The sequence below is a fragment of the Benincasa hispida genome, chromosome 11, assembly GCF_009727055.1.
Source record: "Benincasa hispida cultivar B227 chromosome 11, ASM972705v1, whole genome shotgun sequence".
Lineage (NCBI taxonomy): Eukaryota > Viridiplantae > Streptophyta > Magnoliopsida > Cucurbitales > Cucurbitaceae > Benincasa > Benincasa hispida.
In genome coordinates, this window is record NC_052359.1 from 81,042,759 (window position 1) to 81,114,847 (window position 72,089).

The 72,089-nt window shown below is 34.8% G+C and overlaps 2 protein-coding genes across 9 annotated transcripts; one reads left to right on the forward strand and one right to left on the reverse strand.

Annotated features, from left to right (window-relative positions):
• Nucleotides 1–14,650: 14,650 nt before the first annotated feature.
• On the forward strand, nt 14,651–17,736 carry LOC120089953 (pentatricopeptide repeat-containing protein At2g36730). 7 transcript variants are annotated; one of them, XM_039047401.1, is made up of 4 exons: nt 14,651–16,299; nt 16,437–16,573; nt 16,715–16,778; nt 17,390–17,549. In XM_039047401.1, the coding sequence occupies exons 1-4, from the start codon at nt 14,761–14,763 to the stop codon at nt 17,417–17,419; spliced, it is 1,770 nt and encodes a 589-aa protein (XP_038903329.1). In that variant the 5' UTR covers nt 14,651–14,760; the 3' UTR covers nt 17,420–17,549. The 7 variants fall into 7 exon arrangements, 5 of the variants coding, with proteins under 5 accessions (XP_038903329.1, XP_038903328.1, XP_038903330.1 ...); XM_039047400.1 differs by lacking the exon at nt 16,715–16,778 and having other exon boundaries at nt 17,390–17,736; XR_005485357.1 differs by lacking the exon at nt 16,715–16,778 and having other exon boundaries at nt 14,653–16,299; nt 16,471–16,573; nt 17,390–17,512.
• A 5,127-nt stretch (nt 17,737–22,863) lies between these two features.
• On the reverse strand, nt 22,864–51,148 carry LOC120091243 (amino acid transporter AVT1J-like). 2 transcript variants are annotated; one of them, XM_039049183.1, is made up of 3 exons: nt 50,803–51,148; nt 24,356–24,966; nt 22,864–23,525 (listed from the first exon to the last, which is right to left on the reverse strand). In XM_039049183.1, the coding sequence occupies exons 1-3, from the start codon at nt 50,969–50,971 to the stop codon at nt 23,007–23,009; spliced, it is 1,299 nt and encodes a 432-aa protein (XP_038905111.1). In that variant the 5' UTR covers nt 50,972–51,148; the 3' UTR covers nt 22,864–23,006. The 2 variants fall into 2 exon arrangements, with proteins under 2 accessions (XP_038905111.1, XP_038905110.1); XM_039049182.1 differs by lacking the exon at nt 50,803–51,148 and adding an exon at nt 25,270–25,551.
• Nucleotides 51,149–72,089: the final 20,941 nt, after the last annotated feature.

The following is a 72,089-nucleotide window of genomic DNA, read 5'->3' on the forward strand; positions in this document are numbered from 1 at the left end:
ACTGGCGAATTAAAACAATGAAAATCGTTTTTATTTAATAATTCAATCGTGCATTCGTATTTACCCACGCCCAAAAAGTCTGTGAAAGTGATCGCAAAAGCCTATATGATAGTAGCTTGTTTGTTTAAATGATCGTCTGCCTCACGCATTCTCTAAACGATCGTATACATTTTTCCTAAACAATCGTTTAGTTTTTCCTACATGATCGTGTAGCTCTACTATACGATAAGCATTTCCGCTATACGATAGTAGAGTTTCATCTCCCATTTGCTTATCATCTACACGACGCGTACTCCTCCACCCTCTACCAAACTCACTAAAGCCCATTCTTTGGGTTTTTGACTCCGAGAATACTCAGGTTTCTTTTGTAGTGGTGTCGTCCCCGCGATAGTGTTCGTGTGCGTTTTGATCGTGCTATTGCAGTCGACATACTTGACGAGTGCTGGTAGATCTGTTGGAAGGTTTCCGCTGCGTTAGGTTCAGATGTACTAAAAGAGTCTTCATCTGGTATGAACCTTTTTCCTTGTTAATTATTGTATTCTGAGCATGCCGATAATTAGAATAATATGCATAACTGTATGTGTTGAATGTATGTCGTTTGTGTTTCGGTCATTGTGAAATCAGAGCAACCTAAACCCGCTCATGGAACTCTCGATATGAGATCTTTCACGTAAAGTTAGTTTACATCATTCTAGAATCTAGGGTTTCCGAGTGCATGTGTTTGAGGAAAATCCTAAGAAATTGGAGCCTCGTTCAAAACTGTGCCTATTTGTAGGCTACCTCAAAGGAATGAGAGGTGGTTACTTCTTCAACACTAAAAAAAAAAAAAAAAAAGTGTTTGTGTTGACAAATGCTACTTTTTTAGAAGACCACATAAGGGAGCACAAGCCCTGCAGTAAGGTTATGTTGAATGAACTTTCCAAGGAATCGACTGAATTTTCAATAAGAGTTATTGAAGAACCCAACAATTCAACAAGAGTTGTTGAAGTTGAATCATCTAGTATGTCAAATCCACCTCAAATGTTGAGGAAGCCTCGATCAGTGGTAGGGTTGCGAACCCATCTGTCCATTAGATGGGTTTAATAGAAATCTTAGCTATGGTAGCTGACAGAGATGTTGAGGATCCATTGTCTTATAAGAAGGCAATGGAGAATGTTGACAAAAAATGAATGGATCAAAGCTATGGATCTCGAAATGGAGTCGATGTACTTCAATTTGGTTTTGGATCTTGTAGATTTAACTGATGGGGTTAAACCTATAGGTTGCAAATGGATCTATAAGAGAAAATATGGTGCTAATCGGAAGGTACAAACCTTCAAGGCTAGATTAGTGGTAAAGGGTTTTACCCAAATTAAGGGAGTTGATTATGAGGAGCTTTCTCACCTGTTGCCATATTGAAGTCTATCAAAATCCTCCTGTCCATTGCTTCATATTATGGCTATGAGACTTGGCAAATAGACGTCAAGACTGCCATTCTGAATGGTAATCTTGAGGAGACCATTTATATGAAGCAACTCGAGGGATTCATAACCCAAGGTCAGGAGCAAAATGTTTCCAGGGTTAATCAATTTATTTATGGACTAAAACAAGCTTCTCAATCTTGGAACATAAGGTTGATACTATGATCAAATCTTATGGCTTTGGTCAAAATGTTGATGATCTTTGTATTTACAAGAGGATTATTAACAGTTCAGTAGCTTTCCTAGTGTTATATGTAGACGATATCCTACTCATTGGGAATAATGTAGGTCTGTGATTGAAGTTGAGAACTGGCTAGCGACCCAATTCCAAATGAAAGATTTGGGAGAGGCTCAATTTGTTCTAGGAATTCAGATCTTTAGAGATTGAAAGAACAAAATGCTAGCTCTATCTCAAGCATCGTACATTGACAAAATATTTATCAAGTATTCGATGCAGAACTCCAAGAGAGGCTTACGACCTTTCATACATGGAGTAATATTGTCTAAGGAACAATGTCCTAAGACACATCAAGAGGTTGAGGAAATGAGACGGATCCCTTGTGCATTGGTTGTTGGCAACCTAATATATGCGATGTTATGTACTCGATCTGACATCTGCCTATGAGGTGGGAATAGTCAATAGATATCCGTCTAATCAGAGATAAGATCACTGGAACACCGTTAATAATATCCTCAAGTATCTATGGAGAACGGGGGACTACACGCTCGTGTATGGTTCTAAGGATATGATCCTTACAGAATACACGGACTCTAAATTCCAAACTGATAAGGATTCTAGGAAATCCACATCAGGATCAGTGTTTACTCTTAACGGAGGGACAGTAGTTTGAAGAAGCACCAAGCAAGGGTGCATTTTTGACTCCATTATAGAGGCTGAGTATGTAGCGGCTTGTGAAGCTGCTAAAGAAGTTGTTTGGCTCAGGAAATTCTTGACTGATCTAGATGTCATTCTAAAATGTCAAATTCCATAACACTTTTTTGTGATAATAGTGGTGTTGTCGCTAATTCCCGAAAGCTTAGGAATCACAAGCATGAGAAATACATAGAGTGGAAGTATGATCTCATCCGAGAGATTGTGTATCAAGGGGACGTGATCATCACGAAGATAACTTTGGAGTACAATGTTGCTGATCTATTTACAAATGCCCTCACGGCTAAGGTGTTTGAGAGTCACTTGCAGAGTATGGATCTATGGGACATGCAATGTTTATATTAGGGCAAGTGGGAGATTTATACTGGCTGTGTTGTGCCCTAGTTTATTGATTTGTGTACTTTTTATTTTAGTTTGACTTTTATATTGTACACTTCACTAGCTTTAGTTCAAGTGGGAGGGGTTGATGCCCTAAATCTCGTAAGGTCATATAGTTTGTAATTCTATTATACAAACATTTTATTTATGTAATAAAATATATGATGTTTTATTTCAATATTAGTTGCGTTAACCAAAAATCAATAAACTAACATCCAATGTTATCTTGTAGCTTAAATATGTTTGTAGAGACATACGGGTGGATCATGTTTAAGTGATAACCTAAATGGTCTGTAGTAGATGGATAAAGCTGGATACCTTATCCTGGTGACATTACCAGTATGGCCCGCTTTGTAAATATTACAATTGTTGTAAATTGCTATAAATGATCTGATCTTGATTATTCATGTGAAGACATGTAAGTGGGGATATTCTACACAAAGGAGTTTATATAAGACCAAACCATAAAATATTTAATCCCATTATATAACGTCGTTCATAATAAAGACTTACATTTCACCAGGATGACCATAAGTAATATGACCTGAATCTTGAGTGAGTTGTGAACTTCTTCTTATGAAGATGGTCCTTTGATTTGTATGGGTGGGAGTGGCTAGATCACCGACTAAACAAACCTACCATTTTGGAGATTCATCTAATTGAGGAGCTGGGAAAATAGCTACACAAGAAGGAATTCACTTCTTCCCCCATGTCGGGGCAAGTAGATAAATTGCCCCTTTAAAGGCTAATTCGGGGGCTTGAAAAATGTGGCACCATACCCTCTCCTGGCCCGAGAGGGGTTTGATCATAGTTGGACTATGATTTATTGTTCATTATAGGAATCAGTGGTATTTAAGGAGTTATATATAAATATAGTGACAAAACGGTAATTTTGATCCAGTTGTATTTACGAGCAATTTGTGAAGGGTCATTGTATTATTGTTGGTTATATCCAATGGACACATAAATATATTTAAATTCGTCCCCACACTACAGGTCCATGATTCCGCACACAGAGGTTCATCTTATTGTTCATAGAAATCAATGGTGTGCTCGATGGTTAGTGGATGGTGAATAATTTAATTAAAAAGTTTAATTAACTATTCACGTATCGGTTGAGCTTTAAGCTACAGGTCTATGAGGTCTCCTTGGTAGCTCAATGGGATTTAATGAGATTCAATATTGGATTAATTTGAATTTTTTAAATTAATTGAGGGAATTAATTAATTATATGTAATATAATTAATTCTTATTATATATGATATAATTACTATAATGTATTTGATACATTATAATATAAAGTATTTATGAGAGGAAATAAATATTTGAATATGATTCAAATATTAGTTATATGAATTGAATTCATATAGTTAAATTTAATATAAATGTGATTTATATTAAAAGGTATTGGAGAGAGAAAGGAAACTATAGGTTATGTTGTATATGATACAATATTAAAACTATAGGTTATATATTATATTTGATATAATATATAGTTTAATATATATATTATATGATAAGGTAGTTATCTTACGAATATATACATACATACATATACATACATACATATACATACATACATATACATATACATATATATATATAATTATCTATTAAATTAATTAATTATTTAATTTAATTAATTTATTTATTTTTGAAAATTTAATTTTGGGAGGGAGTTGTAACTCCTTCCCCACATTTTTCTTTCCAACATGTTAGTGGCAGAGAATGGTCGAGAGATTATTAGATTTATCTATTCTTCTTCATTATTGAGGATTAAAGAACTGTTATGTAAAGTTTAAGAATATCTTTCCCTATTGCTCAATCTTCTTCCTTTCTCAACTAAGTTCTTTCCTTCACCAAATTACCAGATCCCAACACACTCCTGGATTCTCATCCAGAAAATATCGAGGTCACCTTTGTGGTACTGCCCAATTAGAGTTTGAGAGAATTCACGTGAAGATTGGTTTCTTCAAAGGTAAGGGTTTCAAACTCAATCTTTTAATTCCTATATATATATATTGTTAAAAGCATGTTGTATTAATTTTGTTGAATGCATAATTTTTATTCTGTTTACTGTAAAATTTTACATTCTGTAAATTTTGGGGAATTGGGACGATTCGCTACTACTACGGATCCGTTATAGGAATCTTTCACCATGGACCTGATAGACAAGGTTTTGACCTCAACTCCAAGACTGGGTTCAATTTAACTAAAATTTAGAGGACATCGACTTCAACTCTAAGGATAGGTTCAATAAATCAATGGACCATATAGACACAGGCTTCGATATCAGCTTCAAGATTGAGTTTGATTTAACCAAAATTTGAAAGGACATCACCTTAGCTCTAGGTCTAGGTTTGATAAACAATGGACTTGATAGACACAGACCTCGACATTTGCTCTAGGACTTAATTCGATTTAACCAAAATTGTAAAGACATCGACCTTAGCTCTAAGGCTAGGTTCGAAAGATATTGAAACTGATAGACATAGGCCACAATTCTAATACTGAGTTTATTTAGTTTGAGAAAACTTTGACTTTAGCTCTAGGGTTAGGTTTGGAATAAATGAACATGGTTGGACTTGACCTCAGTTCTAGGGTTGGGCTTGATTGAGTGACAACTTTGAGGCAAACAAACACTATTGTAAAAACAAAAGTTCCAATAAGAAAGGATAAATGAGCACCACATGACATAATTAAGGTGTTGGGGACTAGGAGTAAACCATCATTGTTACAAGAAAAGTGACAAGCTGGGGCAAAGGATAGACAAATTAAGCACCGTCATAGCCAAAAGTGTCAAAATCCAAAGAAGACAAATATCATACAACATAACTAAGTTATGCATTGAGGGCCATAGATAAATTTAATTGACCTAGGCTTGGGATATGCTTCAACTAAAATAAATTGACCTTGCTTGATGAAATTTCTAACTCGACCTTGGATAAAGCTTGGTTTAATGAGCCTAAACTTAGTCTAGGTTTCAACAATAATTTTAGATTGGGTTGAATTTGACCAAAATAGAAAAGAACTTGTAGGCAAGAATTCAACCTAAATCTTGGATAAGGTCTGGTTTAGACCTTGGCTTGGTGAAAGCTTCAACCATAATCATGGATTAGGTTGAATTTAATCAAAATTTGAAATCAATGTGAAGACATGGTATTGGAAAAGATAGATATGGACTTGGCATATTCTTCAACTAGGACGTTGCATTATGAGATTTCGACCTCAATCTTGGATAAAGTTTGGTTCATTGAACCATGCTTGGTGCAAGTTTTAATCTGGAGTTGAATATTTCACCAAATTTTAAAACCAATCTAAAAACATGTCAGATTTGATGAACCTAGAATTGGGGTAAACTTTAACCATAATCTTGGATTAATTTGAATTTAATCAAAATAGAATTGACCTTGCTTGGAAAAAGTTCAACCTCGATCTTGAGTTGAATTTGTTTCTTTTTTAAGCACATACAATAGTACGTGATTGAAATTTTTTCACAAAGAATATGATGTAATGATCTTTGAAAAGCTTAGGAAAGTATTATTTTGAGTGTGAAAAGTATGAGAAACGTGCAAGTTATGACTTGATGTAATGATAAAACATTCAACTTCTCTTTTGACGATATGGGTGTATTATTTAATTCACATCTATGCCAATTAAAGGACTTTCTCATAAGCATGAAATTTGTGAAAATGATATGATTCAATGATCTATAAAAAATGATTTTTTTTCTTTCCAAGAGGCACTTAATAGCACATGATTCAAGAATTTCATAAAGAATGATGAAATAATTTCTTTAAAAGCTTAAAACAAATCAATTTTCTATGTATAATATGACATCTTTGTACATTATGACTTGATGTAAAGATAAAACATGCAATTTTTTTTTACATTTTTATTGACGACAAATTTAAGGATTAATTATGAGCATAACACTTGTGAAAATAAATGATTGAATGATGCAATGCAAAACAAATGCCTAACTTTGTATTTGCGTTCCCCAATATGGAATAATATAAAATATTTTTTTGGTTTCAAAATCCATGATCCCTACTAATTCAATGATGATGCACATGTATGTGAAGACTATATTGGTATATGAAATGCATATTGCAAGGGAAACTCATGCGTGAGATTCAGATGCATGCAAAACAAATGATTGATGGTGAATTTACATTTACCCAATATTCAGTGATGTAAAATGCCCTTTTATTTTAAAACTCATGATTTCTATCTATGGAATGATAATTTGTATACATGTTACAGAAAAACTCGAAATCAAGAAGAACATCGCAATAGGTAGTTGAACCATTGTCGACATCTTTTTGTTATGTGTTGTAACCACCAGAGCTTCATCGTTGACTATAGCGCCTGCATATAAAAGGAAAATGAATGTGAGATTAATGTAAGAAAACGAAGAGTGAATAAGAAAATGAGAGAGCAAGACATTCGTTCTGTAATACTTTGAAGAACTAATAAAAGAGAACCTCCCAATTTGTACAGTGAATGTAGGCCTTTGCCTGAACCACTTAAACTCCTATGTCTTTTCTTTCTAACTCTACGATGGTTTAACATGTACTAAAGTATCGTTTATGATCATGTAGTTCCTATCGCATCGTGTTGTCTACACGATCTTTTAACTCTTCAGCTGTCGTCTACACGATCATCTAGCTCTAGTCAATTATTGTCTACACGATCGTCTAGCGCTTCAGCTTACCATTACATAATTGAACTATCGTTTAGTTCTTGGAACTTCGTCTTAGTGCTGCCATTTGGTAAGTGATAGAAGATTTTCAAGCCTCAGCATACTACCTCCCCTGACTCTTGAATTGTTATTGACTGTTAAATCTGAGTGATTTTTTATTGTGAACATGAAGATCATAGTCATCTGGGACAATAAGTGGTATCAGAGCTCAGTGAACAGTTCAAGAAAGATCTAAGATTTGAATTCTTGATTTAGAATACTCAATCTTGAAGATTAAGAATGGCAACTACCATATATGAGATTGAGAAGTTCAATGGTAAGACAGATTTTGAACTATGGAAAGAGAATATTAAAGTAGTCTTGGGACAGCAAAAGGCTCTACTGGCCATTATGGACCCTACAAAGTACCCTGAAACACTTACTGAGGCAGATAAAGAGACAACTGGGGTAAATACGTATGAAACCATTGTCCTAAATATCATAGACAGTGTTTTGAGGCAGATTGTAAATCAGCCTACTGCCTATACCCTGTGGAACAAATTGAATGAGATATATCTCAACGAAAACCTGCCCAACAAAGCTTTCTTGAGGGAAAGATTTTTCACCTATAAGATGGATGCAACAAAGTCCTTCACAGATAATCTAAATGAGTTAAAGAGACTGTCTTCTGAATTCAAATCAATAGAAGATAATATTGGGGAGGTGTTCATAGTACAGATAATCTAAAGAAGTGGGATGGTAGGTTGATCTATATGGGAAACAATAACACTTGTAGAGCTGTTGGAATAGGGTTTGTATCCTTGAAAATGCAGGATGGTTCAGTGAAATTGATTAGGAACGTGAGGCATGTTCCTACTTTGAAGAGAAATCTCTTATCTTTGGGGATGTTTGATGTCATAAGTTGTGAGTATAAGGGTGTGGGAGGCATCTTTGAAATAATTAAGGATTCTAAAGTAGTGTTGGTGGCAACCAAGGTGAATGGTTTATATGTCATCAAAGATGTGCAAATGGCACACTCGACCTTGTTGGCAACTGATGAAGAACCCACAGAAGATGAGTTGTGGCATAAAAGGCTTTCTCATATCAGTATGAGGGGGTTACAATTGCTCTCTAAACGATTCTTCCAAGAGGTGTTGGAGACAGCCTTAAATTTTGTGAACATTGCATATTAGGCAAAGCAACAAGACAAGAGTTCCCCAAAGGACAACACACTTCAAAGGAAATCCTAGAATATATGCATTCAGACTTGTGAGGGCTAGCTCACTCTCCATCTCTAAGTGGAGCAAGGTACTTTCTTTCATTTGTAGATGATTACTCAAGGAAGAGTGGGGTTTACTTAAAATCCAAAGATGAAGTATTTAATAGATTAAAAGAATAGAAGACCTTGATTGAGAAGCATACCTTTAAACAAATTAAACATTTGAGAACTGATAAAGTTTTAGAGTTTTGTGGAGAGGAATTCAACTTATTTTGCAGGGAACGTGGCATAGTAAGGCATAGAACTGTGAGGTACACACCTAAACAAAATGAAGTAGCTGAAAGATTGAATAGAACAATGTTGGAAAGAGTAAGATGTCAACTGTCCAATACCTTATTACCTGAAAAATATTGGGATGAAGCTGTCTCCTACACAATATACACTCTTAATAAATTACCACATCAATCCATAGAGTTGAAGACTCATGAAGAGAGGTGGATAGGGCAGCCACCTAAGTTGGAACACTTGAAAGTGTTTGATTGTGTAGACTATGTGCATCAAAGCTAAGGGAAGCTAAAACCTAGGGCTGTAAAATGCATGTTCTTAAGCTTTACACAGGGAGTAAAGTGTTATAGATTGTGGCATCCAGTTGAAAAGAAGTGTGTGAATAGTATATATGTGGTTTTCAGAGAGAATGAGATGTTCATGATGTCAGAACAACCATCTTCTACAGTGACAAAGACTAGTAGCACAAGATTTGATGTGGAGCTTCAAAATGATCATGGAGCTTCTACTTCCTCTCAAAATCTAGAGCTAGAAGGTGTTGAGGCTATTGAAACCAGTGAGCATGTGTCAAGTGAACAAGTTGAGACACATGGTGACTTACACAATTATTCATGGTGAATTACACAATTATTCATTAGCAAGAGACAGACCTAGAAGAACTATTGTGCCACCGGCTAGATACCAAGAGTTTGATTTTGCTAGTGTAGCATTAAGTGCTGCCATTTTTTTTTTTTTGCGTAATAATGAACCTACCAGCTTTGAAGAAGCAAAAAAAACCTAGATGCTAGACAGTGGATTGAGGCAATGAATGATGAAATAAAGTTCCTCAACCAAAATGACACTCGGAGACTAGTACCTTTTCCTAGTGGTACAAACCTATCTCATGCAAATAGATTTATAAATTTAAAGAAGAGATTCCAAATATGCAAAAGTCTAGGTTCGTTACTAAAGGGTTCACTCAAAAAGAAGGTATTGACTACAATGAGGTCTTTTCTCCAGTGGTGAAGCATACTTCCATTAGGCTGCTCCTTTCCTTAGTTGTGCAAAAGAACTTGGAGCTAGACCAACTGGATGTAAAGACAATCTTTCGACATGGGCTGTTGAATGAGACAATTTACACGAGGCAACCTCAAGGTTATGTGAAAAGTGGAGAAGAAGACCTAGTGTGTTTGTTGAATAAGTTTATATATGGCCTCAAGCAGTCACCGAGATGTTGGTATGAAAGGTTTGATGAAGTGATCTCCAAGATGGGGTTCAAGAGAAGCTCATATAATTGATGTGTCTACACAAACTTTAGTATCTTCAAGGAATCAATCTATCTACTTCTTTATGTAGATGACATGCTGCTGGCCGGGAGTTCTAAAGAAGAATTGAGGCAAGTTAGAATGCTTCTTAAGAGAAAGCTTGATATGAAAGACCTAGGGGAGTCAAGAAGGATTCTGGGCATTGAGATTGAAAGAGACAGAAAACAGGGTAGATTTGCGTGTTAGTCAGTCTGAATATTCTTCCAAGATACTGCAGAGGTTCAAAATGGAGAGTGCTAAACCGGTTGACACTCCTCTTGCACCTCACTTCAAGCTTTCAGTTGCAAATAGTCCAAAGTGTATAGATGAAGAGCATTTGAACCATATGTAGGCTGTTCCTTATTCCTAAGCAGTGGGATCACTGATGTACCTCATGACTTCTACCAAACTAGACCTATCCTATGCAACAAGTATGGTCAGTAGGTACAAGGCAAAACCTGGTAAAAGACATTAGGAGGTAGTAAGTGGATACTAAGGTATCTATGTTCATCCAAGGATGCAATCCAATGATGAAGTTTATGGTTAAGATGCAGATTATGTAGGAGATTTGGACATAGACGTTCTCTATCAGGCTATGTTTTCCTATGGGGGAACAATTTGATAAGCTGGAAAGCAAGTTTGCAGCCTGTTATGGTCCTCTCCACAACAAAGGCTAAGTTCATCGTACTATTTGAGGCTGTGAAGGAAGATTTGTTGCTGAAAGGTTTACAAACTGTGAATTTTAGGACATTCCCAACAAACTCCAACTTGGACTAAAACTCTAGTGGGTTTAAATATATACAAATATACAATATTGAGTATGAGAGAATAAATGCAATAAACTAGGGCATCTATATATCCATAATAACTAATTCTCCCACTTGCCCTAGATTTTTTAAGCTCGAACACTTTAGCCATGAGAGCCTTAGTACATGGATTAGCTAAATTGTCTTATGAGGCTATCTGCATGATGATCATGTCTCCTTTGTGTACTATCTCCCTGATGAGATTTCAAACTATTTGGATTCTAAGAACATACTATGCATCTCCCAAATCTTTCATTTGAAATTGTGATGCTAGCCATATTTTTACGTCAACAAGGAATCGTACTTCATTCCTAATGAGTAGGATATCATCAACATATAGTACCAGAAATGCTACAGTCTTGTTGACTATTTTCTTGTAAACATAAGATTCGTCAACATTCTGTTCAAGGGCATAAGATTCGATCGTAGTGTTCAATTTTATATTACAAGACTGAGATGCTTGTTTTAACCCATTGGATCTTTTAAACTTGCAAACTTTTTGCTCTTGACTCTGTTCAACGAACCATTCTAGTTGAGACATATAAATACTTTCTTCAAGATAACCATTCAAAAAGGTTGTTTAGACATCCATTTTCCATATTTCATAATCATAAAATGCAGCAATGGATAAAAGTATTTTGATAGACTTCATTATGACAATAAGAGAGAAGGTTTTTCATAGTCTACCCCCTCTCTTTGGGTAAAATCTTTTGCCATTAATCTAGCTTTGTAGGTCTATACCTCTCTAGCTTGGTCTTGTTTTCTTTTGTAAATCCACTTACAACCAATAGGTTTTACCTCATCTGGTTGATCTACAAGTTTTCAGATAGAATTGAAGTACATATACTCTATTTCAAGGTCCATGACTTTTATCCATTGGTCTATATTTACATCTTTCATTGCCTATTTAAAGGTCAATGGATCCTCTAAACCATCATCAGGTATGACAACTTGAGTTTCTATAAAACCCGTGTATTGGTCAGGCTATTGAACCTCCCACTACGTCAGGTATTCTTAATTCATGAGAAGGATGTGATGGACCAGTTTCATCAACAACTCTTGTTGAAGGACTAGCTTGATCAACAACTTTTGTTGATTTATCTGTAGATTCTTTGGACATTTCATTTAATATTAGTTTACTACGAGCTTCATGATTTTTTATATGGTCTTCCTCTAAGAATGTTTCATTTGTCGATATAAGTATTTTGTCTTCTTGAGGATCATAGAATATACCACATTTTATTTCTTTGGGGTAGCCTACAAATAGGAATACTTTAGAATGTCGTTCCAATTTCTTAGGATTTTATACCAACACATGTGTTGGGCATCCTCATACTCTAGAGTGACATAAACTACCTTTACGTCCTCTCATTAACTTGTACGGTGTTTCTGAAGTCTAAACTACATATCCTTGAAAGGACTGAGGTAACTGGGCATAACTCATCATTGAATGAACCATGTCTAACAAGGTTTTATTTCTCCTTTCTGCTACATCGTTTTTTTTTTTTTTTTTTGGTGTACCAGGTGTAGTAAGTTGGGATTGAATTCCATGTTTTACTAGATAGTTCTAGAATTGTAAATCCATATACTCACTACCTCAATCTGATCGAAGTGTTCTAATCTTTTACCTAATAAGTTCTCAACCTCTGTCTTATACTCTTTGAACTTTTTAATAGTTATAGACTTATGATACATCAGGTAAACATAGCCATATCTTGAATAGTCATCAATAAAACTGATGAAATACTCAAATCCACCTCGAGCTCTAACATTTATTGGACCACAAAGATCTGAATGTAGAAGCTCTAGAGGTTCTTTGGCTCTATGACCTTTTCCTAAAAAAGATCTTTTGGTCATTTTTCTTTCATGAATGACTCACAAGGAGGTAAATAATTGTCTTTTAACTGATTTAGAAGTCTATGCTTTACTAATCTCTCAATCCTGTTGAGATTTATGTGTCCAAGTCTTAAGTGCCAAAGAAAAGCATTAAGAGAAATTTTCCGTTTCTTATTTTGAGTTTCAGCTGTTTCAAACATCATTATATTTAAAATAGCTTTTGCCTCAGATAGTTTTAAAACATATGAGTTATTTTCAAGTTTAGCATAACATATTGGAACACCTCTTAAACTAATAAACACTTCATTTATATCAAAAGAAACTTTGTACATATGTTCTAATAAACATAAGATAGAAATTAAGTTCTTTTTCATATTAGGTACACAATATACATTTTCCAATAAAATGTAAGTATCTCCAAAAAAATAACTTGAGATTTCCCACGGCTTGAGCCGAAATGACTTCACCTGTTCCTACTTTAAAAGTCATCTCGTTCTCCGTTAGCTGCTCCAGGAACTAGTTTCCTAAATGAAAGTGCAAATATGATTAGTGGCGCTTGAATCCAGTATCTGGGTTAAATGAGAACTTTCCACTAAATATGTTTCAATAACAAGTAAATCAGATTTACCTTGGTTTGCCTTTTCAGCCTTCTTTTCTATAAGATATTTAGAGCAATTTCATTTCCAATGCTCATCCTCGTTGGAATGGAAATACTTTCCTTTTGCAACTTTCGTATTGCTTTTCTTAACATGAGTTATCTTCTTCCTTTTTCCCTTCTTTTTCATTTGAATACTCTTATTCTTTAAAGTGTCAGACTTCTTTTCAGAAGGTTCCGTATCATATTTCGATCCTTTCTGAAATTTCTTTTTTGGAAACAACATTTGCTTCCCTTTATTGATTTTTATTTTTCATCAATGATTGATAAGTTTGGAGTTCATTTAAAAGAGTTGTCAAATTTTATTCGTTTCAACATGTCGAACTCGATTATCCAACTATTAGCTTCCGATAAATTCAATTGCGAGGGTTACTCGAACTAAAAATCAAATATTAATACAATACAAGTTGTAGATGATTTGAGGTTCGTTTTAACAGAGGAACGCCCTCCTTTTCCCAGTTTAAATATAAATCGAAGTGTTCAGAATGCCTATGATAGATGGGTTAAGGCTAATGAAAAAGCTTGAGCCTACGTCTTAGCAAGCATATCTAATTTGCTCACTAAAAAGTATGAAACCATGGTCATTGCTAGGGAAATCATGGAGTTGTTACAGGCGATGTTTGTACCTCTAATAGAGGTCCCTTCCTTTATACGGGAATGCGTGTCCATTTGTATTCTCAATAATTCTTCTATCATTATAGACCTTAGATGACCCAAGTTATGCCAAATTATAAATATATCTGGATTCATGAACTTCAGATTCATTATTGCATACGTTTCAATTACTTGTATATGAGTATAATATAATCCAGAAGATAGAGTAGACAACTTTTCCAGTATACGTTTTTCATGTGAGACAATAAATATGATATAAAGATACTTTATATTATTCCTATTATTAGTCTCAATATGATAACTATTGCAACGTATATGTTTAAAACTCAATAGATTTATCTTTGATTGACTAGAGAACCATGCATTGTCAATTGTAAATTTTGTTCTTCTAAGTAAAATAATATTTACTTTTGAATTTGGAGAACCATTGACTTTTGCTTCCAACATTGATCAATTTGGAGAAATATTATCTATTTGTAAATATTATATGTATAGTTACACAATCTACCTAACATAGTTCTTTATTCCTCATTTTTTTAGTCATTTAACATGTGAAACCACTTCATGATTCTTCATTAAACTAAGTAATTACAATGAGATAAACTCCTAGATAGCCTCAAAATTAAATAATATGCATTGTTCCATTGATGGTTCGACTCCGGATCTCTGCCATTCATCAAATTTTCCCTCCCAGCGCCCACAATTACAATTCAAATCTCAATTTTCTCTCCAGAAAGCATCAATTCCTTTCCCTTCTCAACCTCTGTTCCTCAACGAATCACCTATTTGAAATCCACGCTCAAATCCTCGTCTCTGGCCTCCAAAATGACCCATTTCTCTCCACTGAACTCCTCCGCATCGCTGCACTATCGCCCTCCAGAAACCTCAGTTATGGACGCTCTCTCCTCTTCCATTGCCACTTTCATTCCGCCCCTTTGCCATGGAATCTCATCATCAGGGGATATGCCTCGAGCGATTCTCCACAAGAGGCCATTTGGGTATTTGGGGAAATGCGAAGACGTGGAATCAGACCCAATAACCTCACTTTCCCATTCCTTCTCAAGGCCTGTGCGACGCTCGCAACTCTCCAAGAAGGTAAGCAGTTTCATGCTGTTGCCATAAAGTGTGGTTTAGATTTAGATGTTTATGTTCGGAACACTCTGATTAATTTCTATGGGTCCTGCAAAAGAATGTCTGGTGCCCGGAAGGTGTTCGACGAAATGTCTGAAAGAACTTTAGTTTCATGGAATGCGGTTATTACAGCATGTGTTGAGAATTTTTGCTTTGATGAAGCGATTGACTTCTTTTTGAAAATGGGAAAACATGGTTTTGAGCCGGATGAGACTACAATGGTGGTTATATTATCAGCTTGTGCAGAGCTTGGTAACTTGAGCTTAGGCAGATGGGTTCATTCTCAAGTGGTGGGAAGAGGGATGGTTTTGAATGTTCAATTGGGCACTGCCTTTATCGATATGTATGCAAAATCTGGCGATGTGGGATGTGCTAGGCTTGTATTTAATTGTTTGAAACAGAGAAGCGTATGGACATGGAGTGCAATGATTTTGGGGCTAGCCCAACATGGATATGCCAATGAAGCCATTGAACTTTTCACACATATGATGAGCTCCTCTGTAGTCCCTAACTATGTGACTTTCATTGGTGTCCTATGTGCCTGCAGCCATGCCAGATTGGTGGATAAAAGCTACCACTACTTCAACATTATGGAGAGAGTTTATGGGATTAAGCCGATGATGATACATTATGGGTCAATGGTGGATGTTTTAGGCCGTGCAGGTCAAGTCAAGGAAGCTTATGAGCTCATCATGAGCATGCCTATGGAACCTGATCCTATTGTGTGGAGGACATTGCTGAGTGCATGCACTGGTCGCGACGTTGATGGCGGAGCTCAGGTTGCAGAGGAGGCAAGGAAGAGGCTGCTTGAGCTCGAGCCAAAGAGGGGCGGGAATGTGGTGATGGTTGCAAACAAGTTTGCTGAAGTTGGGATGTGGAAGCAGGCAGCAGATTGCCGTAGGGCGATGAAAGATAGAGGAATAAAAAAGATGGCTGGGGAGAGTTGCATCGAACTGGGTGGCTCTTTGCGTAAATTCTTTTCAGGATTTGATGCTTGGGCTGCTTCTGATGGCATTTACGATTTGCTTGATGGATTGAACCTGCATATGCAAATGGTAAACTTCTGATGATTGTATCTGTTTATTTAATGGTCAAAATGTACATTTGGTCATCTATGTTGGCGGACACAATGATTTAGCCTATAAATTGTTCTAACTTCTAGTTTTTAATTTTGCAATGATTTCGTCCATAGGAACTTTTAATAACTTGTAAACTTGAAGTTTTAGGAGAAGGAAGAAAACAACAAAGACTAAAGCTACGCGTCAAACTCAATCCTTGTTCAGGGGAATTGAGTTTGTTAGGGAAAGTTTTCTACATATCTTTACAATGGTATGATATTGTCCACTTTAGTTATAAATCCTCATGGTTTTTTTATAATTTTTTTGTATCACCTTTGGAGATAGTTGTCCTTACTTATATATGATGATCTTTCTCTTACTAACCAATGTGAGGTTTTGATTGGATTCCAAGGGATGTGAAGAGCTTTTGCTCAAAGGATCTTTTAGGGTTTCTGGATTTGGCCTTTCTTGCTCTGGTATGAAGCTCCTTTTATAGGTGTGAGAATGTGTGGTTGTTTCTGCAATTGAAAGAGCAAGTCTGCCTAAACTCACTCTTTAGTCAAACTTGGGAGTAGTTGGCATGAAAAGTTTGTCTTTTGTGACATGCCAGAAGTTCACAAACTCAATTTGCTGTTGCAACCTACTAGCAATGTATTTTGCTTTCAGTAGCTTTCTGGACAAGAATACACAAGCATACAAACCTTCTAGAATCTATTATTTTACTACAAATTGAGCATATTTAGCTAAACATGTTTGTAGGATGTGGAATAGATTTTTAGTTCTTACCTTATTCTGGTTTAATTTCTCATCATGGTAGGATGTGGAATAGATCGATCACAAATTGGTATAAAAAGACGTTAAAAGGTTCAAGAATTAAGCTTTATTTGGACTAAACAACTCTTGAAACCAAAAGTTATCACACCTTCCAAGCTTCGCTTAATCATTGTTCACAAGCAATTAAACCCAAAAAAGCAAGAATAAAAAATTTTAGGTAGTTGCATTGTGGCAATAATTAAGTATGTAGTAACATTTTTAAACAATTTTAAATATAACAAAATTTATTTGTGATAAACTCTATTGTTGATAGGTTTCTACCAGTGATATGGTCTATCACTAATGTTGGAAGCGTTGACGAGCCCACTCTAAGATTCTCTCTAAATCTCACAAACTTTGAAGAGAAGAAACTTGCTCTCTTACAAACCTCAAGAATACACAAGAGAAGAATATTGTTCTCTTTAAACTCAATAACTTCAATTTGCTTCCATTGATATGATTTCCTTGATTACAAATGAGGGAGATGATCCTTTTATATAGTACTCAAGAGATGTTTCCTAAAAGACAAAATAAATGAAGACATGTATGCATATCATTCATGTACTTGAACAATTATATGGATCTAGAAATTAAAAATTCATGTATTTGGAAATGTATCTAGAAATGTATTATCCATTATGTATCTAGCTTAATTTCTAACATCCCTCCTTAAGCTAGACTTCCATAACTTTGAGCTTTTTTTTCATGTCCTAAATCAAGCCTTTCTTTAATGCTTTGGTGAATATGTCTTGCAACTTGATCTTGTGTCTTGCAATACTTGATGCATACTTCTCCATCTTTGATAAGATCTCTAATGACATGATACTTGATCTTTATATGTTTACTTCTTCCATGAAAGATCGGATTCTCTGAAAATAAATAAATGGTTTATTGTCATATAACATAGTCTCTTTCTCTTGAGGACTCCTTAATTCATGTAGTACCTTTCTTAGCCAAAGTGCTTGACAACTGGTTGTAGACAAAGAAATCTATCCAGCTTCCATTGTTGATAATGCTACAACATCCTGCTTTTTTTATGCCTATGAAATTGCTCTAGAACCAATATTGAATACATATCCAAAAGTACTTTTGTAACCATCAATATTTCCTCCCCAATCACTATCACTGTAGCCAACAAGAACATTATAGAGAATCACCATCCATGTTCTTCTTATAGTGAATTCCATGATCAATAGTTCCAAGAACATATCTATGAACTCTCATTTCAATTTTCCAATGACTTCTTTTCGGTGATGCCATAAATTTGCTCAATAAACTGATTGAGAACATAAGATCAGGTCTAGTTGTAGTTAAATACACTCCCAACAAAACTTCTATAGACGGTGATATCAAAAGCTTTGCTATCATCATGCTTGCTTAGTTTTAAGCCTAGTTCCATAAGAGTACTACAGGTTGAACATTCTCCATTTTGAACTTTCCCATCATCACCTTGCTTAACTTCAACACCAAGAAAACAAGAAAATAATGAAGCAAATCCATATTAGTCATCTCAAATTCTTTCTTCATGCTTTCTTTAAACTCTTCAATCATCATGTTTGAATTTCCCGTAAAGATTAAATCATTAACATATAGACACATGTTCAAGAAATTACCATTTTTATCTTCTTTAGTGTATAGAGCATATTCGTATGGACATCTTTTGAAACCATCTTTAAAAAAAAAAATGCCGATATGACTCTACTAGGCTCTTGGTGCTTGCTTTAGCCTGTACAATGTTTTCTTCAATCGACACACTTTATTTTCTTCTCCAATCTTGACATAACCAGGGGGTTGCTTAATATATATTTCGTCCTCTAAATACTCATTTAGAAAAACTGACTTGACATCCATTTGATGTACTTTCCAATTATTTTGTGCTGCAAGGGCTAGAAGCAATTGAACAATCTCCAAGGAGTCATAGATGCAAAAACTTCTACATAATCTGCACCATACTTTTGCTTGTACCCTTTCACGATGAGTCTTGCCTTGTATTTCTCGACATCTTCATTTTGCTTCAACTTTGTTCTATAGATCCATTTGACTCTAAGAGGTTTTCAATTTGCTGGTAGTTTGACTAACTCCCATGTCTCATTTCTTCTGATTGCATCAATCTTTTGATCCATTGCATCTTTTCATTTTTCATCTTGAATTGCCTCCTCAAAATATATAGGTCAACACATGCAAATAAAGCAAAACCAACATGTTCATCGTCTAGCATTCTTCTTGAAGTATTATAGATATCATGAATACTTCTTGTCTTCCTTGGAGTAGTTTCTTCGTCACTCGTGGAGTGTGAAGATGAAGATGAAGCCACTAGCAAAGTATCTTCAAGCTCTAAGTCTCGAGCATCTTCTTTGCCATCCATGTCAACAAGTAATGGATTCTGATGTTCATTTGTTACATCCCATTTCCACAATTTTGATTCATTAAACTTGACATCTCGACTAAAAATAATTTTCTTACTCACAAGGTTGTATAATTTGTAAAGCCTTGAGTTCTCACTGTACCTAACAAAAATGGACTTTTCTAGTTTATCATCTAGGTTATCTCTTTTCTCATCTGAAATATGAGAGTAAGCAATGCACGCAAATACTCTAAAGTGACTAACTGGTGGCTTTAATTCACTCCAAGCTTCTTGAGGAGTAATACCTTGCACACTTTTAGTTGAAACTCGATTTAAGAGATAAATAACACAAGTTACTGCATCTCCTAGAAATTGATATGGAAGTTTCTTGGCCTTCAACATAGTTCTTGCAAGCTCCATTATTATTTTGTTATTTCTCTCTGCAACTCCATTTTGTTGAGGATTTCTTTGAATAGTCTTCTGATGCTTAATTCCATTTTCCTTCAGGAAATATACAAAAATAATATATTCTACTCCACGATCCAAACACAATGTTTCAATCTCATGTTACTTTCATTTTCAACTATTGCTCTGAATGTCTTGAAACATTTAAAAGTAGAGCTCTTTTCTTTTAGTAGATAAATTCATATTTTCCTACTATAATCATCAATAAATATGAGAAAATAACGATTACATCCATGTATAATAGTTCTCATGGGTCCACATAAGTTTATATGGACAAGCTCTAGAGTTCTGATGGGACACATGTGAGATAAAATGTCAAAACTCAAGTGCCCATACCGACAATGCCAAAGCCATGAATGTCTTTTACTAAAGTCTCAAAACAAACAAGCTTCTCATAGTACATTTTGATTGGAGACATTTTGTTGTAGTCATGTGTACCTTTGTCATGAGACCTCCATTCTTTGTTCTGATCTCACATATGCTATCTGTAAAGATAACATCATGTCCTTTTAGCATAAACTGCCAAACACTTAAAAGATTGTATTTGAGCCTTGAAACATAATACACATCAATGATTTTTTTTGCTCCATTCTTCTAGTCATGCTTTTAAAGATCTTTTCATCTACTCTTTGATCTTCAATTGTTTCTCCATTTGATCTTAATTGATTAATAATTAAGAGGACACGGTTGAAAAATTCTTCAATAGTTTTAGCATCTTTCATTCATATGGTACCAAATCGAGCTCGAAATGTTCGCAATCGTACTAATTTTATTTTTTCTTCTCCTTCGTACAAATTCTACAATGCATTCCATGTTATTTTAGCAGTCGAGACTCCTGATATTCTTTAAAAAATATTTTCATATACAGCTTGTAGATAAAAAAAATAATGCCTTTTTATCTTTTTTTTTTTTTGCATCTCTCAAATCACCGAGTTGCTGTTGTGAAAGACCATTTTAACTTTCTGGCTCCAAATATCCTCTACCAATAATATCTCAAAGATCTTGAGATCCATAAAGAACCTTCATTTGTTGATTCCACCAACTATAGTTTTTCCATCAAAACAAGGAAGTTGATGCTGCAACATGTTGGATGACATCTTTCAACCTTACACTCTGATACCACTTTGTTGGAAGCGTTGATGAGCCTATTCTAAGATTCACTCTACATCTCACAAACTTTGAAAAGAAGAAATTTGTTCTCTTACAAAACTCACGAACACACAAAAGAAGAATATTGTTATCTTGAAACTCAATAGCTTCAATTTGCTTCCATTGATTTGATTTCCTTGATTACAAATGAGGGAAATGATGTATAGTACTCAAGAGATGTTTCCTAAACAATTACATGTATCTAGAAATTAAAAATTTTTATATTTGGAAATGTATCTAGAAATATATTATCCATTATGTATCTAGTTTAATTTCTAATAACTAATAGACCTATACTAGTAATATGATCTATCATTGATAGATTTCGAAATCAAAATCTAGATTTTGCTATATCTATAAATACTTTGGATCTGATTGCTATATTTGTAACTGTTCAAAATTATAAACATGAAAGTAAACAAATACTTTCCATGAAGAAGTGGTAAAGGGTGCTTGAGGGAGAGGTTTCATACTCGTGCCAACACAAGTTCTAAATTTTCCAACATAAAAATTCTACTTTCTATTCTAATAACCAAAACTTTATTTAGATTATTGGAGCCTTGTTTTCTTTCTTTCACAACCGACAGTCTCTTAAAAAGCCCCTTATTTCCTTTGTTGTTGTTATGGTCGAAGACAAAGCCAGCCAATTTGTTCTTCTTTTTAAAGAAACACTTTCATAAAAGAATTTTTGCAACTTTTTAATGTCAAAATAAAATGTCGAAGAACCACAGGACCTACTATTGACTCTGTGAGCTAGTTGGAGGGACACCTCGTCTCTGTCGGCATCGGTGGTTGGCCCACCATCAAAAGCAGAGGAAGCTAACTTTTTTTTCTAAGAGGAACCTCTCTTGTCCCTTATATCATCATTTTAGAATTATAAACACTTTGTGGTGAAAGTGTCTAACTACAAACAAGAGTCATAAGACAATTTGCACACACACTTTATAAGTCAACTGTTCAAGCACAGACAAATGATGTGTGTCATGAATGACCTTGATTACTAACAACTTGAACAGGAGGATTGTTTTAGGAGCAAATGATGCACATAATGTCCCTATTGTCATAAAGAACGAAAACATTGTGGGATTGGCCAATGGCTATGATAATAAGTTGGGGGTCTTCACTAATCTTGTCTACCAACGAGGCTAAACTCGCGTAAGCAAATTAAATAAATCAAGCACAAGGGAGTGATTATATTCAAATTATTGTGTGTAAAAGAAAAGGGAAATGTGGGTTCTCATGCATTCAAAAAACTAGAGGTTGCAATATTGAACAACTAATTTAGAACATTTGCTCTTTATCTGGTAGCTGGTCAAAGCTTTTATCAGTTCTTATCCTACTTCGATATCTCTCAATCTTGCAGCTTCCTTATACATTTGTTCTATCCAACAGCTTCTTTGTAATGACAGATTCTATCTATAAAATGGGGTTGGGATATGATGAAGGTACTAGGTATATACTAACTTGATTGAGATATGTTGGTGCATACACCTACTGATATTAATTTACGTATTTTTTTGAATAAGATGTAGAGATAAGCTCTAAGTATTGTCGGTGAGGATTTTTTTCTTTTAGAGAAACAAAATGGATTACCAAAGCAGATTACTTTCTTCAATTCACTTTAAATTCTAAAAAATTTACAATCAATTAATACAAAGAATCTTGGAATATTATCTCTTTAAAAAATTGGGATCCATATTATATCTTTTATATCTTTTAAGACATAAGACGACGTCTCAACTTCTTCATTGATACCAAATCTTTTGAGATAACTAATGCATCAAAAGTTATACTTTTAAAGATTTCTTTGATAGTGAATGTTTTTCCATTATTATTTGAAGATCCTACATTAAAAATATGGAGAGACAATCTTTAAAAGATACATCAACTACTCCCGTAAAATCAAAATACTACTACATGAAGAATAAATTGATTATATCTGTCCTACAATATCTACAAGAGCTACATATGTGCCAACTACGGCCACAACAACACCTATTAATATGATACTACCTATTATCACTGTCTCGAATCCGAACGGCCTCTTGTAACTTTCCGAAATCTTCAAGTAACACACACACGGAAGTATAATCGAAGCGGTAACACTTAGAAATGCTCCGACGAGCGACATCAAAGACCCGAAAAAGGGAATTGCCAGAGCTACAATGACATTGCTGACTAACACGCTGGTACTAATTAACATAGTCAAGGGCTTTGTGTTGTAGTTCAGTGGAAAACGATTCTTAATGGCAGTGACAATTGGAAGAGTCATTAATGCATATTTACAAATGGGGTTTACTAATGTTGTGTAGATTGCAACCAATGAGCTGAGTTTTCCTGTTGGAAGATTTAAGGTTATTTGTGATTGAATGTCTGAGCCAAACATTGCGTATCCCATTACAGCCATGGAGGCATAACATAATGTGCAAACGATGAAGCAGAAAATTAGAACCTGCACGAGTAGAAAACACCCAAATTGGTCACCAAAAACTTGAAGAAAGAGCTCAAATATGTATGTTCTAGTCCCTAATGTGTTCGAATCCTTTTTATCAATTTTTTATCTCTTATGTACTGAATTCTTTCATCACCTAATGTTAAAATTAATACACAAACTGATGTTATAATTAATCAAGAAAATTGATTATGGAATGTTAAAATACTACTTGTTGAGTTGTAAACATGTGTGATAAAACGTTGTAGTCGCACTCATTTATATGCATCTTTTTTAATTATGTAATAAAAAATAATTTAACGTTTTTTAAAAAAGAAATTTGCTATGTGGCAAGATAAATGTGTGGATTACACAAACATGGATGTAGTTGGAGATAAAATCAACTATTTTTCACGTGATAATATGCATTGATAATTAATGTTCTATTTGATTTTTTGTTTTTGATAGTTGTGCTTGTATTCTTATCATTTATTTATAATGATTTCCATTTTTTTTCTAATGAAACATAAAATCCAAGTTTTTAAAAAATCATATTTTTTTTTTACCTTGACTTCAATTTTTAAAAGCATTTGAAAATTTAGAAATGAAAAAGTAATGTTTATAAGTTAATTAATGTTCAAAAATAAAAAAAGTTAAATGATTATCAAATTGGATGCAAGAGGGTAGTATATATTCTAACTATTGACATCTTCAGAAGTATTACCATTTTGAAATTATCAACGGTTAGTGATTTAATGAAAGGTTTTTTTTTAAAAAAAAAATGAAAATCATTAAGATGAAATAGAAACATAAAAAGAAATATAGGTGAGGGGAATTTGGTTTTCACTTACATTGGAGAATTGTCGTTTGTTGTTCATGGAACTGTACAAGGTTGGGAAAACCGGATGTGCACAGTAACAAAACGCAAATAAGCTGATGGAATTTGGAATCCCTTTCCAGTTTATGAGAGTTGTTCCTTTGTGTTGGAATCCAATTCCATCAAAGGCACCACACCAGAAAACGGACCCGATGATGGCAACCGACGCGAGAACCCCGCTCGCCGACACGAAAGAGAGAAGACTCATGTTGTCAAGCCAAACTGACGGCAAGATAATGAGGGCAACGACCAAAACAAAGAATGCTTGGCCCGCGACTCTAAAGCCAAGCAGTTCGAACCCGATGTTGGGGAACATGTTGTTCAAGTTATCGCCTTCAAGAATTAGAAATCCTGTGGCAACCAAGTACAGCTCCACATACATGAAAACTGATACTATTATCTTCCCATTGTTTCCAAATGCAAGCTCTCCAACCTCTGGATAGGTTCTTATATCAGATTTTGCATCCATGCATCGTTGGATTAGCAGCCCGGTGTAGAACGTCGCCAGGGCGATGACAAATAGGAGTATTAGGCTTAGCCATCCGCCCGACGCGAGGGCGTAGGGAACGGATAGAATTCCAACTCCTGCAACATAGATACAACCATGTAATCATTAGCATAATGTATAACAAATCAACACAAATATTAAGCATTCAACACCCCGACCTGATTCATGTTATCCAAAAGCTTTACACTTAGTTTTGGATAACATGTGATGTCTGAACCACACAAAATCAAACAACAAAAAGCAGCCATATCTTTTTAAACAAATTCTTGGGAAAAAAATATATATTCTAACAATGTTGTCAAGTATCATCATATAATACATAAATAAATAATTAAATAAAAGAAAGATAAATCATATCAATTATGTTTTGCGAGTAGAACCTGATAGAGTATTGAGGAGGTTGAAAGATGTTTGTAAAAAGGATGTGTTTTGGGAATTGCAAGAATTTTGAATATTATTTGATTCAACTTTCTCCAAAGTCGATATTTCACTCTCAAACTTTTCTCCAACCAAGAGAGGTACCCTCAAAAATGAATCTATGAACATCTTCACCTTCATTTTTGTGTTACAAAAAGAAGAAAAAAAAAAAAACACAGGCTTCCAACAAAACTCAACTCAAATTGCCAAAGAAAGAAATATTTTTAGGTAGGGAGTGAGATGAGCAAAGTGTTTGAGTTTCGTCTTCCTTAAATAGTGGGAAAAACATATGTTCTGAATATTAAGACGAGTCATTTAAGATTGTTGGATGCTTTTTGTTGACTTGGATAACTTAAGCATTGAACATGCGGGCCAAATTTGTCACCAAAAACATGTGTGGAAACAGAAAAAAAACATGGGACCAAATGTTCAATTGATATTTAATATTAATTGGATGTGATCAATTTCAATTTCAAAAAGTGCCAAATGTTACAAGCACTCGGTTTTGATTACGTACGGAAGATTGAGAGTTGAATAAAAAATTAGTTAAATAACTTTGTACTTTGTTTCAAAAGTACCTCTAGCCTTTTAAAAATTTCAATAGTATTCTTACATTTTAAAAAAAGTTTTTAAAAAAATACACTTATTGTTAACCTCTCGTTTTAAAAATACTTTTGAACTTTAAAATAGTTACGTCAGTATTATAGGGTAATTATTTTAAATAGTAAAACTGATGAAAAATATTTTCAAGTATAACAAAATATCATTGTCTATCGCAATCTGTCACTAATAGACACTGATGTTTTATTATATTTGTAAAGAAGTTGGTTTATTTTTCTTTATTTTAATACAACCATTTAATTTATTTATTAATAATTTGTTACAATTAGTGTATAGTATAAAGAGGAATTTAAGAAGTTTAACTAAATTTGTACCAACTCACCATTTGAAATACATAAACCAACTAAAACTAAATTAAGTACCCTAAACAATCAATTTTTTTTTTTTTTTTTTACTTAATTTCAACTTACAAAATCATCTAACCATTTGATTTTTGAAATTTTAGATTTTAAAAATTAAGTCTATAAGTACCTCTTTCATCTCTAATTTTTTTAATTTTTCTGAAATTTGAAATAAGACTGAATTCAATTATTTTACTTTAAAAAAAGACACAATTTTTTGAAAAATTTAGAGACAGTAAAGACATATACAATTACAATCCAGAGTTATTTTCAAATATAGAAAAATGAACCTAAATATTTATAAAATATAGCAAAATTTTATAACTATCAATGATAGATGCTGATAAATATTGATAGAAGCCTATCAACGTCTATAATTGATAGTTCTAAAATTTTGTTATATCTTGTAAATATTTTAACAATATTACCCTTTGAAGTAATTTTCCTAAAATGAAACTATTTTTTTTTTCCACATGCAGCTCATCTTCTCTTGTAAGCGTGTTCCTCGTTACATGTTTTATTGAAAGACAGGAAATTTGTTGTGTGGTGGAAAGGAAAAGTAAATAAATAATTGTGGTACCATTTTTGCTAAAGTAACAATATATCCCTCAATCACAATCACAACATATCATCCATATTCGTTGTGTGGATCGTTTAATTATCACAAGTTTAATTGTCCTTAAACGTTTTTATTTATGTTTAATACATTTGTAAACTTTTATAAATTTTCAATTAAACTTTTAATTGCTAACAGTTCACTAAACTAAAAAAAAAAAATTGTCAAGTTCCTATACTAATCTTGGGTGTAATAAGTCCACTCATGTTCAATTATTTTTAAAGTCAACAAATAAAAATACTATTATATCTAATACGGTATTAAATTTTTAATTCAAGTCAAGTAAGTTCGTAAAGTTTTAAGAAGTAAAATAGGTAAATGACTTAATAGACATAAAATTGAAAATTTACGGACTTTATCAGACACAAGATCAAAAGAGAGTTGAGACATAATGACATAAACTTAAAAATTTTTGTTTTCTTTTAGTATAATGGGATCTAAGAAATTCAAATTATAGGTCTCTTGGTCATTAACATATCTCTATATCAGTTGAATAATGTCTCGTCATAAATGTCAAAGTTGAGAAATAAAGCTTGAAATTTAACATTTAATCTATCAATTATGACATAACTTTTATAATTTATAATAATTATATGTTTAAACTTTATTAATATAGTAGATAAGAATATAGTAGTCTTTGTAGGATTAAGTTTAGAATAATTGTAATGGTGGCAAACTAAGACTTACTATTTTTTATATACAAATTTTTAAAAAGATTTACAAATATAGCAAATCTTTAAAATGATATTTTTATTATTCTTTTTTCACTCTCTATTTCTTCTCATTTTTAAAAATAGAATTGATTATATTTAGTTTCTTGTTGCTAGTCTTTAGAGTTGCTATTCTTTGTGCTAGTCTTGTGCTATTTGTTTTGGGTGGTTAGTTTGTTATTTATGGTGTACTTTGAGCCTATAAAAGGTCTAATTGGAATGAAATTCAAGTACTGTAGTTTTATATCACTTTCTCTCTTTTATTAGTTCTCTCCATTCTTTTCTATCAGTGGTATCAGAGTCCGGTTGTGACATCTTTTTTCTTAGCCATTAAACCAACTCTCATTCCTTTATCTTCTACAATAGCTAGCAAGCATAGAAAATGGCCTCAAACCACTATGTGCAACCAACAATTCCCTGCTTTGACGGTCATTATGATCATTGGAGCATGTTGATGGAGAATTTCTTACGATCCAAAGAGTACTGGACCATTGTTGAAACAAGAGTGAATGAACCTGCTGCTAGAGTTGTCTTGTCAAAAGCTGACCAAAAGAAGCTAGAGGAACGAAAATTGAAGGATCTCAAGGCAAAGAATTATTTATTCCAAGCCATTGATCGTGCCATCTTGGAGACCATTTTGCAAAAGGATACATCAAATTTAGGACTCCATAAAGAAAAAATGTCAAGGCAAAACGAGGGTGAAAAGACAGCAGCTCCAAGCTCTTCACAAAGAGATCGAGATTCTTAAAATGAAGCAAGGTGAGTCAGTGGATAGGTATTTCTCACGGACCTTGACTATAGTAAACAAGATACGTATCCATGGAGAGAAGATTGAAGATGTAGCTGTGGTTGAGAAGATTCTTCGGTTGATGGATTCTAAACTTGCATATGTGGTTTGTTCAATTGAGGAATCTAAAGATATTGATACATTATCAATTGATGAATTACAAAGTTCTTTACTTGTGCATGAGTAGAGAATGACGTCAAATACAGGTCCAACCAAAGAACAAGCTCTGAAAAATTCAACTCATGGTGAAAACTCTACAGGGAGAGGATCAAATAGAGGACGTGGTCGAGGTCGTGGAAGGTGGCAAGGAAGAGGACGAGGTGGTGGACATGATCCACACAAGCAAACATCCAAAAACAACTCGAGACTTGATAAGTCCAACATTCAATGTTATCATTGCCAAAAGTTTGGTCATTACAAGTCTGAATGCACAACCAACTTCAACCATGAAAAAGGAGAGCAATCTAATTTTATAGAGGAAAAGGAGCAAGAAACTCTATTGATGACGTGCCACCACAACGAGGAGCTTGGAACTAACATATGGTGTATAGACACTAGTTGCAGCAATCATATGTGTAGTAACAAGTCTCTCTTTTCTCATTTGGATGAAAGTTATCATTCTACTGTGACATTTGGTGATAATTCTAAAGTAAATGTTGTGGGTAAATGAAATATTCAAATTAAGATTAAAAAAAAAAAGGCAATGTTGAAATCATATCAAATGTGTTTTATATTCCTGATTTGAGAAGCAATTTACTGAGTGTTGGACAGCTACAAGAGAAGGGTTATGTCACAACTATCAAAGAAGGCGCCTGTGAGATATATGATCCAAGAAGAGGATTGATAGCTCGTGTTGAAATGGCCTCGAACAGGCTGTTCCCACTCAAACTATAAGGTTTGGAGTTATGTTTCAAGACTAATGTAGATCAAGACCCCATATGGTTTTGGCATTTGCGATATGGTCACTTGAATTTTAAAGGTTTGCAAGTCCTTTCTCAAAAGCAAATGGTGGTTGGCCTTCCTTAAATTTTTCCTTCCACGAAAGTATGTGAAAATTGTGTTGTTGGCAAACAACATCATGAGAGCTTTCCAAAAGGCAAAGCATGGAAAACACATAAATCCATGAAGTTGATACATTCTGACATATGTGGCCCATTAAACCCAGTATCAAATGGGAAGAAAAAATATTTTATTTATTTCATTGACGATTTTTCCAAAAAAGTTTTGGGTGTATTTCTTGCAGGAAAAGTCTGAAGCATTCTCAATTTTCAAGAGCTTTAAAGCGGTTGTTGAAAATGAAATTGAGAGAAAAAGAAAAACCTTTCGAACGGATCGTGGAGGAGAATACATGTCACAAGAATTTGTAAATTTTTGTGCTCGGCATGGAATTCAACACCAGTTGACAACAGCCTACACACCTCAACAAAATGGTGTTTCCGAAAGAAAAACCGTACTATCCTCAACATGGTTCGAAGTATGATTGCAAATGGGAGAGTTCCAAAGAAATTCTAGCCAGAAGCAGTAAATTGGGGTGTTCATGTTTTGAATCGAAGTCACTTTTTCGGTGAAAAACATAACTCCTCAAGAAGATTGGGATGGGCGTAAACCATCAGTTGATCACTTTAAAGTGTTCGGGTGCATTGCATATGCACACATTCCTGACGAGAAGAGAAGGAAGATAGATGAAAAAGGTAAAAAATGTGTCTTTCTTGGCATTAGTGAGCAATCAAAGGCTTACAAACTGTTCAATCCAATCACAGGTAAAATTGTAATTATCCGAGATGTTATATTTGATGAACTAAACACTTGGAATTGGACAAAAGATACTCCAGAGCAACAAACAGTACCTGTGAATTTTGAAAACAGTGATGAATCTTTGACACCTCAACTTGAAAATCCAGTACAACATTCAATTGAGCTTGAGGCTACTAAGTCTCAAATAGGATGTGCAAGTTCTTCAAGATCACAATGAGTTAAAAGAAGACCGACATGGATGGAAGATTATGTGGTTAGTGGTGATCTTTCTGATGAGGCATTTGTCCATTATGCTTTATTATCAGAATGTGATCCATTAATTTTTGAAGAAGCTGTCAAATATATAAAATGGAAGCAGGCCATGGATGAAGAGATTAAGTCGATTGAGGAAAAAAAAATAAACTTGGGAGCTATCAAAACTTCCTAAAGGGCAAAAATCCATTGGTATTAAATGGGTTTACAAGACGAAGCTGAATAAAGATGGCCAAGTAGATAAATACAAGGCTCGTCTTGTTGCAAAGGGGTACAAGCAACAAATTGGCATTGGCTACAATGAAGGTTTTGCTCTGGTTGTAAGACATGATACGATTCAAATGGTGTTAGCATTGACAGTACAACGCAATTGGAAAATTCTTCAAATGGACGTGAAATCAGCCTTTCTGCATGGCGACTTGAATAAAGAAGTTTACATAGATCAACCCCCTGGATATGTTCGACAGAATAATGCAAGAAAGGTATATCGCTTGAAGAAGGCTTTGTATAGATTGAAGCAAGCTCCTAGGGCTTAGTACAGTCGAATTGAGGCCTACTTTATTAAAGTTGGATTTGAAAAATGTCCATATGAACATATTCTCTTTATTAAATGCCGACATCCAAACAAGATTTTGATAGTATGTTTGTATGTAGATGATTTGATTTACATGAGAAATGACTCGATTATGTTTGAAGATTTCAAGCAGTCCATGATGGCAGAGTTTGAAATGACAGATCTAGGGACGATGCATTATTTTCTTGGCATTAAAGGTAATACAATCAGTAGGGGAAATTTTCATCAATTAGAAGAAATATGCACTGGAGATCATGGACAGGTTTCAAATGGAGAATTGCAACTCAGCCACAAGTCCAGTTGAACCCAATTTGAAGCTCGCAAATGACCATGAAGGAAAGAAGGTCAACAATACTCTCTATAAGCAAATGGTTGGAAGCTTGATGTACTTAACAGCTACAAGGCCTGATATTATGTATGCTGTAAGTTTAATTGGCAAGTTTATGGAATCTCCAACTGAGCTTCATCTCCTTGCTACCAAAAGAATCTTACGTTACTTAAAAAGGACTCCTGGTCTTGGCATACTTTATCAACAAGGAGAAAAATCAAACCTTGTTGGTTTTAGCGATGGTGATTATGCAGAAGATTTAAATGATAGAAAGAGTATTTCAGTGTATGTTTTCATGCTTGGTTCAGGAGCTATCTCATGGTCTTCCAAGAAACAGCCAATTGTCACATTATCTATCACTGAAGCTGAACTTGTAGCAGCAACATCATATGCATGTCAAGCCATTTGGTTGAGGAACATTCTTGAGAATTTGCATTATAAGCGAGAAGAAACATCTATCATTCATTGTGATAACACATCAACAATCAAGCTTTCAAGGAATCTTGTCTTACATGGACGAAGCAAACACATTGATGTAAGATACCAGTACTTGAGGGATCTTACAAATGATGGAATTATCAATCTAAGTTACTGTAAAAGTGAAGATCAAGTGGCATATATTTTAACCAAGCCTCTCAAATTAACAACATTTGTGAAGCTTCGAAGCTTACTTGGGGTGGTTTGCTCTACTACTTTAAACTAAATACTAAATTGCATAGTTTTAGTTTAAGGGAGGGCGTTAAAAATAGAATTGATTATATTTAGTTTCTTGTTGCTAGTCTTTAGGGTTGCTATTCTTTGTGTTAGTCTTGTGCTATTTGTTTTGGGTGGTTGGTTTGTTATTTATGGTGTACTTTGAGTCTATAGAAGGTCTAATTGGAATGAAATTCAAGTATTGGAGTTTTATATCACTTCCTCTCTTTTATTAATTCTCTACATTATTTTCTATCACTTATCTCCCTATTTATCCTGCATTTTCCCCCCATTTTCTTCTCATTTTCTTATCGTGTTCTCCATTATTTTTTCTTTTTTTTTCCTATTTCTTTTGTCATATTTTGCATTCTTTTCGTTTCCTTTTTTCCCTTTTTCTTCTATTTCCTTGTCGTGTTCTCCGTTCTTTTTTTCTTTTTTTGTTTCGATTTCTTCTCCTCTCCCGTCGTGTTCTCCATTCCTTTTTCTTTTTTCTTTCTTTTTTCATTGTTAATTTTGATTTATATCTTCATTATTTTTCACTGTTAATTAATTGAGGAAGCTAGGTTTGATTTGTACAAGCCCCTTAATACCGAGCCAATGGTTAAATTTGATTATTAAAATGGGACATTATATAAATACCAAACAGAAATGGAACCGAAAGAAACTAATTTTTTCCTCAATTTTTGAAATTTGAGTCCTTTTATAGAAATAAAATGAGAAATGAGAACCTTATCAAATAAGTCAATTTTTTTTACAGGACTTTAAAAATATGAAGTTTATCAACAATAAACTTCTATCACTAATAGCCTTAATATTAGTGATAGATTTAGTCTATCAATGATAGGGTTTCTATCATTGATGGCTATGTGAAATAATTATATAACTTAGGTAGATATGGGTGATATCTATGTATCGGTGATATCAATTATCAATGATATCAATGATATAATTTAGATAGATCATATCAATGTTATCGAACTTATGTCAATGATAGAAGTCTATTAGTGATAAAATCTATCATTAATTAATAGCCATGATAAAAAAATTTCCAGTAATAGCCATTGATAGCTTTAGGTGTTAATATTTCATAATTGATAGTCACTAATGAAAGTCTATCAGTGATATCCAATAATATTTTCTATCATCGATAGCTTAATCTTTGGTGATTTTCTTTCAAAGTTAATAACCACTTATAGAATTCTATCATTAATAACCAACTTAGTGAATTTAATTAATAAAGTTGAACTTTGAACTAAAGTGTAAGTGGAATACCTAGAAGTTTTCACTAATAACATGTTATCAATGATACAAGTTAACAATAATAGCATGTTATTTGATGTAAAAAGGATTGACATAAGTTATCTTCGATATCATGTTACTAGTGATAGAAGTTATCACTGCTAACCATGATATAATTGATATGAGTGATATTGATAATAGAACTTAGGTGATATCCATATATCAATGATATCAATGATGTTACTTAGATAGATATCGATGCTATCAAGGACATTAGAGATATCGGTGTTATGACTGAGGTTAATATTAGTGATAGTCGCTTATAAACTTCTTATAACTGATAGACTTCTATCACTTATTATAGCTTTATGTGTTAATCTTTAGAAGTTGGTAGTTTCCCTTCATAGTTGATAGCTACCGATTGAAAGTCTATAAGCCACTGATAGAAAGTCTATTAGTGAAAGCCACTAATAACCATTGATAATCAAAGATTCATAATCAATCATCATCATAAACAGAGAAACCAACGCGAGATGAAGCATAAGTGGAAAGTGTTCTCAGCAACTCAGCTGATAACTACTGATAGCTAATTAAAGTTGATAGCCACTAATCGAAGTCCATCAGTGATAGCAACAAAATAGCTTTTAAGTGTTAATTTTTAAAAATTGATAGTCATTGATAAAAGTCCATTAGCGTTAATTTTTCAAAATGGATAGCTTTTAATTGTTAATTTCTCAAAATTGATAATCACTAATAGAAGTCTATCAGTGATAGCCACTGATAGCTTTAAGTATTAATTTTTCAAAATAATAACTGATGACGGGAAGAAATACATGTCATCTTAGGCCTTTTATTTAGAATTATGAGGATTGTTAAGTGAAATATGCGTTGAATATATTAGGAATTCATGAGAAAATGAGTTTGCGTCGTTCGACATTAAGAATCTTGGCTAACCCACTATTATGCGTTATTATGTGTTCAATTGTCTATCTTTGTAGTTAACGCAGGAAGCGGACACATACGCGGAAGCTGGGCTATCGCAAAGACAGCTGCATGTGAGGAATTTCTCCATCACAAAGGCGAATGCATACGTCCGACGCATGGATGTTGCGGCCATCAACTGCATGCGTCCATCACATAGAAGTTGCGAACGTCAAGCAAATGCGGTCATCGCTGAAAAGTTGCGGCCATCGAGTGAATGCGGTCATCGCAAGAAGATTGTGGCTACATGACGATAATCATAAGAGAGGGATGAACGAAAGGTTTGTGAAATGCAACATGATCGCATACCTCGAGAGAATCAAAAGATGATGTTGACATTTCACCTACCACGCCGTTAGCAGCAGAGATTAAAAAAAGGACCATTGTGCCGCGAATGTCAGAATCAGAGCAGGTCTATTAATGCTGTCGGCGATGAAGCTTTATAAATATAGGTCACTGAGCAAAATTTCAAACCATCCAAGTTTCTACCTTCGGGTGGATCATTGTGATCCAGACGAACGCGTGAGAAGAAAGCTTGAGAGTTCTTCATCTCCTTCATCCATTCCGAGTGACGATCGGAGCCTTCTCTGGAGTTAGAGCTCGAGAGAGTTTGCTCCACCACCCTTCCATGGCACCACCGGCGGCCTTAACACACATCTGCTGGAAGCAAGACATTGCTTCCTGCTGGTTCTTTCATTTTCTCTTCTTTCCTTATATTGTATTGTATTACATTTTGGCTTAAGAAATTAATACATTTTGTGATCAGTGCATTTTTATATTTCCTTCGATTCCATCTCCATCTCCCTTTACTTAGCATCCTTAACTTTCATTGCATCACTTAGTGAGACTGTTAGAGCATCACATACTTAATCATGTGGCATAGGAATATGAAGCATGTAGCAAACCACCGGGAGGTATGTGTTGCGTGAGTGTTGTGAGAAAACCTTTTTTGCTTAGTGTGAAGCTATAGCAACGCTTGTCTATAAGCAGACGCAATGCTTGTCTATGAGTAAAGTCAGCAACACCTAACTGCCCGAGAATTAAGCAATATAAGCAAGTGTTCACTAGAGATAGGAATAATCTTATGTCAACCAGGCTTTTGTTGTTACCTTGTCTTATGTATGCATCTATCACACTTTTAGAGTTACTCGAGAGAAAGTCTAAAGAAAGAATCTAAGACTTGAGAGAGTTAGGTTAGAATTGAGGCTTGAGAGAGCTAGATTGAGATCGCATAAGCAAGAATGGAGACTTGGGAATAAGTTCCGTTTGCTATTACACTTCACGTGCATTTGCGTCGAGCGTGTATGGCATGATCGCATTAGTTTGCGTTGGCTGGTATTGCCCTTGCGGTCAAGCTTAGGATTGCGATGAAGACATCCTCACATTTTATCTATTTTTCTATGCATTTACTACGCGACAACAGTTGTCGTGTCTCTACCTCTCAGTCATATTCCCACTACTTTGTCTGTTAGTTATGAGTAGGAGTAGTTTATAGGTTACAACCCCCATCATTCTTTTATTTATCTGCTGAAAACACATCACCGCATGCATTTAGCTACAAGTCCCTGCGATCGACCTCGAATCACCTGAGAAACTTGCGCTCTCGTTATACTTGGCGAGAGCGTAAGAAAACTTATGACAGGAACGCATGGTCTTCACATATTGCATGGTCCAACACATGACCACCGACGCATGAGAACCAACGCATAACCTAAGATATGCATCGCATAATTGCATTTACACTAATTTACGTCATCAAGTTTTTGGCGCCGTTGCCGGGGACTTGGCAGCTGATAGTTTGTTGAGTTTTGTGTTCGCAGACAACCTTTTTATCTTGGGAGTATTGCAGCTTGTGCGGCCAAGTTGCAACTAATATTGAAGTGTAGGTAATGCGCTGAAAGCCAGTATTTACCCCAAGATAGAAGGGCAATCAGTCGCATGAGTTGAAGGTAATTCCATACGCGTGGTGAACAATCTGCGCCCAACAATTGTCGGAAGTTCCAATGGTCAAGGCAAGCTTCTTGACCTAAGCAGTTGAGAGCAATCTCCTGCATGGAAGACTCCTTGCGGTGACCTCACTCCAATTTCTCCAGGGATGTCTTTTACTCTATCTTTACCTTGTTTTCTTAGTTTATTTTATTTTTATTGTTATTTTGGATATGCGGCTGCTTTCTTGGTTATTGTGCTTTTGCTCCTTGTAGGTGTAACAATAATTCTCCTTGGTGCGCAGTTACAACAAAAGAATTCTCTCCATCTTTTAACACATGGTTTCGATCACATGAACTCCAAAGCATGGCCGCATGCGTTATTCTATTTAAGGTTATTTTCTTGTTATCTTTTATGCATTATCCTTTTGAAATTCTCCTTGTCTGATTGTGTTCCTTTGCGATGCATCTATGATGGTACGTATAATTCACTACATCCGTTAACTAAGCATCGCAAGGCTCTCCTTACTTTTAATAGCATCTTCGAATTTTGACAGTCTAAGCTTTATTATATGCAAACATTTGTTATCGCATTTCGGTTAATTTTGATTTTAGCTTTGCGGCGAAAACGCTGCCAACCTCTAAGTTTGGGGGTGGCAGTGATCCCGAAGAATTGCGTTCACTACATTGCAATCATTTCTAAAAAAAAAAAAAAATCGAAATAACAACTCCATTGTCAGCACAAGAGGAAACCCATGCTGATAAGGGTTAAGTCGTGAAAGGCACTTACCCGAAGTTGGATGCCCGCATAACACCCGTGAGGGCAAGCCAAAACGAAAGTAAATGGCCAAGATCAACGCATAAGCGCAACTCCTCTGTCCGGCGCAAGCCAAATTAAGCAAGGCAAGAGTTGAGTTGAATATGGAACGCAATCGAAGTTGGATGCCCACATGACACACGTGGCGGCAAGCCAAAACGAAGAGCGTACCTAGGGTCAATGCCATATTTGAATAAAAAACCGCAAAGCTTTGATTTATTTTGAACGAACGCATTCTCAAAAGCTGAACCCAAAGTTGCAGGGAATGAATAAAAAGTTTTTGAGCAGAGGCTTGCCAGACTTAAACTTAGAAAAGATCATTTTGAAGAAGCAGCCAAAGTGGAGGAGAGTGTTGCGGCCATGGTCAGAGGTGTGAGTAAATTATATTCTGAGAGGTTGGTCATCGCAAAGGAAAGCCAGAGGGTGAGTTATGAATTTCTTGAGTATAACGCATGCTTGAGGACAAGCATAATTCTAAGTTTGGGGTGTGATGACGGGCAGAAATGCATGTTATCTTAGGCTTTTTATATAGAATTATGAAGATTTTAAAGTGAAATATGCGGCGAATATGTTAGGAATTCATGAGAAAATGAGTTTGGGTCATTCGGCATTAAGAATCTCGGCTAACCCACTATTATGCGTTATTATGCGTTCAATTGTCTATCTTTGTAGCTAACGAAGGAAGCGGATGCATATGCGGAAGCCAGGCTATTGCAAAGACGACCGCATGGGAGAATTTCTCCATAAAAAAGGAACGCATATGTTCGATGCATGGATGTTGTGGCCATCAACCGCATGCGTCCATCGCATAGAAGTTGCGATGGTCAAACGAATGTGGTCATCGCTGAGAAGTTACGGCCATCGAGTGAATGCGGTCATCGCAAGGAGATTGCGGCTACATAACGATAACCATAAGAAAGGGATGAACGCAAGGTTAGTGAAATGCAACATGAACGCATACCTTGGGAGAATCAAAAGATGATGTTGACATTTCACCTATCACGCCATTAGCAGCAGAGATTCAGAAAAGAAAGCTTGAGAGTTTTTCATCTCCTTCATCCATTCCGAGTGACGACCGGAGCCTTCACTGGAGTCATAGCTCGAGAGAGTTTGCTCCACCGCTTTTCCATGGCACCACCGATAGCCTTGACACACATCTGTTGGAAGCAAGACATTGCTTCCAACTGGTCCTTTCATTTTCTCTTCTTTCCTTATATTGTATTGTGTTACATTTTGGCTTAAGAAATTAATACATTTTGTGATCAGTGCATTTCTATATTTTCTTCGATTCCATCTCTATCTTCCTTTACTTATCATTCTTAAGTTTCATTGCATCACTTAGTGGGACTGTTAGAGTATCGCATACTTAATCATGCGACATAGGAATATGAAGCATGTAGCAAACCACCGGGAGGTGTGTGTTGCATGAGTGTTGTGAGAAAACCTAATTTTCTTAGTGTGAAGCTGTAGCAACGCTTGTCTATAAGCGGACGCAATGCTTGTCTATGAGTAAAGTCAACAACAACCACTGCCCGGGAGAATAAGTGGTTCGTCGCATTAAGCAATGTAAGCAAGTGTTCACTAGAGATAGGAATAATCTTACGTCAACTAGGCTTTTGTGCTTACCTTGTCTTATGTATGCGTCCATCACATCTTTAGAGCTACTCAAGAGAGAGTCTAAAGAAAGAACCTAAGACTTGAGAGAGATAGGTTAGAATCGAGGCTCGGGAGAGCTAGATTATGATTGCATAAGCAAGAATGGAGACTTAAGAATAAGTTCTGTTTGCTATTACACTTCACGTGCATCTGCATTGGGCGTGTATGGCATGATCGCATTAGTTTGCGTTGGCTGGTATTGCCCTTGCAGTCAAGCTTAGGGTTGTGATGAAGACATCCTCACATTTTATCTATTTTTCCATGCATTTACTACGCGTCAACAACTGTCGTGTTTCTACCTCTCAGTCATATTCCCACTGTTTTGTCTGTTAGTTAGGAATAGGAGTAGTTTATAGCTTACAACCCCATCATTCTTTTATTTATCCGCTACAAACACATTACCACATGCATTTAGCTACAAGTCCCTGAGTTCGACCTCGGATCACCCGAGAAACTTGCGTTCTCGTTATACTTGGCGAGAGTCTAAGAAAACATGTGACAGGAACGCATGGTCATCGCATACATTTGTAATCGCATATTGCATAGTCCAACGCATGAGATCCAACACATAACCTAAGACATGCATCGCATATTGCATCCCCATAATTTTAGTCATCAATAACCACTGATAGAAACATCAGTGATAACCATGAGTGTTAGCTACTCATAGTTTTCAGTGTTAATTTTTAAAAGTTGATAAACACTGATGAAAGTATATTAGTGATGACCACTAATAACTTCATCGTTGATATAGCTTAATCTTTCAAAGTTTATGGTTTTCTTTCAAAGTTGATAACTAGCCTTAAGTGTTAATATTTTAAGGTTGATTCCAATTGATGAAAGTCTATTGGCGATAGCTATTGATAGTAGCTATCAGTGACTATCACTGATATCTATTATTGTCGATAACTTTCCACTTGAGAAAATCGGAAAGAAGAAGCACGCAAAAATAGGGAATTTTGGGTTTTCATTTGGTGGGCTGAGCAAAAATTATGGAATAATCAGGTAAATAGCAGTAATTATATATTATTTGAAAAAATAGCAAAAGGCGGAGTAGTTTTGAATTATAGCAAAACGCATGGATATCACATGAGTCAAACTTTTGGAAATCCTAAAATACCCTTATCGTCTCTTTTAATTGCAGTGTAATTAATTCGACATCTGTATTAATGAAACTATAATTAATTCAACTATATATTCCGGTAGACTTTCAACAACAACTAACTTGATTATTTCAAGCAGATAATCATCCTTAAACCTCATAATTTTAGTAGTTGTTATGAATTTATGTATCAAATTTAATACTTATTTTGAATTTTCAATCTTCTACAACAACTAATTTTAAAATCTTTGTTTGAAATTTAAATTAGTATATTATATTAATTATCCCAACTAAAATTTATTGCTTTTATTATACTTTCTATTAAACTTAATCAAGATTTGCAGTTTTAAAATACTTTTGAACAATATATTTATTTTCCTTTTGTTTCAAACATAAAATATTAGAATACAACACGTAGCCCTAGCTTTCTTCATCCTATTGACGTTTTCTTTTTATGGCTGTTAAAAAATTAAGAGTTGTTCAATGGGTGAGATGAAAATAACTACTATCATGATTTCCGATTTATAGAAGTTTCTGTTGCTTCAAACACATCTTTTAAACATTTTGTCGATCTAATCCAATCTAAGGTTTTTCCAACTTCTGAATGTATTATTTCTCAGTTAACAATGTATCGGGATGACTGCAAAAATCCTAATGGTTAGAAACGTGGAAGACAAAGAAGTGAAATCATAATATGATTAGAATTGTGGATGACAATTAACGACAAGTCTACTTTGCAGGATGAAAGATTCGACTTAATCGACCATGACCAATAGTTCAAGTCGCAGAGTCTCTTCTTTCCAAAGTGATTCCCATCAAGCCATTGTGAAAAGATAGGCCAAGCATATAGACGGTATTGGTATTAACCTGTTTTCCTTGGGGGGGTCTTATACCCACCTTGACTGATTCGATCAAGGAAGGATGTACCATCTTGAATATTGTTTATTTCTCTTTTATTTATCTGATCTCCACGATTGACATCAACACCACATTCTAATTGGTTAATAATTTCAATTGACGATTTTTAATTGGGATTTTCACACTCTAATCTTAATCAATTTCTTTCTTCATGAATGCAATTATTTAGATAAAGTTTTTATTAGTCCAACTTTCACTTTCTAAACTAATATTTTGATCTAGAACCACGAAAAAGTATTGTTACAAAATTTTGGGTAAGTTCAATAGCGATGTAGATGGTTCAGCTGAGTGATTTTCAATTGGAGTGTATTTGTTTTTAAGTTTAGTGTATTTGTTGGGCGTAGTTTGGAAATTAACTGCACTGTATTTGTAGGTCACATAAATATCTCATTGGAAGTATAACAAAAAACTTTCAAAAGATCTTTGATGACTGCAAAACCATCATCCGAATTATAGTGTAATTAATTTTCCTTTAACCCTAAAATGCCCCCATCTGGATTTTAGAATTTTGAGTAGAGTGGAAGAAATTATGGTTGTGATGATAGATTCATAGACAATGATTCTATTTACGACCGCACCATTGTTGACGGAGGAGTTGATTTTGGAGAGGAAAATGACGGCAACTTGATTGGAGAAGAGGTCGGTGTAGTGATTAGAGCCTAGCCAACCGATAGTCTCTAGATGTTAGTTTTAATTACAATGTAATTACGAATATTTCTTAATAAGTCATTTGCAATCTCATTAATATGGCCTGGGGTAGTTTAGACTTTTATAAATTCGTTTATTTTTATTTTTATTTTTTTTTTTCCATTTTTGTGAATGAAATGATAATTTGCTATTTTTATAAATGAAAAATTAAAATCCGCTATTCTTCTCGTTAGTCCAAGAACTATTGGATTTTTTTAGTCTTTTACAATATCTTAGCCTATTTTTGTGTTACATTTGCAATTATTTTATCCTTGTGCCACATATACTATTAGTTTGGACTTGATTGCTAGTTATAAAACTGGAAAAATTGGAGGAATATTGTAAATTTTATAAATAATTATTGAAATATTGTAGTTTTGAAAAAAATTAGAGAAGTATGGTAGTTTTGAAGATTTGACTTAAACGAATTCTTTAATTGATGTACGTCGAGGGTTCAAAACTCGACCTTATCTTTATCGAGTGTTCAAAACTCGACAAATATATGGTTAAGTGTTGAACACTAGACCCGTTTTTCTTTTCTTTTCTTTCTTTTTTTTTAATATTATTTCTTTACCTTCCCTAAACAAAGTATCCTATGCAAATTTACCATTCTATTTCTTAATAAGAAGAAAAATTTACCCTTGTATTTCTTAATAATAAATAAAATTTACATCATTAACTGTTAACTCTAAGAGACATCATCGAATAGAACAAATTCTCAATCTTTTTTTCTTTCATATTACAATTATTGTTCATAATCGAAAAATAATAAAATGTAAATTAAAATTTTCATATCAATAAAACAATTTAATGTTTCTCATTCATTTAAAAATAATAATAAAAAAATCAATGTGTCGAACAAGGAAGATGTCTATTTCGCACTGGTTGTCATCGTCGAATTGAACTATAGGTTGCTCTGATTCCTCTTGATGTTGCTCTAATGACTCTTGTACCTCTACAGACGCTTCATAGTATAAATATTCGTTATGCTCTCCACGATCGCGCCTATGTCCATGCATGTATGAAAATGATGGATCAACCTCTGAATCATAATATCCTGAACCAAAAGGTGGAATCATCATCATCGGACTAGCATGACTAGTCTGGCTCTATGTTTGCATCATAGGAGGAAATTCTTCCACATTGTAGTTGACCTCATCGAACTTATATTCTCCTACTTGAGAACCTCCCCTACGTTTAGGAACTGGTGAAGGAACAATAGGTATATTGTACATATAATGTATCTTCTCCATATAACTCTCGTTATTACTGCATATAGTAAGGACCTGGTTTGGATCATTTGCAACATCACGAAGGCGACTGCTGTTCAATCTCTGTGAATTATAAAATAATTAGGCAATATTTAATTATGTACCAGATGACTCGCAATTGTTCCTGGACGAGTAATGTAGGACCTTGTAATAATATTATACCAATTGATGTAATTTTGAGTTGCATTCCTATAATATTTTAAGGGTTCCAATTGGGTAATTTGATAGAATTGCAACTCAAAATTACATCAATTGATATAATATTATTACAAGGCACTACGTCACTCATCCGGGAACAGCTGTCACTCATCTAGTACATAATTAAATATTAATTTTTAATTTCTTATTTTAAATATTGTCTATTTTTTTTATAATTCACAGAGATCAAACAAAATTCACTTTTGTGATATTGCAAATGATCCAAACCAGGTTCTTACTATGTGCAGTAATAACGAGAGGTATATGAAGGAGATACATTACATGTACGATATACCTATTGTTCCTCCACCAGTTCTTAGGCATAGGGAACGTACTCAAACAGAAGAAAATAAGTTCGATGAGGTAGACCACAATGTGGAAGAATTGCCCCATATGATGCAGATGTAGAGTTAGACTGGCTATGCTAGTCGGATGATGATGATGCCACCTTTTGGATCAGGATATATGATTCAAAAATCAGTCCATCATCTTCATACATGCATGGACATGGGTGCGACCATGCAGAGTATAACAAATATTTATACTATGGAGTGCCTACAGAGGTACAAGAGCCATCAAGCAACATGAAGAGGAACCAGAGCAACATCAAGAAGAATCAGAGCAACCTAGAGTCAAAGTCAACGATGACAACCAGCTCGAAATCGACAATGTCTGCCTTGTGGGACATACTGATTTTTTTAAATTATTTTTAAATGAATGAGAAACATTAAATTGTCGTATTGATTTCAACATTTTAATTTAGATTTTATTATTTTCCAATTATGAACAATAGTTGTAATATGGAAGAAAAAAAGATTGAGAATTTGTTCTTTTCTATGATGTCTCTTAGAGTTAACGGTTAATGTTCTAAATTTTATTTATTATTAAGAAATACAAGGGTAAATTTTTCTTCTTATTAAGAAATAGAACAATAATTTGCATAGGATACTTTATTTAGGGAAGGTAAAGGAATAATATATATATAAAAAAAAAAAAAAANATCCTACATCTAAAATCTCAAATAAAATAAAAATAAAGAAACCCAACTCATTAAAAAAGGAAAAAAAAAAAAAAAAAAAGAAAAAAGGGTCGAGTGTTCAACACTCAGACAAAGGTAAGGTTGAGTTTTGAACCGTCGACGTACATCAATTAAAAATAATCGTACAAGTCAAATGTCCAAAACTAACATATTTCTCTAATTATTTTCAAAACTAGAATATTTCACTAATTATTTATAAAAGTTATTTTTTCCTTCCAGATATATAATATCTAATAAATTAGATTCAATTTGATGTCTAAGTGGCTCTCAAAGTCCTTATTATATTTGTTTAAAAAAAAAAAAATCAAGGCCAACTTAGGCCCAATCAAAGAACAATTCAAAGCCAAGGTTTGACTAGTTCAATCCATTTATGTGGATAGTTCTTTTTTTTTTTTTTTTTTTAATCAATTTTGAGATCAATAGCATACAAGCTTCTTCATACCACGATCAAACTCATATATGTGGATCGTTTTGTTGAGCTTGCCTAAGAGGCATGTAACTGGGTATATATGCGTGTGTATGGAGAGTTATTATATTTTACATAATTTTAAAAGTAAGTTTTTTTCCCCAAAATATGCATTTCTATATGTTTTACTCCATAGTTTATCTTTAGGATGATCATCGGTTGGTGGTGGCATTGTTTTTCGGCTCAGAACGATTAAAGAAAACTAGGATTCGAGGAGAAGAAGACAATGGTAGACAAAAGAGAAAGAAAGAAGAAGATCACCTGAGAAAAGTAAAAGGGAGAAACAGAAATGAGGAAGAGAGGGGGAAAGAAGAAGACAAATGAAAATAATGAAAAAAAAAAAACACGAAGGAAGGAAAAGTACTCTAAAAAACATAAACAATTTTTTTTTCCTTAAAAAAAGTTAATGATTACTTACTTTGTAGGTAATCATTACCAATAGAAACCAGATGCTGATTTTCTAGTTCTTAGTTTCATGCTGAAATAACGTATTGTTTTTTTGTAAACTAAAGAAATAATTGGCCGGTTCAGTCGATTTGTGGAATAATTGGTCGATTCCGTCAATTTGAGCTATTTTTGCCTTGTTGATCTAGGAAAGCCTAAGACTAGAGCAGCCTAGTAGAGTTTATAGGACCTATGGAGAACCTAGAAGAGCTCAAAGAAGCCATATGAAGAGCCTAAAGGAGTTGAGCCTAGAGGAGTTCAATGGTCTCATGAGGAAAGCCTAGTTGAATTCAATAGACCCATAGGAGCTTAAAGGGAATTCAATGGACCCATGAAAACTTAGAGAGAGTTTAGTGGACCCATGGAAAATTTAGAGAGAGCTCAAAGGACTAATGGGGAACATTGAAAAAGCTCAGAGGACCCATGGGAAGAGCCTAGTGGAGCTTAATGGACCTATTAAGAGAGCCTAGTTGAGATTAGAGGACCCATAGAGAGTTTAGGAGAGCTGAGGAAAACCATAAGGGGAGCCTAGTGGAGCTCAGAAGACCCATAGAGAGATCAAAGAACCCATATAGGGAGCCTAGTGGAGCTCATAGGATCCATGGAGAGCTCAAAGAACTCATAAGGAGAGCCTAGTGGAGTTCATAAGACCGATGGAGAGCTCAAAGACCATAAGGAGAGCCTAGTGGAGCTCAGTGGACCCATAAAGAGCGAGAGAGCTTAAAGGATCCATAAGAAGAGCCTAGTAGAGCTTAGAGGACCCGTGAAGAGATCCCAATGGAGCTCATAGGAGCCATGAGAAGCTTGGTGATGGCTTAAAGAACTCATGGAAATCTTAGGAAAAAACTTAGAGAACCCTTAAGGCTAGTGGAGCTCAGAGAATCCACAAGGAGTGCCTAAGAGAGCTCAGAGGACTCATAGGGAAAGTCTAGAAGAGCTCAGAGAACCTATAGAAAGAGCTTAGGAGAGCTCAGAGGACTCATGGGAGACCTCTTAACGAGTTGAGTATTAAACCATCCAAATTCTCAATGAATAGGTCATAAAGAAAGTGTTGAGAATTTAAGTGGATCATGCATTTAAGCATCAGTTGCAATAATAGTGTGACTCTCACCAAGCATTAACTCAGTGATTCCGAGAATTTAGAGGGGAATTATGAGCCCAAGCGTCAGTTATGCTTTACTATCTTTATATAAACGACCAAAGCCATTAGTTGAAGGTACGCCTAAAATACTTTACTATTTTCCACTATCAAGTTACTCACAAATCCGAGACTACTTGAGCGTCAGAGTATATGGGGTTTGACACAACACTGGTCCTTAGTTTCTTTTGTCTTGCAGCACATGGATAATTTTTTTGTTGTGATACAAATTTACGATTGACCCATTTTTTGGCATAAACACTAATCATTTTAGTGAGAAAATTAAGTAACAAAATTTATTTTGAAAAGTCAAAATAGAATTGAATAGAACATATCATTCAATAAATCTGGATAAAAAATGGTTTATAAACATTACTTACAATATAGGGATAAATATAGACATAATAATCAAACTTAAAGTATTAACAGATATAGCACAATGTAGAAGAATTTGTAGATATAATAAAATTTAGATCTAGCTTTCGAATATGTAAATATAAGACTCCATGTATCACTGATATATTTTTCTATATTTACAATTCTTTAAAATGTTGCTATAAACTTAACTGTTAGTTCTAAAAGTGCTACATATTACAATTACCCTAAAATATATGTTAAGTAACAATCCTTTTTAGTATTTACACTTTTAAACATGTTCTATTTCAATCTTTATACTTTTAAATGTTCAAATCTTGTTTCAGTATATTTAATATATCTTAAATTAAAATATTCCATAGAATTAGTTTAAAATGCACATCGTCTTTTTTTGCATGAAAAAAATATTATTATTGTTTAATCAATTTCGATAAAGTATATTATAAAATAACTAAATTAAATATTTATCTAAAAGGCTGAAATAAAATTTAAGATTTACTTAAAATACACTAAATTTGAATATTTAAAAGTATAGAATCTAAAATAGAATAGAAATTAAATTACCATATACTTTAACAAAAATAAAATCAACTAATAGGTAAACTGAAGCCTAATTTTTCAAATATTGATCTAATGAACCCAAGTTAGTCCAACTTTTGGAGTTTGCATCAAGCTAGCCCTACAATTTTCTTTTCCTTGATAAATGATATTTAATTTATGAACGATATATTTGAGAAACAAACAACCAAGTGAGAGTACAACAAAAACTACAAGAAATTCTATCATTTTAGGGTTGCATCATAAGCATGAAAGAGAGAAGAGTTGGTGGACCACCCGTAGCTAGCCCTACAGGTGTACATAAAGTTGGATTTGATCAACATATTATGTGGGTCAATCCAAAATTTTTGAGTGGATCGATTCAATTATCTGAATGAACGTCCAAATATGATATGCAATCCAATTCAACTCTACCCTTATATCGCCGTGATTGATGGAAATATCTATCACCTCTATACTCTCTTGAACAATGAATGCGTCAATGTGAGAAACATTATTGAAATATATAGGTGGCAAGCAACTGGTGTGTAAGATCTAGAGTAGAAAGAGAAGACGAAGGATGAGAAAAGATATATTATCGAGTGAAGACTGAAAATCAATTGGGAAGGAGATGGTATAATTTGTGTACAGATATATTATCACTTGCTAACTCTTGAGTTTCGTATTTTCTTATTCTTAATGTTTCTGCTTATCACTTTGGAAAAAGTTTAACCAAATGATTATTTCTATACGTAATCTTTCATGTCTTCAGTTCCTTAAAAACTTTTGCGGGTACGTTTACGATTTCGTTTTTTAGTTTTCTGTTTTTTCAATTTATGCTTTCCTTCTCCCAATTATTCTATTGGGATTTTTGCTTATATTTTATTGAAATATTTATATTCCATGTCAAAATCTTAAAAAAGAAAAAAAAGATTTTAAAAGAATACTTTTTTAGACCATGAGTAGAAAGTGTAATATAACATAGAAACTTGTGGATGAGTGTTGTGTTTATAAGAACCAAAAACAAAAAACTAAATGGTTATCAAATTATACCTATGTTATTTAATATATAGTAATTGATAATGGAAATGATGTGATAAATTAACTTTCGATCTTAAAGAGAGAAACACATGCCAATTATTGATAAACTACATATGTTCATCCTGATCAATAAAAATAGATTTTTTTTAGTTCAACAAGAAAGTAGAAGATTCGAACATTTCATATAAATTAGATCCACTTTATATCAGTAGAGTTGTACTTTAACTTTGACAAAATTAGATTTGTGACTAACTTTAAGTCCTATAATTTGAAAGTGGGTTAAGCACTTTTGTTCCCTTCTACATACTCGAGCTAGGTTAGCAGCCGAATTGCTTATTTTTCATTAATTAATCTTTAAAAAGTGTTAAATCCATAGGAGTGGTGCAGGGAGTGTTCATACTTAGTTTAGGGAAGTTTTGAAGTTCCGTAGACATAACTTCAACTTTATATTTTCAGTTATATTTAAAGTTTTCTTACCTGACCACAAAAAAAAAAAAAATTTAGGAACAAAAAACTCTTTAAACCAAAATTTGAAAGTTCAAAAACTAAACTTAAAGTATATATATATATATATATATATAAAACCAAATATTATTCGATTTGGTAAGATATATGAATATAACCTAAACCAAAAATTCATTTACTGCTTACGTTTGATTATGTTCGATTTTTTTTTTTTTTTTTGAATTGTTAGGTATGTCACTTAAATTTGGCCCGAATAGTGTTCTAATGCTCATTAGATTTTTGAGCTTGAATTGAACTTCAATTTATACTTCTTTGAACTATCCCAAAATGACCAAATGAAAATGCTGACCAATTATGAACTTTAAAAGTTTAACCACCAAACTGATAAATTTGAGATAATAATAATCATCCTTAAAGAAAGGGGAATTCTTATCCACATAATTATAAGGTAAAATAAAATAGTAATCATATACCAATCGAACACGTAATAATAAAAGAATTTAAAAGAAACTCGACCAAGTGGAAGAATTCAAATGAGATCCATTTAGCTTGATGATGTAAAGGAAAAAGGTAAGCTCAAATCAAACAATTTGACAAAAAAGAAAAAAAAAAAAAGAAAGAAAGAGAAAAGGCCTCGTTGGAAGCTCCATTATTGACCCTTGTTTGGCACGTACGTATGACATTTCCTAAAGCCATCACTTAGCATATTTTTTTCGCTGCTCTAAAAAAATTATTCTCCAAAATTCTTTTTTTTCGAATTTTTAATAAGAAACAAAAATTTTGTTTCTTTTTAATTTCTTTTGTTCCTTTATAGGAAAATAGAAGGTTGGAATTTACTAACAAACAAACAAACTATTCGTGCTGATCGGGTTCTGTCTAATAATTATAAATTTAATTGTTTCACCAAAATGAGTTTGATTAAGTGATATTGGCATGCAGTCCGATCCAAAAGGTCAAAAGACGTTGAATCTCCCACTCCAAAATTATACTAAAAAATACAATGGTTTCTTCTCTTTTCATCAAGTTCCATTGGTCCATTCTCTTCCATAATTTTCCCTCTATTTTAGAAAAAAAAAATATATTTGTTTTCGTTTCTTTTTTTGGAGGATAATTGGAATTAGGGAGAATCACACCACGGATCTTGTGGAAGCCAATTGAGCTATATTTGATTTGACATATATTTTCATTTCTAATAGTTAGGTATTTCTTTACAATATAATATCTATTATAACAAAATTTTTAATTTAATTCCTATTGTTTTATATTTTTCGATAGACATTCATATCAAAACTGACACAAGATTAGATCTAAACTTCCGAGAATTAACCTAATTCTTACTCAAGAAAAAAGTTATTGATTATTGATTATTTCTTTAGTTATTTATTTTTTGTTAATTAGGAAACCTTAACATTCTTTTGAATTTTGTTATAAAATCTAAAAATTGAAAAAGCGAAATGATTGTTACTTGCAAGACGTTTATTTATTAGGAAAAAGTATAATTAAGCTTTTTTGTTACTATTTCTTTCTATGTCTTATATATTTTTATATTTTTATTTTGTTTTTACTCTTGTCTTTTTCTCGTTGTTTATTCAGAAACTTCAGAGCTCTGAGAAAGCAAAAAAGTAGAGCCTGACCACTAAGAATCAACTCATTAAAAAAAAAAAGTTGTCATTCTTTTTATTCTTATTTCATTTTATATTTTCTTTTTAGCTTTTCAATAGCTTCTGGGAAATTCAAACAAAAACCTATTTAGTAAATTTTTTCCTTTCATTTTCTAGATTCTTCCACAGAATAATTTGGATAGAAATTTAGAGGGAAAAATAAAATAATAAACTGAGTCCATCCCACTAAAGGAACCAAAATTGTTTTTATAGAATTAATATTTGAAAAATATTCGCACCATCGCTCGATTACTCTTAGTGCAATTTTTACTACACTCCATTAAAAATTGACACTGGTCAATTTTGACACATAGATACAAAATAGACTACACTCTCTTATTTAAAATTTAAATAAAAAGAAAGTTGTAATGTCTTTAATCTCATCTTAAAAAAAGTTAAAATGATAATAAAGTTGTCACACTCACGGAAATAGACAGTTGATATTATTGGCTTTAAAGTCAAAAATTCGATTTTTTTTAAAAAAAAAATCTAGATATAATTTATATTTCTATGATATAAAAGTCGTATTATCAACATTAAAGTTGGCTTTTAACTCAAGTTTGTGTGTATGTTTATATATAATAAATATGTATTAAATTCTGAACTTGTGTCTATTTTTTCTTTTTTAGTAACTCAACTTGTGTCTAAAATAAGATTCAAACAAAATTACAAATTTACTTGTATGAAATTATGGGGAATACCAAAATAATAAAGTCCCCTACGAATGAATAAAACAGAGAGAAGATAAGAAAATCCAAGCAAGAGGAAACCCTAGAAGTAAAAGAAATCCATAGGCGGCGGGGAGGCGGCGGTGGCAACAACAAAGAAAATCAAACAAAAAAAGAGAGAGAATTAGAACCTGAAAGAGCGTTGAGTCCATTGAAGCAGGCTTTGATAAAGGAGGTGGCGCCACCGCCATTGGCGGCGGTGGTTCGTTGCTGTTCGACGTCGTTCTGCTTGTCTCCATTATTAAGAAGCGGCGCAAGGAGGTGGCCTGATAATACGTGATGAACGGAATCATCATCCATCGGAGAAAAGGGAAAAACAGAGAGAGAGCAAGAAAAAAGGAGAAAGGTTTAATAATAGGCAATAACTCAATGGCTGTTTGCTTAAAGAAACGGAGCTATTTATGGACAACCTCACCCCCATAAAGTCGAAACCAAATTTACTGCCTTGAACAATGGGGAATATATTATGGTAAAGGATTAAACCAAATAATAATGATGTTAATATTAATAATCAATTTTTACCTCAACTTGTTAGTTTATATCAAATTTTACTCGAAACTAAACTTCAATAAGTGTTATCAATCTAGACTTCAAACAATAATTATATTTTTATTTTTTAGAAAGTTTTTTTTTTAGAATTCTGTTATTGGCAATATTTATTTATGTATTTTGTATGCTTCCATATCATCCTTTTTCAGCAGATATCTTTCAAATTGTCGCTATATATGTAGTTTCTATCAGTTTATTGTTAGCATCAAGATGAAGATTTTGCGTATCAATAATTTTCTTATCGAAAAGATTATGGCATGAGATCATTTAAATGGTAATTGACTGAAGTTTCATCCCTTATCCTCACAATTATGGTACAAACAACAGTTTTATAAATGAATATTTTCTTTAATCATTATATTTTGTTGTCCTTAAATTGTTGTTTCTTAATTTCAGATATTATATATATATATATATTATATATATATATATATATATATATATATATATTTTAAAAAAAAAAAATATGACACGTGCAATGCACATTATTTATTGATTCTAGTATCTAAAAGAGCCACTCTTTAAATGATTTTATATGATTAGTTTTCAGTGAGTAATTAAACTTGCTTGTCAATTATGTTAACAGCACCAAAATTTATTTGTCTTCAATTTCCATGTTGATTTTTTTCTATCAAAAAATGTTTTAATCCTTTGTTGACCCCTTGCATGCACAATGACTTATAAAAGTTATTTTATTTTATTTTTTTCATTAGGACAACAAACATTAGAACCTACATATATTTATATGTATAGGAAGAGGTTAGTATCGCTATCATTTAAACATTCCTTGGATTATACATTATTTTTGGATTATATTGTACTCATTTTATTTTGATTAAGAATTTACAATTTGTTTCTATTAGATAAGAACTTTGTTAGAACATACTTTGTTTATAATTATGATTAAAGATGTGAATGAAGTGTGAATTATATATTTCTTCATCTAGAGAACAATAATATGGGTAAGTGACTTCAATGAATGAAAATATAATATATATATATATTATATATATATATGTTTATAATTTGACTTTTTTTTAAGTAAATGTATCTAAATACATTAAAAGTTTGTAAATTAAAATAATATTGATTTTACAATAATATTTGAAGCAAATTGTTTTAATAGCAATAAAATCTTAAAAAATAATGTCATTAAAAAGTACTATTAAAGATCAATTATAGCATTTTTTAGAGGGATTTTAAAAAATAAAAAAATAAGGAAAACTATTTACATAAAATAATAAAAAATTTTAATCTTCTTTGATAGATGCTAATAGAAGTCTATCAGTATCTATCAGTGATAGAAACTCATAAAAGTCTATCGATGATAGACACTAATAGAAGTCTATCAGTGTTTATCAATATTTTTTTTTTTGCTATTTCTATAAATAATTTGACATTTTTTCTATCTGTGAAAATTTTCCATTTTGTTACTGCTACAAAAAAAATGCTATAGAAAGTTTATATAGCTTTCAAATTATGCAATAGAAACCAAGTTATTAATAGCTTTTTTTTTAATCTTCTTCGTGTTCGATTTCCTTCAAGAAAATCATGATTAAGCCTAATCAAACCAAGAAAATAAAGAATTAAACTCAATCTAAACAAGATAATCAAGATTAAACCCTAACTTTGAAAGTCCATGCCTCAAATCTACTTACCTCAATGAAGAATCTCTTCAAGATTGATGGAATAACAAAGATGCATCAAAAGGAAGTGAAAAATCAAGAAGATTTTGAGTGTATTGCGCAAAAAATCGACTAAAAGCATTGCAACGAATAGACTGCAAATTGACTATTGGAATTTCCTTTAAATCTGTCTAATAGCGTTGTGATGCTACTAAAAGAGCGTTGCAACACTGTTCAAGAGGCGCACAATTTTTCCATCAAACCCCGTAGCATTGTAACACTATTGAAAGCGTTGCAATGCTGCGTGCGTGAGACGCACACCTTTTTTATTTTTCCATCAAAATGTGTAACGTTGCAATGCTACTTTTGAGCATTGCAAAGCTGCCCTGTATATTCTACAATTTTTGACCTTTTTAAAATGTCAAAAATCTATTAATTGAACTTGACATTTTTAAAACGTCAAGTATTGTATTTTCCAGGAAAAATGTACAATCCCCGCTTTTTAAAATCAATTCTTAATTGTTTTTCTTTAAAATCACCCATTTCTTGACATTTTTTTTCATAAAAACATCAAGTATTTAAAATTGTAAATATCAATGTGTTTTGTTCGGGCATGAAAAACAGAATAGATGCCAAGGCACCAACACTGTTGTTGTCACACCATAAGACAGGTGTGGAGTCAATTTTGATGCCAATTTCATGGAGAAGCTAAAGAAGCCAAGCAATTTTAGCTATAGCATGTGCCAAGGCTCTGTATTATGATTCGGTAGTAGAGCGAATCACTATCATTTATTTCTTTGATGACTAAGATACAAGAGTGCTGCCAAGAAAAATACAATAAGTGACCACTAACTTGCGGTCATCTAGATTTGAAGCCTAGTAAACATCAAAATAGGCTGTAATGGATGTTGAAGAGTTAAGCTAAATAAGAAGACCAAGATATCTCGTTCCACTGAGATATCTGAGCACTTTCTTGATGGCTTACCCATGAATATCCGTTGGTTGTTTTAGAAATTTGTTGAGGTGATTTACAATATAAGCAAATATCTGGCCTTGTGTTGGTGAGGTATTGAAGAGCCCCAACTGTGCTGGATCGTCTAATAAACAACTGTTAGGTGTCTATTTTAGGCCATATATCGCTTTGTTGAGCTTAGAAACATAATTAGGGTAATTTGGATCGACATATCCAAGCGGTTGGGACATATAAACATCATCTTCCAATGCTTTATTGAGAAAAACATTATTGAAATCCAGTTGGTGCAGTGTCCAGCCCATAAAAACTGTCAGTGTGAGAACGATTCGGATGGTGGATGTTTTGACACCGGGCTAAAGATTTCAAAAAATTCTATTCTCGACATCTAATGGAAATCATTTTGCCACTAATCGAGCCTTGTAGCGATCAACGATGCCATTGGGTTTCCTCTTAATACAGAACTCCCACTTCCAATTAAATTCACTGAGTCAGAGAATGAGACTAACTTCCAATCCAAGTTTGATTGTTTATGGGAGCAGTGAATTCAGCATCCATGGCATGTTTCCATACTGGTGCTTTTAGATCATCGGAAATTCTGGTATGCTCCGTGAGAGACCAGTCAACAACAGTTGCAAACAGCATAACCCTTGATTTGAAAATACCAGTTTTTTCGCAAGTTATCTTTAGATGGCTTGGTTGAGTTAAGGCGGTGGGAACAACAGCTTGAGGCTCTGGTGAATGCACAGGTGATGGCACAAATGAAGGGGAGGAAGATGGATTATAAGATGAGAGAGAGGGAGAAGCGGGCATGAGTGCGTTAGATGGCACAGTGGGGCTAATTTGGGAGTTTGCGCTCAAAAGACGATTTGTATTCGGGCTGAAAGAGTAATATGGGCTGGATTGGACATTGGGTTGGGTTGTTGTATTGAGAGTTGAAGGGATTGGGTTAAGCTGACTGGTATTTGGATTTAGTTGGGCCGTTGGAGAAGTGGGTAGGGAAGGATAAATGGGTGGAGAGTCAAAGTTATTGATATTTGGGATTGGTTGGGCCGAGTGATAATTGGGCTGGGTAATTTATAGGGCTCTAACCATTGATTTATTGGATTGGATGGCACTGATAGGGACTAAGGGTTCTGCTACACCTCTCCAAATCCATTTTTTAATGGAAAATTAGATCGATCAAACTGAACGTTCCTTGAGATATATATTCTGTCAGTGGAGCTTAGACATTTGTGTCCCTTGTTAGCTAGGCTAGGATCAAGATAACAGGCACAACCAAACACTTTTAAATCAGAAATATTGAGCCCATTGTTTACTAATATTTCCTTTGTAGACTTGCCATTAAGAATTGGTGTAGGCAACCCAATAATGAGAAAAGTTGCTATAAGGAAAGCATCCCACCAAAACTTTAAGCCCATTAAGGCTTGAGTGAGTAAGGTTAAGGAACTTCTACTACGTGCCAGTGTTTTCACTGGACTCTTCCATATTATGCTGATGTGTAAGGGCATGAGAAACGAGATTGAATTCCAAGTTGAGCACATAATTGATAAACCCGCTTGTATTCTCCACCATTGTATGATTGTAATTACTTTATGTGTGCTCCAAATTGAGTTTTTACCATATTTAGAAAGTGATTAAAAGCATCAAAAGTTTCACTTTTTCTGTTTTAGGGGTAAATTCAAACAGACTTGCTAACATCGGTGATGGACCCTAGAGATTTGTGTTTAACTTACTGATTTTATTGTTAAGTTCAACAAAGAATGTGTAAAACAAAATAGTATGGAGTGCAACATTATTTAAGCGATAACAACAATAGGGAATCCACATTGATGAATCCCTAGAGAGATTCGACCCATAACAAATGATAAAATAATGAACTTTATTAAATCACAAATCATAGCTACAATATAAAGTTCGATATCAAAAGAAAATAAAAAGAACTACAAAAAAAATGAATGAAAATGTCGAAAATTACTACTCAAGAGGTCTTGGGACAGTCCTCAAATTCCTAGTCTTTTCCTAGGTTGATTCCTCTTTTTCAAGGAAGAATTGCTTATGGTGTGACAACGACAATGTCAGATACACTAATTCTGATTTTCATTGGACAGTTATAAAAAACATCCTCAAGTATCTAAGAAGAACGAGGGACTATATGCTTGTGTATGGACCTAAAGATTTGATCCTTACAGGATACACTGATTCTGATTTTCAAATTGACGTAGATTCCAAAAAATCTACTTCAGGATCAGTTTTCACTCTTAACGGGGGAGCTATAGTTTGGAGAAGCATTAAGCAAAGTTGTATCGCTGACTCCACAATGGAAGCAGAATACGTGGCTGCATGTGAGGTTGCTAAAGAAGCAGTATGACTACGCAAATTCTTGGTTGATTTGGAAGTAGTTCCAGATATGCACCTGCCTATAACACTGTATTGTGACAATAGTGGTGCCGTTGCCAACTCAAAAGAACCCAAAAGTCACAAACGTGGAAAGCACATTGAAAGAAAGTACCATCTCATTCGGGAGATAGTGCACATAGGAGATATGATCGTCACAAATATTGCTTCTAAAGACAACCTTGCTAATCCATTCACAAAGGCCCTCTTGGCTAACGTGTTCGAGGGCCACCTAGTTAGACTAGGACTCTGAGTAGTGTAATCTAGGAAAAGTGGGAGAATATCTATGGTATTAGAGATGCCCTAGTTTATTGTATTTTCCCTTTATGTTTCTCAACATTATATTGTATATATTTTTTCTCACTGAAGTTTTAGTCCAAGTGGGAGATTGTTGGGAATGTCCTAGAACTCGCAATTCATGTTAAACATTCTATTTATCAATAATAATAAATTGTTGATTTTGCATTATATTATAAAAATCCAATAAACATATCTATGACTATATTTTGAATACTATAACTTTATGTAGTGACATAAACAGGATCAAGTTTAACAGTATATAGCCTAAATGGTCTAATAAGTATAGGGATGAAATTGGGTAACTCATCCTCGTAACACATCGGATACAGTCCACTCTATAGTTGTTACAAAGAGTTGTAAAGTGCTACAAACGAAGTGATCCATAGATCGTTCATGTTGAGACATGTGAGTGGGGACATCCTATGCAATGAGTTTGCATATAGACTGGACCATGAAAATAGTCACTTTTCTTTGTAACGACCATTTACTATTAAAACTTACTATTTCATTTATTACATAACATAGGTTAACTCGATCTTAATCTTAAGTTAACTATGAACAGCTGTTTGTTCGAAATTATCATTTGATTTGCAAACAGTGAGAGTAATCCAACAACATTGCTCAATAAGCCTCCCATTTTGGGGATAAGACCGGATGAATAGCTGGGGACATAGCCCTGCAAGATAGAATTCACTCCTACCCGATTTAGGGTTAGTAGATAGATTGTTCTCTTAAGTATTGATTCCAGGTCTTAAACAATCGAGGCCCCGCCTTCTCATGATAGAGAAAGAAATTGATTCATAGGTGTTATGAATCAGAATTGTCCATTAGAGGGTTAGTGGGAACTTAAGGAACAAGATGTATTCACAGGGGTAAAAAATGATTATCTTGACCCAGCTATGATTACGAACAACCTGTGAAGGATCAATTTATTGATTATGGTTATATAAAGTGGACACAATATAGCTACAGTGAGGGGAATTCAACTATGGGCTATAATGGAGTGTCTCATTAGTTAACGAATGGAGGTTAGATCGATCAAATGAGTTTAGTCAATTAATCTCTGATTGTTGGAGCCCATGATCTGTAGGTCCACGACGTCCCCTACTAGCTTGAAATGGTTAAGCTTTAGAGTAGCTTGAGAAATTAATTTGAAATGTTCAAATTAAAATTAAACAGTATAGGAGAATATATATTTAAATATGATTTAAATATATGAAGATGGATTTGTGCAAAAATTAATTTAATATTTGATATTAAATTAATTAGTTTTATTTAAAAATTAATTTATGAAATTAATTTTGTAAAATTAAATTTTTTCCGTTTTAAAATCAAAATGGATTTTGAAATCAAGTTTTGATTTTGAGAAAAATTGGAAAATTGAAATTACATGCACAAAATGGAAAATAATGTATTTCCATTTCTTTCTTCAACATGCTCACACAAAACCCATTTTCTCATCTTCATTTACTCCAAGCATGAGCTGCAACTCATGTAACATTCTTCTTTATATGTTCACCTTCAATAAATAAAGAAGATTGGAGTGAATTTGAGGCATGCATTCCATTAGAAATTTTAGAGAAAAATTCGAGCTGAAAAAGAATTCTTCGAGCGTGTGCTGCTGTGAGCTTCTCCTCTTGTTTTCATTACTTCAAGTTGTTCTTGAGTCTCACAACTCATTCTAAAGCTCCAAGAGGATAGTGGGGAAGATCTTAAGGTGGTTCACACTGTTCTTTGGAGAAGATTGCTGCTGTTGATCGAGATCTTGAAGAGTTCTACAAAGGTATGATCACAAACCTTCTTATTTTAGACGAGCATGCTTTAGTTTCTGCCAAAATTTGAATGCTTATTGATCTTTGTTACTTTCTTTGCATGTTAATACAATCTTACAATTAGTATCAGAGCATCATATAAGCATTCAATTCGGTTTAATTTTAGTGTGGTTTGTATTTTTCATGAGATATATGAAATTGATGCACTGATATGGTTTTTTGAGCTTTGGCATTTTATTTCTCTTTAATTTCTCAATTGAATTTGTAATTGGCTCTTGTTTCATGAGCACATATGTGTTATTAAGATATGTAATTTATTTGGAGTCATTAGAGTTGAAATTAAGGTATAATTAAAGAAACAAGTGAAGATGGCCAAGCCGTTGTTCCAGTTTTTTCAGCTTCTGCTCAAAATCGTTGTTGAGATTCGGTTGCTAAATGATCATCTAGTACTAGGCATTACACGATGTGAAGAAAAGCTAGACGATCGTATAGCAATGGGCGCTGGTTGTTGTGATGTTGGACGCTAGACGATCGTGTACCTGCGGGAGTTAAACGATGCGTTGAAATGTTATACGATAGCACTACGCGATTGTTTAGCTTTGTGTGGGAACTAAACGATGTGTTGGGAGTGCTATAAGATGGCACTACACGATCGTGTAGCTGCGGTGCAAGCTAACCGAAGCATGAAGTTCTATGCGATGGAACTAAGCGATCGTGTTGCTGCATTGCTCAATGACGCGATGACGTTCTATGCGATGGAACTAAGCGATTGTATAGTTACGGCGGACACTAAACGATGACATGAAGTGTTATGTGATGGTGTGAAGTGATCATGTAGTTCTACCCAAGAGCTAAACGATTGTACTATGTGATAGACAGAAGACACTAAGTGATCATGTACCTCAGCTCAACGCAAGGCAATGGTGTTGGACGATTGCCTTCAGTGTTACACGATCGCCCTTAGTGAGACTTTGAGGTTGGACCGAGAGCAGCCGGTTCGACCGATTTTCTCGAGGTCCAATCCGGTTCAGCCTCAAAGAGTTTTTGGCTGGTCTAGTTTAAGATGCTTGGGTTTGGTTTGGAGCGTTTTTAGTGGTCAAATACAGTTTTGAAGTTGTTTGTAATAGTTAGGCATCTGTTTGCTTCTTTATGCCAAAACCAAAACCATATCAGTTAGTATTTAATTGTTTATGCATATGATGTATGTAATAATTAAATAATTCATGTATGTGCATACAATATGCCATGTAGATTTAAAACCTCACTGTAGGAAGCATGTTACATGCATTGAAAGTATGTTATAATTGTTATAATATATAGTATGTATGTTAGAGTTATATTTAATATAATGGTTATATTAAATACTGAATGCTTTTGTTGAATGTTGTAGATATTTAGCAAGTCTAAAATTTTGTAAGCTATTATAAAATTGGGTTAGACGTTTAAAATCCATAACAAAAAATAGTTGCATGCTCACTTAGGTTAACAACTAGTTTTAATCATTAAAATAGATTGTTACCTTATAAAATACGGTTACAAACTCATATCGGTTCATAAACCTGTCTAAGGCTGGGGGTGCTTAAGTCAACGGTTTACAGAACACCTCCTACCTGGGGATTATGACCGAAAGATTGAGCGTTGTTAACTGATTTTATGAGCTTGCATGAGCGATATGAAGTAATAAAATGGTTTATCACCTAGACATTGTAGATTAAATCCAATTATAAGCGTTATACTTGGATAAACCACTTAGACTTAGGTTGTATAAATTTAGCCATTATACCTAAGTAAAATACCCAAACATGTAGAACATTTCAGTGGGAGATTAACAATATATTTGATATATAGCTATTAGCTCTCACGTCCTTAAGAGTTCACACCGTGAGATTCATGCTCGACTTCGTGTCGCTTTTATCGCGACTGCTCCATTCGAAAGTGTTTGCATGGTGAATGAGAGAGGTAGTTCATAGTAAGTGGGTGAAAGAAATGTGTCAACATTGTCCTACAATCTTCTCCATTAGTTTAAACCATGAGATTCCTATGTTGTGTCTGCTGTCATTTTTAGACGACACTAGTTAGTCGTTAATCGCGGCGATCCCCTCGGAGGGTTGTAACATAGGATTCAGAACAACCCAGGCTTCAGTAAAATGAATAGGGTCTTCTAGTTCCATTTTGTATATTGTCTTCTATTTCAGAGGCATATTCATACCGTTCTATAAGATCTGAAAATGGTGGGTCACTTATGAGTAGTACTAATTATTAGTAAAGATCTTGACGGAAAATGATAACCAAAAGAACTATTGGAATATAAATTATTATGGAGATAGCATTTGGTAAGGAACTGTCTTGCTTCTGTGAAGGAATTCTTGACTGCCCCTCGGTAGCAATTATTCTAAATCACTAAAGTATCGTTGCAAATAAATAAAGATTTATTGGGTAATTTATTGTTTTTTGCTAAAAATGGATTTAGATTAATATTTAATAGAGTTTGTTTAAAATGTTTCAGCAATGTCGAACTCAATCATACAATTGCTTGCTTCTGATAAATTTAATGGAAAGGGTTATTCGAACTGGAAATCAAACATCAATACGATATTAGGGTAGACGATCTGAGGTTTGTGTTGATGGAGGAGTTGAAGAAACTCTTATAAAAGAGTACCTATGAGCGGAAGCGGATCTTTCGAATTCATTGCGATAGAATTTCCACATATACATTCAATCATACAAATATACATTGATAACGTTAAATTACTAGCTTGCTTTAAAAGATAAAATACAGGAGACCGAAGACTTACCAGTTGAAAACTTTCTTCACAAAACTTGGTCTCACCGTGAACGAACTCCTCTCGCTATTTATCGTCCAGCAAGCAATCGCCCAGCAACACCACGGTCGTCTACATGAACAGCAACGCATGAACAACAGGTAACGGGGATGACACCACCACTCGGAGCCCTAATTATTCTCGAAGTGAGAATCCAAAGGATGTACTTTGATGGAATTGGTAGATGGGAGGAGGAAAGGCTATCGTGTACTACGAACAAGCAAGTTGGAGAAAGGAAAGACTATCACATAGTTGGGTGCTTGATCGTTTAGTGCGGGGTACACGATCGTGTAGTAAAAGCTAAGCGATCGTCTATATGATCATTTAGTTTAGCTCAAGCGCTAAGCATTCGTTAAGAAAAGGTAAGCGATCGTTTAGAAAATCGCGAATGATCGTTTAAAAAAGCGGGGGTGTTCTATCGTATAGGCTATCAATACTGCGCTATCGTATAGGCTATCAATACTGCGCTATCGTATAGGCTATCAACATTAGTGCGCTATCGTATTTTACTAAGGCTAACACACCGTGAGTGATTATGCGTCTCTTTCGCAAAACGAAAACAATTTTCATCTTATTCTTCAGTCACTGAAACTGAATTGAACTTCCCACTAGCGCACTAATTCAGAGAAAACGATGGCCAATTATCTCATAACTATCCAATTAATAAAATAATAAATATAATCATATTATATTCATAACCTGTAGTTTGATATCATATATCAACTATAGTATTTTCTCCTCTACTTGATATAAATCATACTTATATCCAATTTCCTCCAAAATAATGTATCTCATACATTTAGTCAATCATATCATATATAATTAATCAGTCTAATTATACCACATATAATTGAACTCCTTCTTGTCAATTTGAACATTTCAAACTAACCCAAAAACTTATTCTCAATTTGTATCCAAGCTACCAAGGGGACCTTATGAACCTATGGCTCGAAGCTCCGACGGTACGTGAATAGCTGACTAAACTCTTTAGCCACGAGATCCACCATCTGTTAACTGCTAGACATTCCATTAAAGACTGACAGTTGAACTCTTCTTACCATAGATATATTTCTATATCCATCGGATATAACCAATCAGGAGTACGATAAACTTTCATAGATGCTCGTAAGTACAATTAGTCCAATTTACTGTTTTGCCCCTGTAGTTATATCTTACTCTTTAAGTACCACTAATCTCTCTAATGAACAATACAACACAGTCTAGCTATGTGTGAACATCTCTCGGGCCATGAAAAGGTGTGTGGTGCCACATCCTTCAAGCCCTAGAATTAGCCCTTAAGGAAGCTATCTATCTACTTATCCCTGATTCGGGGAAGGAGTGAATTCCATGTTGTGTAGCTGAGTTCCTAGCTCCCAAATAAGACGAATCCCCTAGATTTGAGTCGGCGGTTGGGCCATTCGCACCCATGCAAATCAAAGGACAACCCTCAATGGAGGAGTTCAAAACTCACTTAGGATTGAGGTCATGTTACCTACGGTCATCTAGTGAAGTGAAGTCTTTGTCATGAACAACGTTATATAATGAGACATTAACACTTCGTGGTCAGGTCTTATACAAACTCTTTGTATAGAACGCCCCCACTTGCATGTCCCCTACATGAATGATCAGGATCAGACCATCTGTGACAAGTTACAACACTTGTAACTATTCCAAAAAGCGGGTCGCATCCTTAGCATTATCAGGATAAGGTTTCCCTTCTATATCCATATACTACAGACCATTTTGGTTATCACTTAAGATATGATCCAATTGTGTGTCACAACATATATGCTTAAATTACATAAAGACAACCAGGGATTTTAGTTTATTAGTTTGTGGTAAAACAAATAAAACATTTAGTTCAGCAAAACAAGAAGTGAAGTAAATATCATATATTATACATCAAAAGCGTTCGTACAAACTGTTTACGAACTATAGGACATAAGACTTTAGGGCATCAATCCCAACAACCTTCTACTGATTCTAAACCGAAGTGGGGTGTACAAAAACAAGTACAAAACAATAAACTAGGGCATAAAAGCCCAGTACAAGAAAATCTCCCAGTTTCCCTAGTCCAGTCGCGGGCGGTCCCATAGACCCATTCTCTGAAGGTGACCCTCAAACACTGTAGCCGTTCGAGCCTTCATAAACGAGTCAGTAACATTATGCTCCGAAGCGATCTTCGTGTTGATCACGGCCCTTGATGCACTATCTTGTGGATTAGGTGATACTTCCGCTCTATGTGTTTGTCGCGCCCGTGACTCCTAGGCTCCTTGGAGTTCGCCACAACACCACTATTGTCACAATAGAGGGTGATGGGTCTAGACATATCTGGAACACGTTCCAATTCTGTCAAGCACTTTCTGAGCCAGACGGCCTCCTTAGCAGCTTTGTAAGCTGCTACATACTTCGCCTCCATAGCGAAGTCGGCGATGCATCCTTGCTTAGTGTTTTGCCATACTACAGCTCCTCCATTAAGAGTAAAGACTGACCCTGAAGTGGACTTGCGAGAGTCTTTGTCAGTCTAAAAGTCAGAATCCATGTATTCAGTAAAGATCAAATCCCTAGATCCATACACGAGCATTTAGTCCCTCGTACTTCGAATGATACTTGAGGATGTTCTTCATTGCGGTGCAGTGACCCTGGCTTGGGTTAGACTGATACCTACTGACTGTACCCATAGCATAGCAGATTTCTGGCCTAGTTCAGAGCATCGCATACATCAAACTGCCAATGATAGATGCATATGGGATCCGTCTCATCTTCTCAAACTCTTGAAGCGTCTTAGGACACATATCCTTAGACAAAGTGACTCCATGCCTGAACGGTATTAGGCCCCTTTTGGAGTCCTCCATTGAGTACTTGAGCAACATCTTGTCAATGTACGATGTCTGAGACAATGCTAGCACTTTTTTCTTACGATCCCGAAAGATCTATATTCCCAGAACAAACTAAGCTTCTCCCAAATATGTCATTTGGAATTGGGTCACTAGCCATCTCTTAATTGCAGTCAGTAGACCTACATCATTCACAATGAGTAGTACATAAAACACTAAGAAAACTACTGAAGTGTTAAAAATCTTCTTGTAGACACAAGGCTTATCAACATTTTGGTCAAAGTCATACGACTTGATCGTAGTATCAAACCGTATGTTCCAAGATCTAGACGCCTGTTTCAACCCATAAATGGACCGATTCAGTTTGAAAACTTTTTACGCTTGACCTTGGGCAAAGAATCCCTAGGGTTGCACCATGTAAATGGTCTCTTCAAGATTGCCATTTAGAAAGGTCGTCTTGGCATCCATTTGCCAAATCTCATAATTATAATAAGTGGCAGTGGACAGGAGGATGTGGATTGACTTTAACATGGCAACAGATGAGAAAGTATTCTCATTGTCGACTCCCTCTACCTGGGTATAACCCTTTGCCACAAGTCGAACCTTGAAAGTTTGCACCTTCCCATCAGCACCCTGTTTACACTTGTGATCCATTTACAACCTATAGAACTTACCCCATCAGGCTGATCTACAAGATCTCATACTGAGTTGAAGTACATCGACTCCATTTCGAGATCCATGGCTTTGACCCATTCATCTCGGTCTACATCCTCCATTTTCTTCTGATAAAACAACGGATCCTCAACGTCGCCATCTGCTACCATAACAAGGATTTTTGTGAAATCCAGATATCGAATGGGCAAGTTTGTAACCCTCCCACTGCGTCGAGGTTCCATCAACTCTTAAGGTGGAACCAATCTACTAGATGAACTATCATCAACAACTCTTGCTGAAGAAGCACGCCCATCAACAACTCTTGTTGAAGTTTCAGTAGTTTCATTAGAAAGCTCACATAATACGACTTTACTATGTGAACTGTGCTCCCTAATATGTTCCTCCTCCAGAAAAGTAGCATTCGTGGAAACAAACACCCTATTTTTCGACAGATCATAAAAATAACCCCCTCATGTACCTTTGGGGTAGCCTACAAAGAGGCATAACCTCAACCATGGTTCCAACTTCTTAAGATTTTTCTCAAGCACATGTGTCGGGAAACCTCAAATGCGGAAGTGACGTAAACTAGCTTTAAACCCGTTCCACAACTCCAGAGATGTTCTTGCAAAACTCTTGGAAGGAACACAGTTAAGTATATAAGTCACAGTCTCCACTACGAAACCCCAAAACGAGTCCGGTAAGGAAGCATAGCTCATCATCAAATGAACTATGTCCAACAAGGTTCTATTTCTCCTCTCCGCTACACCATTTTGCTTAGGTGTACCCGACGCTGAGAGTTGGAAAACGATTCCATGTTCTATCAAATAGTCCTAGAATATCGAGTCCAAAAACTCTCCACCTCGATCCGATCAAAGTGTTTTAATTCATCTATCCAATGCGTTTTCAACTTCAGCCTTGAACTCTTTGAATTTTTCAAAGGATTTAGACTTTCGTTGCATCAGATAAACATACCCATACCTATAGTAATCATCAGTAAAACCGATAAAATACTCATAGCAACCTCCGGCTCGCACATTCATTGAACCACAAAGGTCAGAATGTACTAACTGAAGAGGCTCTTTGGCTTGATAACCTTTTCCAGTAAAAGGCCTTTTAGTCATCTTACCCTCAAGGAAGGATTCACACATCAGTAAAGAACTTTCTTCTAACTCACTTAGAAGTCCGTTCTTCATCAATCTCTCAATCTTATTGAGATTGATGTGCCCTAATCGAAGGTGCCAAAGTTGGGCATTTTCTTTTGGAGAAATTCTTTAACGTTTAGATTGAGTTACGACAGATTTAAACAACTCTGTGTTATGGAGGAAACTTAAGGCTAACAGTCTTAGCATATAAAAGTTACTTTCTAGATTAGCTGTACAAATTTGAACACCATCTTTATGAATAAACACTTTATCCACATTAAAAAAAAAAGCTTATATTTAGATTGTAACAGACACTTTACAGAAATAAGGTTCCTCTTAAGTTCAGGAACTACATACACATCCTTTAAAACTAGAAACATATTCTGTAAAGATAACTAGATGCCTCCCATTACCACAGTTGAGAGACATGTCCGGTGCCTACTCGCATCGTCATCTTACCAGCCTCCAACTTTCACTAGGATTTAATCCCCTGAAAAGAATAACAAATGTGATTAGCGGCGCTCGAATTAAGTATCCAGGCAGAATCATCATTCTCCACTAAACATGTTTCTAGTACAAGTAAATCACATTTACCTTTCTCTGCCTTGGCCTTGGCCTTGGCGACCTTTCTTTCCTTCAACTAGCGAGGACAATTCCTTTTCCAGTGCCGTCCTGGTTGTAGTGGAAACATTTTCCCTTTTCAACAGGCGGCGGATGCCTCCCTGGGGCGACAGGTGGCGGGTTAGCAGGCGCTTTCCTTTCCCCTTACCACCCTTCTTCTTCTTCGCCTTTGTAGAGTTAGAAGTAGAAGGTACAGACTTCGTTCTTGAGGTCGAACCTCAATGGAATGTCCTAGAGGATGAAGTATTGCCTCAACCCTTTTCCTCTCCTTACTTTTCAGTAAATATTGGTAAGTCTACATCTCGTTGAGGAGAGTTGTAAAGATATATTTCACTTTGTATAGAATCATGTTGCTAACAAAGTGCAGAAAGCTCTCCAGTAATGAATGCAGGATTATGCTAACCTGACTACCCTAGTCGAAACTAGACCCATTCATCTCCACCATTAGGTAGAATAAACTTTTGGAACTGAACGTCCACCATTTATTTGGTCTAGAACTGTTAACCCTTAATAATTTCGCGTAAGTGTGACTGCTCACTTTCGGCACCAGAGTCCCCCCCCTAATAAGCCCACTGTAGGGAAGAAGTATATTAGGATAAGAGACTAAGTAACCTTATCCTCTTACAGAAGATCGAATAAAGAAATGCGCAAAACTGCCATCCTATAGGGGGACACTCAAGGGTGCCTCGAAGCAATGCATAGAAACTTTATTTAATCCAACAAGGGAGACCGTGGAATATGCTGTCGCATTTTTCGCTCCCACTTACTATGAACATTCTCTCCATCCACCTTGATATTTGATAACTGGCAGAAATGCCAGTTATTATAAGCCTTTTATTTAGAATTATGAGGGCTAATAAGTAGAAAATGCGGTGATAATACTTTTGTGAAAAATTGAGTTTTGCGTCGATTAGCACCTAAATCCTCACTGACCCCAATATTATGCGTTACTCCGTGCCAAAGTGTCTATTTTTGGTAGCTATCGTAGGAATCAAATGGATGCGTTGGAAATAAGCAATCGCAGACAAATGCATGTGCTGAAGCCAGGCGACCGCAAAGACAAATGCAGCACTGAAAGTTGGATCGCATGCATCCATCACATGGAAGTTGCGGTGATCGCATACGCCCATCACATGGAAGTTGCGGTGATCGAATGCATCCATCGCATGGAAGTTGCGGTGATCGAATGTGTCCATCGCATGGAAGTTGCGGTGATCACTTGGAGATTATGGCCACGGAGTGACAACTATATTAGAACTGTCTCTTATACACATCTAGATGTGTATAAGAGACAGACATTGCCCATACCGCGACAAAAGCAGCAGTGAGATATAACGCAATCATGATAGCTGTCGGCGTTTAAACTCTATAAATAGCCTTTTGGACCTTCATTTCAAGACATCCGAACTTCTGCCTTAAGGGAGAGGTTTGCGATCACAGATGAGAGCTTGAGCAAGATTTTCAGTGAGAATTGTTCACCTCCCCAAACCAGACCGAGTGACGACCGGAGCTTTCGCCGGAGATAGAGCTCGAGTGAGACATCTCCATCATTCATCTATGGCACCATCGGCAGCCTTGACGCAGAGTCCTTCATTTCTCTTCTAATCTCTGTATTGTATTACATTTTAGCATAAGATATTAAGACATTTTGTAATTAATGCATATCTTGATTTCTTCATTGTCGTCTTCTTCATCATTTTTATCTCTATCATTGTTTATCTTCAGCGTTAATTTATCAAAGGAAATCGCATACTTAATCGTGTAGCCTAGAGATAGAACGTATGTAGTAACCCACCGAGAGGTGTGCGTTGTGCGAGTATAGTGAGTTAATCCTCTTTGCTTGGTGAAAGGCTGTAGCAACGCTTGTCTATGGGATGTTGTAATGCTTGTCTATAAGTTAAATAGTCGCGTCTAACTGACTGAGAAGGTAAGAGATGGAACGCACTAAAGCAAAGTATGCATTGTTCCTAGAGATAAGGCACAATCTTATGTTCAACGCAACCATGCACTATAGAGATATAGTCATGTGTCTGACCACCGAGAGGTGTGCAATGCGTTAGTGTGACAAGTTGGGATTACTCGAGCGATTTAAGATAATAAACATTATTATGCATTAATGGTTGTTGTGTATCTACCTATTCTCATCGCAAGTCTTCTATTGCTCAATCTTTAGTTAGGAGTAGGAGTAGTGTATAAAACCCTTAAACTTTCTTCATTTTTTTTTTATTCATCACCTCAAATTCATTGCTTCACGAGCATTATTGAGTGACAAGTCCCTGTGTTCGACCTCGGATTACACGAGAAACTTGTGTTTGCGTTATACTTGGCGCGAGCGTAAGAAAAGTTATGATAGGAACGCGTGGTCATTGCATACTAGGTTAACGCATTTTCATTCCAACGCATGATCTCTGACATATAGGTGTAAACGTATAGCTTAAGCCATGTCTAATGCATGATTGCGTGCGGAACCCCATCCCTAATTTTCCTTCCAATAAGTTTTTGGTACCGTTGTCGGGGACTTGGCAGCTAATGTTTCGTGAAGTTTTGTGTTTTCGCAGGCACCCTTTTAATCTTAGGCGTATTGTAGATTGTGCGATCAAGCTGCAAATAATATTTCAAGTATAGGCGATGCATTGAAAGTCAAATATTGACCCCGAGATAGAAAGGTTATCTGTCGCATGAGCTGAAAGCAGTTAGACGCATGTCAACCATCATGCGTCCAACTATTGCTGAAAGCTCAAATGGTCAGGGCGAACTCCTTGACCCAGTTGAGAACCATCTCCTACATGGGAGACTCCTTGCGGTGATATCACTCCAATTTCTCCAGGGACGTCTTCTACTCTACCTTTACCTTGCTTTCTTAGTTTAGTTTATTTTATTGTTATTTTGGATATGTGGCTGCTTCCTTGGTTGTGGTGCGTTTGCTCCTTGTAGGTGCGACAATAACTCTCCTCGGTGCGCAGTTACAACGGAAGAATCCTCCACATCCTTCAACGCATAGCTTCAATCGCATGAATTCCAATGCATTGTCGCATGCGTTATTCTACTTAAGGACATGATCCACTTGTATATCACCACATACATGCTTAAGTTACATAACGACAACCAGAGATTTTAGTTTATTGATTTGTGGTAAAGCAAATAAAACATCCAGATGAGTAAAAACAAGAAGTGAAGTAAATATCATATATTATACATCACAAGTGTTCGTACAAACTGTTTACAAACTATAGGATACGGGACTTTAGGGCATCAACCCCAACAAGAGTGTCGTCCAGTTGCCAGTTCAATAACCACTCGAAATGTTCAGGATGTCTATGATAGGTGGGTGAGGACGAACGAGAAAGCTTGGGCCTATATCTTAGCGAGTATATCTGATGTACTCAACAAGAAGCATGACATCATGCCCACCACCCGTGACATAATGGCATCATTACAGGAGATGTTCAGGTAACTGTCATCTTCTATTAGACATGAAGCCATCAAGTATGTCTATGTTACACACATGAGAGATGGAACCAACATAAGAGAACACGTTCTCAATATGATGGTTCATTTTAATATTGCGAAGGCTCATGGGGCGATGATAGATGAGACGAGTCAAGTGAGCATGAAACTGAAATCTCTCCAGGAGAGTTATCTGTTGTTCAGAACAAACACGGTTATGAACAAAATCACTTATAACTTGACAACGCTGTTGAATGAGTTGCAGCTTTATCAATCAATGATGAAACTGAAGGAAAAAGAAATAAACGTTATTTCGAAACCAAAGAAGTTTTATAAAGGGTCTACGTTAGGAACGATGATAAGAAATCTTGTCCTTCTTATTATAAAGATAAAATCGTACACATGAAGAAGAAAGGAATATAGAAAAAGAAATCCACTGCAAAGAAAAAAAAAAAAAAAAACTCTCAAAGGAAAATGTTTCCATTGCGGAGAAGTTGGGCATTGGAAACGAAACTGCCCAAAATATTTGGTTGAGAAGAAAGTAGAAAAAGCAAAAACAAGGTAAATCTGATTTACTGGTTGTTGAAACATGTCTAGTGGAGAATTCTCACCTTACCTAGATATTGGATTCAGGCGCTGGTAATCATGTTTGCACTTTTCAACAGTAAACTAGCTCTTGGAGAAGACTTTTTTATGAAGAGATGGCTTTCGAGGTCGGAACGAGTGATGTCATTTCAGCTGAAGCAGTGGGAGATGTAAAGTTGATTTTTGGATATTCTTTTATCACTTAAAAATGTGTTCTATGTACCTAAGATGAAAAGAAATTTGATCTCCATTTCCTGTCTATTAGAAAATATGTACAGTATATCCTTTGAATGTAATGAAGTGTTTGTTTATTCAAGAGGTGTACATATTTGTTCTGCAAAACTTGACAACAACTTATACATATTAAAACCAATAGAAGCAAGAGCCATTTTAAATATAGAGATGTTTAAAACGACTGAGACTCATAATAAGAAGCACAAAATTTCTCTTAACGCCTATCTTTGGCACCTTAAACTTGATCACATTAATCTCAACATGATTGAGAGATTAGTTAGAAAATAGTTCCTTACCTCCATGTGAATCATCTCTTGAGGGAAAAATGACTAAAAGATCTTTTTCTGATAAAGGTCTTTATGTCAAAGAGCCTCTCGAACTTATACATTCCGACCTATATGGCCTGATGAATGTTAAAGCCCGAGGAGGCTATCGATACTTTGTTAGTTTTATTGATGATTACTCTCAATATGGCTACATTTACTTATATCAGTCATAATTCTAAAACTCTTGAAATGTTCAAAGAATTTAAGGCTGAGACTGAAAATCCGTTAAGTAAAAGAATTAAAACACTTCGATTTGATTAAGGTGGTGAGTATATGGATTTGCAATTCCAGAACTATCTAGTTGATCGTGGAATTCAATCTCAACTCACAACACCTGGAACACCACAACAAAATGGTGTTACAGAAAGGAAAAATCGAACCTTGTTGGATATGGTTCGGTCTATGATGAGTTATGCTCAGTTACCTCAATCCTTTTGGGGGTATGCAGTACAGACTGTAGTACATATTTTAAACGTTGTTCCATCAAAAAGTGTTTCAGAAACACCGTATGAATTATGGAAAGGACACAGAACGAGTTTATGTCATTTCCGTATCTGGGGTTATCCAGCAGACGTGTTGGTACAGAATCTTAAGAAATTGGAAACACGATCAAAATTATGCCTATTTGTAGGATACCCCAAAGAAACAAAATGAGGATTGTTTTATGATCCCCAAGAAGATAAAGTATTTGTATCGACAGACGATACGTTCTTGGAAGAGGATCATATTAAAAATCATCTACCTCGCAGTAAACTAATATTGCAAGAACTGACTAAAGTTACTACAGAAAGATCAACAAGAGTTTTTTATCAAGCTGGTCCATCAACAATAGTTGTGGTCCCATCACGTCCATCCCAAAAGTTGAGGATGCCTCGACGTAGTGGGAGGGTTATTCAACAACCAGAATGCTACATGGGTTTAATAGAAACTTAAAACATCATACAGGATGATGGTTTAGAGGATCTATTAACCTTTAAGAAGGCAATGGAAGATGTTGACAAGGAACAATGGATAAAAGCCATGGACGATAAAATGGAGTCTATGTACTTCAACTCTGTCTGGGAACTTATAGATCAACCACATGGGATTACACCTATAAGTTGTAAATGGATCTACAAGAGGAAACGAGACCAAACT

Bases quoted from the DNA above. Each gene is read 5' to 3' on its own strand.
- LOC120089953 (XM_039047400.1), top strand. From the start codon at position 14,761: ATGGTTCGACTCCGGATCTCTGCCATTCATCAAATTTTCCCTCCCAGC. The intron at 16,300-16,436 runs GTAAACTTCTGA...TTTCGTCCATAG, and splicing joins TGAACCTGCATATGCAAATG to GAACTTTTAATAACTTGTAA. The intron at 16,574-17,389 runs GTATGATATTGT...TATTGTTGATAG, and splicing joins TTCTACATATCTTTACAATG to GTTTCTACCAGTGATATGGT.
- LOC120091243 (XM_039049182.1), bottom strand. From the start codon at position 25,447: ATGAAGGTGAAGATGTTCATAGATTCATTTTTGAGGGTACCTCTCTTG. The intron at 24,967-25,269 runs GTTCTACTCGCA...TCTATGTTGCAG, and splicing joins CCTCCTCAATACTCTATCAG to GAGTTGGAATTCTATCCGTT. The intron at 23,526-24,355 runs GTAAGTGAAAAC...CTACTCGTGCAG, and splicing joins ACAAACGACAATTCTCCAAT to GTTCTAATTTTCTGCTTCAT.